This window comes from Scomber scombrus, chromosome 3 (genome assembly GCF_963691925.1).
Source record: "Scomber scombrus chromosome 3, fScoSco1.1, whole genome shotgun sequence".
In the NCBI taxonomy this organism is placed as follows: Eukaryota; Metazoa; Chordata; class Actinopteri; order Scombriformes; family Scombridae; genus Scomber; species Scomber scombrus.
This window is the reverse complement of record NC_084972.1, coordinates 18,507,389-18,568,336: the sequence shown is the minus strand read 5'-3', so window position 1 is coordinate 18,568,336 and position 60,948 is coordinate 18,507,389. Positions and strand designations below refer to the sequence as shown.

General features: G+C 38.4%; 4 protein-coding genes across 5 annotated transcripts in view; 2 read left to right on the top strand and 2 right to left on the bottom strand.

Annotated features, from left to right (window-relative positions):
* Positions 1–375: 375 nt before the first annotated feature.
* On the bottom strand, positions 376–9,841 carry LOC133977918 (myosin heavy chain, fast skeletal muscle-like). The gene is made up of 33 exons (XM_062416218.1): positions 9,641–9,841; positions 9,351–9,494; positions 9,109–9,265; positions 8,999–9,026; positions 8,789–8,900; positions 8,599–8,691; positions 8,436–8,499; positions 8,226–8,324; positions 8,018–8,121; positions 7,502–7,640; positions 7,256–7,374; positions 7,008–7,157; positions 6,663–6,833; positions 6,251–6,566; positions 5,780–5,853; positions 5,583–5,670; positions 5,387–5,504; positions 5,179–5,302; positions 4,947–5,083; positions 4,519–4,774; positions 4,190–4,432; positions 3,925–4,101; positions 3,683–3,828; positions 3,492–3,582; positions 3,019–3,408; positions 2,788–2,914; positions 2,537–2,655; positions 2,259–2,455; positions 1,998–2,181; positions 1,743–1,908; positions 1,275–1,399; positions 1,107–1,190; positions 376–420 (listed from the first exon to the last, which is right to left on the bottom strand). The coding sequence occupies exons 1-33, from the start codon at positions 9,839–9,841 to the stop codon at positions 376–378; spliced, it is 4,788 nt and encodes a 1,595-aa protein (XP_062272202.1).
* A 10,308-nt stretch (positions 9,842–20,149) lies between these two features.
* On the top strand, positions 20,150–34,512 carry LOC133977917 (myosin heavy chain, fast skeletal muscle-like). 2 transcript variants are annotated; one of them, XM_062416217.1, is made up of 39 exons: positions 20,150–20,350; positions 20,508–20,651; positions 20,737–20,893; positions 21,095–21,122; positions 21,242–21,353; positions 21,442–21,534; positions 21,846–21,909; positions 21,989–22,087; positions 22,190–22,293; positions 22,474–22,612; positions 22,882–23,000; positions 23,104–23,253; positions 23,345–23,515; positions 23,611–23,917; positions 24,331–24,395; positions 25,000–25,087; positions 25,467–25,584; positions 25,671–25,794; positions 25,899–26,035; positions 27,487–27,742; positions 27,829–28,071; positions 28,160–28,336; positions 28,419–28,564; positions 28,665–28,755; positions 28,839–29,228; positions 29,334–29,460; positions 29,588–29,706; positions 29,803–29,999; positions 30,084–30,267; positions 30,352–30,517; positions 30,788–30,912; positions 31,036–31,344; positions 31,440–31,643; positions 32,266–32,391; positions 33,011–33,181; positions 33,356–33,460; positions 33,987–34,082; positions 34,237–34,368; positions 34,492–34,512. In XM_062416217.1, the coding sequence occupies exons 1-39, from the start codon at positions 20,150–20,152 to the stop codon at positions 34,510–34,512; spliced, it is 5,805 nt and encodes a 1,934-aa protein (XP_062272201.1). The 2 variants fall into 2 exon arrangements, with proteins under 2 accessions (XP_062272201.1, XP_062272200.1); XM_062416216.1 differs by having other exon boundaries at positions 24,322–24,395.
* Positions 34,513–41,248: 6,736 nt separating this feature from the next.
* Positions 41,249–51,521, top strand: LOC133977916 (myosin heavy chain, fast skeletal muscle-like). Its single transcript, XM_062416215.1, has 39 exons — positions 41,249–41,449; positions 41,820–41,963; positions 42,049–42,205; positions 42,288–42,315; positions 42,414–42,525; positions 42,702–42,794; positions 42,872–42,935; positions 43,034–43,132; positions 43,236–43,339; positions 43,445–43,583; positions 43,685–43,803; positions 43,919–44,068; positions 44,177–44,347; positions 44,453–44,759; positions 44,913–44,986; positions 45,090–45,177; positions 45,278–45,395; positions 45,482–45,605; positions 45,700–45,836; positions 45,935–46,190; positions 46,296–46,538; positions 46,629–46,805; positions 46,887–47,032; positions 47,133–47,223; positions 47,306–47,695; positions 47,779–47,905; positions 48,156–48,274; positions 48,366–48,562; positions 48,654–48,837; positions 48,922–49,087; positions 49,278–49,402; positions 49,699–50,007; positions 50,097–50,300; positions 50,379–50,504; positions 50,584–50,754; positions 50,837–50,941; positions 51,033–51,128; positions 51,255–51,386; positions 51,501–51,521. The coding sequence occupies exons 1-39, from the start codon at positions 41,249–41,251 to the stop codon at positions 51,519–51,521; spliced, it is 5,814 nt and encodes a 1,937-aa protein (XP_062272199.1).
* Positions 51,522–59,574: 8,053 nt separating this feature from the next.
* Positions 59,575–60,948, bottom strand: part of LOC134006020 (voltage-dependent calcium channel subunit alpha-2/delta-2-like) — a 31,395-nt gene continuing 30,021 nt past the window's right edge. The window contains exons 37-38 of the mRNA XM_062445080.1: positions 60,770–60,852; positions 59,575–59,689 (exon numbers count right to left, since the gene is read on the bottom strand). Coding sequence (XP_062301064.1) covers positions 59,594–59,689; positions 60,770–60,852 — 179 coding nt within the window. The 3' untranslated portion in view covers positions 59,575–59,593. The remainder of the gene's footprint in view (positions 59,690–60,769; positions 60,853–60,948) is intronic.

The following is a 60,948-nucleotide window of genomic DNA, read 5'->3' as shown; positions in this document are numbered from 1 at the left end:
AAGAATGCAGTTTTGTCAAAATGTGATATGTTGTCCTGGCCTACAGTAAGTATGAGTAAGCTGGTCCTTGTGACACTTACTCTAGCCTCCAGTTTCTGGAGCTGCTTCTTGCCACCTTTCATGGCCAGATTCTCAGCTTCATCAAGGCGGTGCTGCAGGTCCTTCACTGTCACCTCCAGGTTCTTCTTCATTCTTTCCAAATGAGAACTGGTGTCCTGCTCCTTCTTCAACTCTTCTGCCATCATGGCAGCCTGAAATTTTGTAGAATTTTGTATTGCTAGATGTAAGTATATTGTGGTCTAAAGTCACTGCTAGGTTTGGTGGAGAAATGGCACCATACTTTATAATCAGTTACATATAATGCATCATGATGACTCACATCAGTGATAGCCTTCTTGGCCTTTTCCTCTGCATTTCTGGCTTCCTGGACAGCATCTTCCACTTCACCTTGGATTTGAATAAGGTCAGCCTCCAACTTCTTCTTTGTATTGATAAGGCTGGTATTCTAAACAAATTCAAGTTTATATTAATTGATTTTATATATTTTAGGTGTTTCACATGTCACTGTTTGAATCATCCTCATAATTTACCTGAGAGTGTAGCAGCCCCACACGCTCACTGGCATCAACCAGCTCCTGTTCAGCCACTTTGCGGCTTCTCTCCGTCTGCTCCAGTGCAGCTCTCAGCTCCTCGATCTCAGCCTGCATCAGGTTGTTCCTGCGTTCCACCATGGCGACCTGCTCTCTCATTTCGTCCTGACCTCTAATGGCATCATCAAGGTGCAATTGTGCATCCTAAATGAACAATAAATCAACATTTGCAATGCAGGCTAATGTAAATGAGAGAACACTTCCTACAATTTTGATCATTATGCCACTTACCTTAAGATGTCCTTGGACGTTTCTCAGCTGTTTCTGGGCTTCAGCAGCCTGGCGGTTGGCGTGACTCAGCTGAATCTCCATCTCATTGAGGTCTCCCTCCATCTTCTTCTTGATTCTCAGGGCGTCATTCCTGCTCCTGATCTCAGCATCCAAAGTGCTCTGCATGGACTCAATCACTCTCTGACTGTTCCTCTTGATCTGCTCAATCTCCTCATCCTTCTCTGCAATTTTTCTGTCAACTTCACTTTTGATCTGGGTAAGTTCAAGCTGAACACGGAGAATCTTGGATTCCTCATGCTCCAGGGTGGCCTTGACAAAAAAAAAAATATATGCGTTGTGCTGAACCAGCATTATTCAGGATAGTGTTTATTAAGGACATTTGTCAAACCTTACCTCTGCCTCCTCAAGTGAGGTCTGGAGTTCTGACTTCTCTGTCTCAACAATCTTTTTCCCTTTCTCCAGTTCATGGATGGTTTTTCCATTCTCACCAATTTGCTCAGTTAGATCAGAGATCTCCTCTTTAAGAAACAAGGTATAGGGAGATATTTCATGTGGTGTCCACTTTATTAATTATTTTGTTTACACTTTTTTAGAAATGTATGTTTAATATACCCTAGCTTGTACACTAAAATGCTCTATGTTTTTGATATAAGTTTGCAATGAGGGATTATGCATATTATATTAAGTCTCTTAGCCCACTGGGGGCACACATTCCAAGCCTGTCCTATTGTACCAAAGTATATGGAGCAGATTTTAAAAAAGGGTGAAGCCACAATCATTTGTGAGCCAGAAAACCATCAATTATTTTTTTAAATGGCTCATCAGAATATGTAGCTTCAAAAAACAAAACACTTTGCTTACGTTGCAGATTTTTATTCTCCCTCTTCAAAGTCTCCAGGTGGTCCAGAGTTTCTTCATATGAATTTTTCATCTTGAACAATTCAGTGCTGAGAGAACGAGCCTCTTTTTGAGCTCCCTCCAGCTCTGCCTGGTTTTCCTCATATTTCTGCTTCCACTCAGCAAGAACCTGAAAACATACAGGAGCCCCATGTACTTCAATAATTCATGTTTCTATGGATTTTATGTGAATGCAGAAGGCACACATAAATATCTAACCTTGTCAAAGTTCCTTTGCTTCTTGTCGAGGGTAGCAGCAAGAGCATTAGCTCTTTCCACATCGATCATCAGGTCTTCCACTTCACCCTGCAGTCTTTGTTTTGTCTTTTCCAGAGAGGCACATTTTGCGTTCACAGCCTCGATGGTTTCCTCTGCATCCTGAAGACGCTGGGCAAGCTTTTTCCTTTTAAGAATATTTGATTTAAAAACTTAATGATAACTTGAACTCAATACTCGTGTGTGAAAATTATAATAACTTACTTTGCCTCCTCAAGCTCCTCAGTGCGCTGAATGGCATCAGTCTCATATTTGGTTCTCCATTGAGCCACCTCACTGTTGGCCTTGGACAATGCACGCTGCAGCTCAGCCTTGGCCTCCTGCTCCTCCTCATACTGCTCTCTGAGCAGGTCACAGTCATGACGAGCAGACTGAACAGCATGAGCCAGGGCGTTCTTGGCCTTTCAAAAAATAGACATTTTTTAAGTATCTAACTTCAAGCTTTGAACTGAAACTGCTATTTGTTCTTCATGCTCACGTACTTTAACTTCCTCTTCAATGTGCCTCTTGAGCTCTTCAGTCTGCTGGGTATAAGCCTGCTTGCTCCTTGTCAGCTGAGAGACCAGCGATTCTTTCTCCTCTAGTTGGCGAGTGATTTCACCTAATGAGAGACATTAATTTATTAATTTCTAATACCACTAAAGAAAAATCTAACTTATCTAAAAGCAAAGAGAGGGATAATACTGGAAATATGATGTTATGGTCAGTTAAAAAAACCAAAACAAAAATATACCATTTTCTGTTTGCAGTCTTGCCCTTTGAACCCCAATGTCATTCAACTGGCGCACATGTTCTTCGTTCTTGGTCTTCAGCTCACTCAGTTGATCCTCAAGAGTACGACACATTTTCTCCAAATTGGTCTGAGATGAGATAAAAGGATAAACAGAAAACATTATGGGTTACATTGCTGATCAACTTTTGTGTGTTGACTCTGCTGCCCATTAATACAATGGTTTTAGTTTACCTTTGCTTTTGCGACAGACTCCATATTGCTGCTGAGGTCATCAATCTCCATCTTATATTCACTCTTCTCTTTCTCCAGTTTCTGTTTGACACGCTGAAGGTTATCAATCTGTTCTCCCAGTTCTGCCACACTGTCAGCCTGCTTCTTGCGGAGAGCTGCGGCGGTGGCCTCGTGCTGCAGGGTGGACTCTTCAAGATCACGACGCAGTTTCTGGAACTCGGCCTCACGCTTCTTGTTCATCTCAATCTGAACAGATGTTGCTCCTCCAGCTTCTTCAAGCCTCTCACTGATCTCCTCCAATTCCCTGGAGAGATCAGACCTCTGTTTCTCCACCTTGGCCCGAGCTGCCCGCTCAGCCTCAATCTCTTCCTCCAACTCCTCAATACGAGCCTGAAACAGACATGATTTAACTGAAAATGATTCAAGATATTTGAATGTTCTTTTTCTCTGACTGACGCTTGTCCAAATTATACCTGAAGTTCCTTTATCTTTTTCTGTGACTGGACCCCAAGAATCTGCTCGTCCTCAATCTTACTCAGGAGCTGGCTCATCTCGAAGTCCTTCCTGGAGAGGATGAAAGTAATTCAGTGTATTAAAGATGAGTTTTAGTAGATCCTCTTACATAATTATTTACTGCAAGAAGGATGCTTTTTCAAATTCCTACTTTTTGATTTTCTCATCAGACTGCTGCTTGTCGTTCTCCAGATCCATTATGGATTCATGGGCCAGTTTCAGATCTCCTTCCAGCTTTCTTTTAGCTCGCTCAAGGTCCATACGGAGCTTCTTTTCTTGCTCCAGAGAACCTTCAAGCTGTTTTAACCAAGATGAGGCATTTTTTTTATTTTTTATTATTATTTGCTTTAAGTTTCAAGGGGAGTGAAATTATAGTCTGTTATTGTTACATACATCATCCACTTGCTGCTCCAGCTTAGTCTTGGCCTTCGTCAGAGTGTTGACTTTGTCCTCCTCTGCCTGAAGATCATCAAGGGTCTGCTGATGGGCCTCTTGGAGAGCTTTCTTCTCCTTGGTCAACTTGGCAATGGTCTCATCTTGAGAAGCCATCTCCTCAACCAAGTTTTTAACCTATATTGGCAATATTGTGAAAATAATTTCAAAGGGTTCTGATGTTCTCTGAAGTTGGACTTTAAGGCCTTATGAATTATACACCAACCTTGTTCTCAGTGGCATGTTTCTCCTTTTCCACTTTGGCCAGGGTAAGCTCCAAGTCGTCAATGTCTTTCTTCAACTCAGAGCACTCATCCTCCAGCTTGCGCTTCTTTGCAGTCAGCTCAGCGTTGAGTTCTTCCTCATCCTCCAGTCTCTCAGCCGTTTCTTTGGCTTTGGCCTCAAGCTGGATTTTTGCTTTAATGAGCCCCTCACACCTCTCCTCTGCATCAGAAAGGTTTTCACCTTCCTAGATTTGCAATGACATGCAATTAAAATATTATTAGTTCATTGTAAAAACCTGAAAAAGGAACTTGCTCTTTCTATTTTACATACAGACTGAATTTGTAGTTGCAGGTCATTCTTCTCCTGCAGGACAGTAACCATCTTCTCCTCCAGTTCCTTCTTCTTAGCCAGAGCTTTTGCTAGCTCCACTTTGGTTTTTTCAAAGTCTTCTTTCATGTTGGCCATCTCTTTCTCAGTCTCTGCACTCTTCAGCAGAGGCTTTATCTTGAAGTAAAGCTTCATCCATGGCCACGTTTTGACATTCATGAATGAGCGGATGTTGTACTGGATGGAGTAAATTGCCTCCCTGGGGATAAGAGATACATCGGGAATAAAACCCTGCCCTCACATTTTGGAAGGTGTATTTATCAGAAATATGTTTGGGATTTTTAAGAGAAATACTTTGCCTAGAAATGACAAGTTGTCATCTATAATTGTACAGTTTCTTTCTGATGTATGAAGCTAAATGTTTTCTGTACCTCCTCTCCATCATCTTCACAAACTCTCTCCTCATGAGGAAACCTCTACAGAGACCCTGTGTCATGGTTACCAGGGCAGCAAGTTTTTCATCCCGCATCTCCTCCAGAGTACCCAGCAGGCCAGCTTTAAAGAACACCTGAAATACAGTGTTAATGTATATGCAATGTAATGCTTACTTTCAGTATAAGGGTTAGCTTTCATGTTCACACCTATTACAAACAAACAGATTACCTTTGTGTGTCCAAATTTATACTGAGTGTGGTCAACAGAAATAGAGCCCAAGAGTTTCTCTGAGGCTTTCTTGTTGTCGATGAATTGCCCCTCAGGAATGACACTGGCATTCAATACTTTGTATCTAATTGGAGGGAATTTGATGGTTCATAAATTATTGATCATCGGATTGGGGGGAAAAAACTGTGTAATTTTGTAAGTAAGCTACCTCTGCTTGAAGTCACCATATTGGATTCTGCTGGGGAAGCCCTTTCTGCAGATCCTGATCCCTTCCAGCACACCATTACATCTCAGCTGATGGATGACCAGGAAATTCTCCATGAGACCTGAAGAAATGCTACATTCAGTTACATAAGTATAGTAGGTATTGTAAATGCATAAATTAATACTCATATTAACCTTACCAGGGGTCTTTGATTCATTTGGAATCAAACAGCGTACAAAATGAGGATGAGTGCTTCTTAGGTTGGTCATCAACTTGCCTAAATTCTCCTGAAATATGGAAAAATTCAAATTGATACATAAGAAATGGCAGGCCCATTTCCCTGTGGTTATGTAGGGTTGATCAAATAAAGATTCAAAAAACATTTGTGATGCTTACCCTAAACAGAGCAGATACAGTCTGAAAAGACCCACCCTTCTTCTTGCCGGCTTTTTTTCCACCACCACCCTCACCTGTAACATGAATATGAAATTTGGTAAATGGATCAGATGTATTCTCTTACTCCAGCTTCATAAAAATCATCCATCCATCCATTTTCTGCCACTTATCCGGGGCCGAGTCTCTGTGGCATTAGGCTGTGCAATGAATCCACTTCAGCTGACTCCTTTCAAAGCGAAGGAGCAGACTGACTGATAAACTAGAGTTTTTTCTTCACCACAACGGTCTGGTACAACACCCGCATTACTGCTGATGCTGTACTGATCTGTATGTCAATCCCACGCTCCATCTTACCTTCAGTCATAATAAAGATCCTGAAATACTTCAACTCCTTCACACCAATCATTCAGTGGATTGTAAAATGTAATTTAAAAAACTGAAAGATATATCTATATTTATTTTTCAAACTACGACCCTTACCATCCGCTCCGGCATGTGAAGCATAGAGGTGACCCAGCAATTTGACTGAAGACTTCTGGTAGAGCTGAACAACTGAATCGTTCAAGGGGTCCTTGTTCTTGTCCAGCCAGCCAGTGACATTGTAATCAACAGTGCCAGCATAGTGAACCAGGGAGAAATGGGCTTCAGCTTTGCCTTTGGCAGGTTTAGGTTTCTGGAAGGGGGCACTTTTACCAAGATGCTGATCATACAGTTTGTTCTTGAAGGTTACGTCCGAAGCCTTGGGGAACATGCACTCCTCTTCAAGGATGGAGAAAATGCCCATTGGCTTAAAGAAAATAAAAATTTAGTCATTGACATATTTCTTTAATTTATGTGTGCACAGGGTTTTCATGAAAATATGCCATTTACCAAAACAGCATACCTTCTCAATAAGCTCAATGCAGGCAGCCAAATCCATGCCGAAGTCAATGAACTCCCACTCAATCCCCTCTTTCTTGTACTCTTCTTGTTCCAGGACAAACATGTGATGGTTGAAAAACTGTTGCAGTTTTTCATTGGTGAAGTTGATGCAAAGCTGCTCCAAGCTGTTGTACTAAAGAAATGAAAATATCAAAGGTTGGCAAGGGTCCTAAAAGTGAAATTATTTACTTAAAGTGAATTATTATTATTATCGGATGTACCCTGCATCCTGATTTTGAAATGCTGGTTTTAAAATTGGGCATTATTTAAGTGAAGCTGCATAATAGTATCAGCCAAACATACTTACATCAAAAATTTCAAACCCAGCAATATCCAGGACACCGATGAAATAACTTCTGGGCTGCTTAGTATCCAACATCTCATTGATTCTCACAACCATCCACAAGAACATTTTCTCATAGCAGGACTTGGAGAGAGCCATGACAGAGTTGTGAACCTTAACAGATAGGAGGTAAGAGAAGATGTGAAGATGGGAGACAATCTTTTGAATATGGTAATTTTATTTTATTTTTGTTTCTTATTGAAATCATATACCTGAGGAACAGTTTGACCTTTGGTCACAAACTCATTCCCAACCTTTACTCTGGGGTAACATAATGCTTTTAGCAGATCAGCAGAGTTCAGACCCATGAGGTAGGCGATTTTATCTGCCACTAAAGGAAAAATACAAATAATCATCTTGAAAATCCACATTAGGATAAATGTAAAAATTCCAAGACTTTTTTCAAGTTGCAAAAATTGTACTACTGCTTAAAAGCTCCTGGTTTGTTGGTTTCATACCCTCAGTGCCATCAGGCTCAGCCTGCTCTTCTCGCTGCTTCTGCTTGAACTTCATGTTTCCATGATGTATCACAGCTCCCGTCAGCTTATAAATGTTTGCCTTTTCTTCTGCAGTGAAGCCCAGAATGTCAATGGCAGTCTGCAATATAAACACTAAATTGAAAATGTTGATATAACCAAGCTTTTGATACAATCAGATTTGTGTAATATTATTAGTTCCATTCTACCTCCTCTACATGAGTTGCTTAGAAATAAAACTAAAACTAACTGTAACATTTTACTGATAACCTGTAATGCTTTCACTAGACTAACGTCCAAGTACGTTTCTCAGAAAAGTTATTTTCATTCTACAATTGTAGAGTTGATTCAACCCCTCACTGACAAAGTTTCTAAAACTTAACATGATAATCTTCAGAAAGATAAGATTTATTGCAGGGCTGTTTTGGTTTACATTGTAGATTTTATAATTAATAAAACTGGTTGCAGTAAATTCAATCAAAATGAAGGTATCCTTACATCCGTAGCGATGTATTCTTCAATATCATCAATACTCTTAACAGTAATTTCACCTTGACTGATCATTGGATAGTCATATGGATTTTTGGTGATCAGGAGAGCCTCTGGAGAAAGAAAAAACAAATATACCAATTATAAATATATATATATATATATATAACTGAGAAACCATTGTTGTTCACTTGCTGTAGAATAACAAATCTCACACCTATGATCTCAGGTTTGTGTCCTGTCATGAGCTGATAGAAGATGTGGTAGCTTCTCTCAGCAGACAGCTGGAACGTAACTCGAGACTTCTCCAGCAGATCTGTATGGATATAAGTTGTGAAAAATTAAGGTAAATTGCCCCCTGAAGCACATCTAGCTAACAGAATTATAAACAAGATAATGCCCAATGAGTTTCAAAAAAATATCTTACATGTTTCAATATCGGCTGAAGCCAGTTTTCCCGTGGTTCCAAAGTGAATTCTGATAAATTTTCCCTATGCAGTCACAGAGTAACATTTAAATTAAAACTCTGTTATGGTGAATGTTTGTCATAACAAAATAATTAAAATAAGAGAAATCACAAAATAACTTACAAAACGTGAAGAATTGTCATTCCTCACTGTCTTGGCATTACCATAAGCCTCTAGCAGTGGGTTTGCTGCAATGATTTGATCTTCCAGCGACCCCTAAAAATATCATTAATTTAGTCAATTTCCCAACTTTCCCAGCTTGTTCCAATTTCACATTTCAGATGTCTTGTTAGTATTGTTCAATTACTCTTACCTGCATCTTGCCTGAGGTGTGTTCAGATTTCTTTCCTCCAGCCACTGCGATTGTCGCAAAGTACTGGATGACACGTTTGGTGTTGACAGTCTTCCCTGCACCGGATTCTCCGCTGGGTTGTGGGATGTGTTCATAGATATTGTTCAAAATGACTGACATTTTTATATTATTGCGAATACTTACAAATGATATAAACGTCTTGGCACTTACGTAATCAGGATTGACTGGTTTTCTCTATCTGCAATATATCAAAAAGTATTTAACAGTTAAAGCAGCTGCTGTATTTTAGGACACATAATAGCTTACAAAATCATTGATACCTTGAAGCATGAACTGATAGGCGTTATCAGAGATGGAGAAGATGTGGGGTGGAGCCTCAATCCTCTTTTTGCCTCTGTATCCTGATACAACCACTGAATCGTACACCGGGAGCCACTTGTAGGGGTTCACAGTGACGCAGAACAACCCAGAGTAGGTCTGTGGAGACAGAGAGGATTGTTACTGACACATCATCCCTGCAATGGTCATACGGCTATTAATGTGTTGATCAGGTCACACTCACGTAGATCATCCATGCTGCATAGCGCTCTTTGAGGTTATACAGCACAGTGGGCTCACTGAGGTGGGTCATCATGGCCATATCCTCAATCTTATCGTACTTTGGAGGGTTCATGGGGAAGATTTCATCATCTTTTACAGTGATAGTCTGCCAATTTGACAGAAGAGGCATAGAAATAAGTTTAGTTACGGTCCTGCAGTCGTTTGCGTTTATAGACTGATCTGTGAGTCTAGTATAATGTCACTGCAGTCCAGATTCTACATCAAAAATATTATTTAGCGCTCTGTATTCACCTTTTTACAGAGAGTTTCCACAGTGGCTTTGCCACCCTCTTTCTTCACAAGTTTCCCCTTGAGGTACATCTCTTTGGGCTCAGTCACAAAGTAAGCTGATTTGGCATCAAAGGGAGTGGTTTGAGCTTCAATTCTCTCTCTTTCTGGCTTCCGGAGGTAAACGGCCGCCGGGCCGAAACACTCCATTTCTGCGTCCCCCATGATGACTCTTTACTGCAAGGAAATAAAAACAAGTCAATAGTCATTCATTTTAAAAGCAAGGTAGGTAGACAGATGCACAAGTGGTGACTTCTACAATGTCTCCTGTTACTGTTGTCAAATGACTGTACTACATTGAGAATGATTAAATAGCCACTGCCATACCAGCACTTAACTAAGGACTAGTAAGATTATTATGTTCATAGCCGGCAATCTTTTCATGTACTGGTATTTAAAACAATATTTTATATAGATTTATTCTCCAAGGCAAATTGATAACCTGTTTACCTTGGATGACACCAGGTGAGCAGATGTTTTTCTGGGAGGCTTCAGTGCAGACTTCTGGGGAAAAAAAAGGAGCACATGTACATTAAGGATTTTTTTTGAAAAGTTACCCTTATGATATGTTATTTCAAAATCTATGAAGGAAAAGAAAATGTAACTATATTGATGGATTTACATCTCACATAACATATTTTTGCAGTCATGTAAATGCTTATCCTTATTCTCCTTATTTTTAACACAACATTGACTTGATACTGTATAAATGATGCATGGCAGTATTACATCTTGTATCAGGCTAGTTTAATGACTCAATATATCTGAGCTACTGAGTAACCTACCTTTGCTGGGTGTCTGTCTGTGGTGGAGGTTTGCTCTGCCTTTTTATATAGAGTGATGGGGAGCCCATTGCACGTGTCTTGCTCTATTTGGTCATGTTGCCTGGCATTATATTTGTGAAATACCTCTTAGCTCTCATGTTACACAGTTTATGTTATGTCTTCCTTGTTGGATTGTTGACAGTGTTAGAATTTTTCTCAGAATACTTTTGGTTTTCATAAATAATTTTACCTCTGTGATTATTAGAAAAAAATGACCTTCAGAATCACTTGTGAAGATGGGAACAATAGGTTTAGATGTCTATACATATATTTTTACTTATTGTGAGTTAAATACTTTCATGCAAATGCACTATACGTATGTGAAGAAGGTTCATTTTGTTGTTAAAGATAAAGTCAGCAGTTACAGACAGTCCAATGGTATGACTAATGAATCTGTTTAATGTTCCTGGCCCAACAGTAGTCCCTTGCTATGTTTTGGAGAAGCTTTAAAATGTCACTGATATACTGTGTCAGAGTCCTTACAGGTCAGAAATGACTAAAAAATGAAATAAGTGCCAACAAGCTTTAAGGAGAAGAAAAGATTGCCAAGGTATTATTCCTCACAGCAGTGCCAACAGCTGTTCTTATTCTTTCTCTTCAGGGATACACACAGGAGATTGAGACAATCTCTAAATGTAGTGCCACTGAGTGATGGATTGCAGCTGCACTTTATTTAAGATGCATGTTTAACATACCATCTCATAGCTTTTTTATACCTTTTTGTGTACATCAAGGTGTAGCATGTTTCTTTCTTTTCATTTGTTTATGGTATTCCTTTTTGAGAAGAAGTGTACTGTAAGTAATGAGACAAGACATCAAAGATGGCAAGTATACTTGTGGCCAAAGGTTTTTGTGAAGAACGTGGCACACAGCCAGCTCAATTTTAAAGTGTGGGGAGACACTGGGTACTGTTGCCTTTGAAATGATGATCCACTTACATCATTGAATAAGAAGAAATTCTAAAGTGGTTACCAACAAGATATAATGAGGCACTGTCTTCAATGCACGCACGTTACACGATACCTGCTTTGAAATCTTATGTCTTATTAAGGCAAAACTCAAATATAGAAGCACCCTTGTGTTGATGTTCAAGCCAAATGCCACAAGCTCCAGAGGCTTATTGTGTTTTAATGGCCTTTGATCATCATCTGTCATTTTCTTCATTTGCCAAGCAGCAAACTGTGCTCAGAATAACAAACTTAAGGTGAGTGTTGAAAAAATTCCAGTAACAGTAACATTCATGTTTAACATTGTAAGTGGTGTATTTCAACATTTGTAACTTTTTTAAATATATTTGTTAAGTGTTATTATGTTTTATTATTGTTTATTGTATTATTTTATTGGTAAATTCTATATAAAAGGGCTTGGTGTACCTGTTTTTGCCGCACACATAACTAGTATCTAAGAACTAGTTATCCATGTATGGACTTTTTTACTGTCTTTTAGAATTTTGACTGTTATGTTTTGGCCTGGCAATCATTGAGATGGTTTTGAATTGCGATTACAGTAGTTTTTGAAATTGAGATTTTCATGCTCATGATTTTGGTCTTTAAAAAAAAAGAGGTATCAAGCTAATTAACTGTACAGGCGTAACATCAACTCCTCAACAATCTCCACAATGTGTTTCTCATTTATGTCGTTTTAAAGATACTCTTGTGTTACTCATGCTTCATTGTAGTATTGTCTTGCAATCTTGTAATGCATGCAAAGTTTACAAGGTTTTATGTCTGTGACCCTTGCTGTTTGTCCATCTTTCCGTTGAGCTCCTGGAATTAGGCTGTAAGAAGATGGCAGCTGTCTCTCTCCAACAGTGCATTAGTCATACATGATATTTTGGAAACTGCTGGCTTTCTTTTAGATGAAAATTGATATCATCTTGCCATTGTGGAATTTTTTATTATTATTATTTAAGCTATCTGGTGTGACTGTGACATTTGGATTATGCACATTAAAAGTTGATTCGGATTCATTGTGAACATACTAACCTCTCTATATGACCACACAGAGTGGCTACTTGGGGTGGTCTGCTCCTCCTTGTGCTACTGAGTAATACAAGTGTGTGTGTGTGTGTGTGTGTGTGTGTGTGTGTGTGTGTGTGTGTGTGTGTGTATTAATGTTGGTGGGTCTGTGGCATCTTATAAACACTAGAGGGAGCCTCAAATTTCAAAAGCTCGAACACACTTCCAATGTTACCAACTTCTGTTATTATCATCTTTGGGACTACAGCTCATGGGGTGAAAATTAATCAAGTATTCAAAAATAATGTTTTTATACATTACAAAAATAGCACCAATTAAAACAATTTGAATTCATGTATGTTTCTTCATAATTTTGTTCCCATTCATGGTCATAGGCTTGTTTTGGAGTCTACCCTACCATGCTTTGGACAGAATGCAGGGAAACAAGTCAGGCAGTCCATCAGAATCATCTTAAAACACGGTATGACACATACACACATATTCGTTGAATATGTGTTTCACGTACTGTACATGACACACTGCCTGCCTTTGGTTGTGCTTTTCAAAACAGGTATATTTTATGTTTTAATGTGGTGAGAGCTTTGAAGTCATTAACACTGCTCGCATTCATTCTTTTTATAAAATGGGAATCCAAAGTAAAATTCAGTTTTAATTGCTGTATAACTCTACAATCTACACCACAATTTCAATGTCTTTTTGACAGTACTATTATCAGTGGCGTGCACAGATAGACCCTAGGTGGTGCTATAGCACCTGCCCGTTGCCCTCTGGACCAAGCAAGTGCCCTTTTGAAAGTTTGTTGTTTTTTTAACAGTGTACTGTATGTGGCCCATGTTGACATAATAATCTATAAATGCTCGACGATTAAAAGCGTGTGATAATAATAATTTTCAGTCAGCATTGCGTATACCCACTTCTAAATCCCCCCTGATGCGCACCATTCAGTAGTATCTGCGAGCCAAATTGGCCATTTTTTTCCTAGGATGGCGAAGCCATGACCCACGCTACTCTGCCTCTAATTGGCTAGTACACGCTGTCAATCTAATCAGTAAACTGATAAGCCAATCGGAGGCAGGGAAGGGCGGGCCATGCCGAGGTTAATATTGCTAACCGACGAATTTACTTTTACAAGTTTACTTTAAATGATTTGCCTTTAGGTTATCCAATGAACCGGTAAGTTTAGGTAGATTGCTAGTTTGGGTAACGACTGAAACATTGGACACCGAGAAGAGTACAACACAAATAATACAACATGTTGCCAGTGAGATGCAGAGCAAAATCATCAGTAGCATTAGTGCATTATCCTTAAATTAGCTGTCCTAATTGACGAGGCATCTTCTTTAAGTCACAAAGCTTTCATGACAGTTTCTATTACAGCATTATTTCAAGAAGAAAGCACTTTTGAGTTTATCTGATTGATTTTGATGTGTGGAAGAGAATGATATGTGTTTTTAATCTAAGGTGAAATATGAACAAGGATGCATTGTCAAATTCAGATCTGAAGTATTTTATTTAAATAAATATTCAAAAAATAACTGAAACACCATGTTTGCCTCATTTATATTTTACATTCATGCAGGCTGCCTGTGTGACCATTAATACCTACAAACTGCTTCTGATCCAGTCATGTTAGTTTTATAATAGTGGCACATCTGGCCCACACTATCTGTTGCTAATCAGCTGTTCAAAGAAACAGTTTACAAAGGAAACTACTGACTTGCCAAGTGAGAGAATAGGTGTCATTCCTTATTGCTTAGTCCATCCAAAGTGTAGATGGACTAATAGTTCACTCAAAATGCATAGTTGTCTCTCACTAGTCTGTTGGCCAGTATTGGTTTAGTCATTTCATAATCCTTCCTCCCTGAGACTAAGCAGCAGAAATTATGTGACAATGAGCAAACACTACTGACAGATTTTTGGGTAAACTAAATAGAGTAGTCTTACATGTCACTGTTTCTAAAACAGGGCGTTTTTCTGGTCTGCGTTAAAAACGGGCAAAATTGAGAGTATACCCACTTCTCCAGGGACCACTACACCACTGATTGTAGCTGCCTAACTTGCTAAAAACCTCTCATGTGCGTATATTCCAGAGAAATAAGACAACAGTGATTGACTGATCAGTGCTATATTCCAATTGAAAGGTCAAGTAATTTTATTAACATATTGACATAAATAAATATGCAATTACATTCAACATGTAACTGTAATGTTTTTTTGTTTAAAAAAAAAAAAATCTCACACTGCTATAATAAGGCAGCCGGCAGTTCCACCTGCCGCACAAAGTGCCCTTATTTTTCACTGAGCACCTGCCCCCCAGAATGTCTGTGCACGCCACTGACTATTATATTAAATTTCCACCAAGACTGTTCCTCTAGATGCCACAAAATTTTACACACTGCATCCTTTAAATTACAAAGTGACAAAGCAATGTAAACATCCTAATGACAAACGTCTTTTAAAGTAATTTGATCACCATTACAAGTTCAGCTTGCTCCTCTGTGTCCGTTTGGTATACATTATCAAGATTTGTGAGACTGTTCTCCTTGAAATGCTAGATCATTTAAAAACAATTCAGTTAGTGGTGTGCAGCTTCTACACACAAAGGCTGCCAATTTGGAGCTTAATATGACTTACTACTGTATGTATGTAATAAGTAATTAAGTTATCTCCCTTTTCGAGGAGTGCTTTCATAGTTTGGTATACCTACTGTAGGTTCCAAGAAAGCGGGACAGATGGTGTTCATCTGTATTCAAAGGGCTACAGCAAGAACTGCTGCACTTCTTTTAAAATACGTTTTTGTTTTTTCAGCTCAGGTCAGTCTCTGGTACTTAGAAGACACTTACTGTGTGTCATTTATTGTATGCTGCTGATGTAAATCACCAGTTCATCATTAACCTGTCTCAATGGGCTTATAGTGGGCATAGCAGTGATGACTTATTAGTTATATGACTAAGAAAGACATAAATTCTCATTATTAAATGCACAATAAACTATTTTTGTTTCAAATGTTTTGGTTTGCAGTTGCTTTGTACAGTAATGTGCATTTTTACTAGATTTACACTGTTATCTAAATGTGCACTTTTCCAGTCAAAGAAACTTAATTGACTAAACCAACAAACTGATGCTCAAATATGATACCTTAATTTGCACAGGCTGAAAAACAAGAAGAAGAAGAAGAAGGGCGACGAGAGTGAAATGAAACATCTGCTGATTCATGCCAACTGAAAGAAACATCAAAGTGAAACTTGAGAAATAGCTGAAGGTACAAAACTAACTACTGTTCTGTATTTTTTGCAGTTAATTGCACCTCAATGTATAACTAAAGACAAACTGGAAGTTTAGATGACAATGTGTTGACAAAGTATACCAACAACTCTCGTTAGCTCACCCAAGTGACATTTATTTTCAGTGGTGTGCACAACTAATGGATTTAACTAATCAACTGTCAGTGATGTGTAATGCAGAGTATTCCTGGATGACAGACTGTTGGTTTAGATTTTTACAGTTACAGAAAGGGGGAGGGTTGTTCATAAGTGAGCAAAGCTGGGAAATGAGGTGATGAAGTGGATACTAGTTTGTATCCAAATGTTGAGGATATTTTGGTGTACCTATGGGGACAGAAATGGCCAGAGTGACAAACATTTAAATTTATATAAATAAATGAAATCCATTACTCCTGCACAAGCTAATTTAGAAAAACATTAGAACATGAAATATTAAAATAACTCACTACAGACAATAAAGTAAATTTATTGAAATTACAGATTTAAACAGAACTGAAGTATGCTTAAGTAATTAACTTTTGGGATCCAAAATATGATACTGTTTCTTCAAAGGGATTAAAAAAAATTGTATGAAAAAATTAGCACTCAATAATTTGTATTGAATTTTAGTATTGAATGAATTCATAGGTAAACGTTGACTGGAGTTGGACATTTACAGGAATCACGTGGCATTGCTGATTCTGAGATCAGCAAACTAAGGTCCTTTTATCACTGAAACGGAAATACAGAGCCTGTATTAACATTTAAAGATGTCAGCCTGGCTTAATGAAACATCATAATACCAGGCTAATTACCTTGCTCCACACTTACTGTACCTTAGTGTGCTTTTTAAAAATTTCACAAAAATAGAAAATGTGCACTACTCATGAAAATAAGAAACGTGTATTTTCTCACTTTAAAAGAAGTACATAAAGGACACTTACTGTACCTTCAATGCATTCACTCCCTGTGTCAGGTTTGCTAATGACTAAAGCTCCAGACATGTTTTAAGACATACTCTCATTTTTGAGTCAGTAGATGACCGAAGTCTTAACCTGTAGTTTTGGTAGCCTGACCTCAAGTTGTAGGTGTATGAACTAAATTGCACTGGCTGCATAAACTAACCTTGCCTACACTGACCTTGATGTTGAGCCACTTTCAGTACTCCATCCCAGTTACCATCGAAGTTATGCCAATATTGAATATTGAATAGTTTGTAAATAAGTAGAAAATTATTCTAACAAAAAGTGTTGAATCAGTATACAGTGTTTCTTATAATATTGGAAACAAGACAGATCCTATAAGTATCATTCCAATACATGGTATTTCTTATGCAACATGATGCTTCACATGTGGGTATTGTTTTGTGAGATTTGGTTGCAATGCTGTTCAAAGGTGAGTGTAAAACTTTAGGAAGACAAAAGCAGCAATAGGAGATTAAGAAGGTAATGTGTGTTTCATTACAAACAGGCTGTTATAATGTAGACTGTTGATACATTTTTCATGATACTAGTAAGGAAATTAAATTAGATGCAATCAATCCATAAACAAACTTTGCATCATCCACCACCGACCCAAAATCAAACCTCTTATAAGAGTTTTAACCTTTACAGAAAACCACCTCTACAGAATCAATGCACAATATGAACATAAGTCAGATTTACAAGTGATAACAAAAAACTAAACGAATTCTAAGCTGTGTCGTAAGTAGTTCACTTACCTGAATTTGCTGCATTCGGTATTATAAATATTCAGTGTTTAATGTTTCCATTTTGGTGTCAAATCATCAAACAACAAAGAAAAGTATCACTCCCAATGTCTCTTTTCTTCACTCCTTTTCTGCCCTTACTAATTTGAATTTCTCTAACACACATTAGTAAATGGAAACGCACCCAGACACACATACACACACACACACACACACAAAGCAAATTCTCAGTGTGCTGCGTAACACCTGCACACAGATGAATCATTCATCACACACAAGGGAGCATTAGTTGCAGAAATGTTTGACCACCCTGAAAACTCGACTGTATCAGTTGGCCATCTATTAAAAGCTATTAAAAGCTATTTGCTTTCATTTAGACACGTTTGCATTTGATTGTTGGTTTTGTTTTTTGTTTGTTATTTTTTAGAGCACAGTGGATGAAAAACTCAATTAAAAAATAATAGCTTATAGACACACCAATTTAGAAAATAGATGATCTTGAGTACTACTAGAGTTTATGATAGTATAACAGATTATATGTGCTGTATTTTTATATGTGGGGCTGTACTGTGATTTTATTTGTTTGTTTTCTGGCCTAATGTACAGACTTTAACTTGTTTACAGTATGTCTTATTTTTCTGTCAGACTGATTCTTTACCTCATCTCCTCCTCTTGTTTGCAGCATTACAAATGTTAACAACACACTAACTTTGACTGTACTGACTAACACAACAACAATGACCATCATATGCAGTTAAATTAATAAGGTGATAGATGGACCAATATATTGAGAGTAAAATTATTGTGTGTTAGTTCCATTTTGATTATATAAACTGATCTCTACGAGTTTACTAGAGGGAGACAAGTGAGAAACCTAAAGAAATTTCCATCAAACTATTTTCCTTTACGCCTGAAAATGCAAAGCACATTATGTCATCTGACTCTGGCATCTTGTGTCACCATTTGCAACCAGAATGTTGCACCTTATTATAGTTTTGTTTTTTTAAACTAAGTAGCTTTTTTTCTTCTTAACTGTAAATGCTATGAAACACACAGTTACACATACCTCATTTGGGCAGCGCATTTTCCCAAAAATGTACAACATGTGTAGCATCAGAGGCCCCCAAAGGGACCAAACAATAAGCAGTGCTAGTAGCATACACCCATCAAACTCATTAACTGTGGAGGAACAGAGACATAAATTAGTTTCTTTAGATTTCTACTTACTAAGAAACATAAACTTATCTAAATTAAACTTGTTGAGTTTATGACCTAGTCACAAACTGAGAGCTTCACAGCCTGGACACTTTTTTGGGGGGCCTAGTAACTCGATGCTGAAATACATCTGACATGTAATTAACAGAGGCGTTCAATGCATTTGTAAACAATGGTAATAGCTTGGGCCCTTGTGAGCTGGTGACTATATTTGCTTTAGGACCTAATAAGACTTTTAAGAAAGGCCAGACATATTGAATGTCACCTTTTATGGCAACTTAATCAGACCACAAGAGAATACTTTAACTGCGTTTAAGGTGTCAACTTTCTTTTGGAGAGAAAGCACAACAGCATAATGGACCATAATGGGATCTTAAATTAGCTACAAGTGAACATTTGGCCATATGCTCAGGAGATGCTTCAAACAATGTCACTGCCAACAGACTTTTATGTATACATGCAGATGGACAACAAAAACCTGGAAAATAACTTTCTAACTCACATATATGCACATTTCAAGTAATCGTTTGATTCCTTATTTTCATTTATATAAATACTTTAAAAAATCCTATAGTATCTCAGAAATACAGTACACATCAATTATACCTTCTGGTAAAACCATTGTGCACATATTATAATATAGTAGGTATATGTATTAAAATATGTAGTTATAATGTGCCATCATCTCCACTGTTTTTTTTTCCTTTGTTTTTTGTTATATGGAATAAGGTGACACCAGTTGTGACGATGAGTTGGGGAAGACATCTGATATCATTCTTCCAAGAGACGCTCATTGACCTAAACAGGAGGGCTGGTCCTGTGTGGAGGCTGAAGATGTCGGTATAAAAGAAGCTCGTCCACGTCCAGGCTCCTCAGAAGTTTTGGACTGACAGGCTGCCAACGAAGGTGAGTCTTCTCATACACTCATACTCCTCCCATACGTTCACAGGGATCATTCATTTTGATTAATTCATTGCTCAAGAATAGTTCTTTTGCAAGATTTGCTTGAACGTGGAAAAAGTTACTGATTTAAGTTTTAGTAAAGCTGAACGGTTTTTCTATTTCTAATTTGACCTTTTTCTAGTATCCACCCGGCAGCTGCGTCATTTGACAACAAAAAGGTAAATTCATACAACTGGTAAAATTAAATGAAATATGTATTAATAAACCATGTAGTATTGTATTTATTATAAATATAAACTACATAAACTATATAACTATATAAAATAGTCTATCAATTTGTCTTGGAGAATACATCTCTAGTACATGAAAAGATTGCTGGCTATGAACATAATAATCTTACTAGTCCTTAGTTAAGTGCTGGTATGGCAGTGGCTATTTAATCATTCTCAATGTAGTACAGTCATTTGACAACAGTATAGGAGACATTGTAGAAGTCACCACTTGTGCATCTGTCTACCTACCTTGCTTTTAAAATGAATGACTATTGACTTGTTTTTATTTCCTTGCAGTAAAGAGTCATCATGGGGGACCCTGAAATGCAGTGTTTTGGCCCGGCGGCCATTTACCTCCGGAAGCCAGAAAAAGAGAGAATGGAAGCTCAAAACACTCCTTTTGATGCCAAGACAGCTTACTTTGTGACTGAGCCCAAAGAGATGTACCTCAAGGGGAAACTTGTGAAGAAAGAGGGTGGCAAAGCCACTGTGGAAACTCTATGTAGAAAGGTGAATATGAAAAAAATACAGAGCGCTAAATAATATTTTTGATGTAGAATCTGGACTGCAGTGACATTATACTAGACTCACAGATCAGTCTATAAACGCAAACGACTGCAGGACCGTAACTAAACTTATTTCTATGCCTCTTCTGTCAAATTGGCAGACTATCACTGTAAAAGATGATGAAATCTTCCCCATGAACCCTCCAAAGTACGATAAGATTGAGGATATGGCCATGATGACCCACCTCAGTGAGCCCACTGTGCTGTATAACCTCAAAGAGCGCTATGCAGCATGGATGATCTACGTGAGTGTGACCTGATCAACACATTAATAGCCGTATGACCATTGCAGGGATGATGTGTCAGTAACAATCCTCTCTGTCTCCACAGACCTACTCTGGGTTGTTCTGCGTCACTGTGAACCCCTACAAGTGGCTCCCGGTGTACGATTCAGTGGTTGTATCAGGATACAGAGGCAAAAAGAGGATTGAGGCTCCACCCCACATCTTCTCCATCTCTGATAACGCATATCAGTTCATGCTCAAAGGTATCAGTCTTTTTGTAAGCAAAATCTATGTAGGCTCAGGATAGAGCCAGAATTATAAAAAATGATCTTCCACAGCAGTTTGTTCTCACATTTAGTCATTTAGTAACACAGTGACTGCTGCAATATAATAATATAATGCAACAATACTCTTTATGAAAAATGAATGAAATACTGTGTCTTAATATTACTTTCTCTCAACAGATCAGGAGAATCAGTCAATCCTGATTACGTAAGTCAATTCAAAAGAGAGTTAACTCGGATTGACATAATTCAGACTGAGGTCCATATTATGTCTGATTTACACTAATTCATGTGTCATGTCTCCTGTAAAATTGTTTTATATTCTAGCGGAGAATCCGGTGCAGGAAAGACTGTCAACACCAAACGTGTCATCCAGTACTTTGCGACAATCGCAGTAGCTGGAGGAAAGAAATCTGAGCAAACTTCTGGAAAAATGCAGGTAATATGTGGTACAGATGTATATCTGTGGAAATTGGAATCACACGAAAACCCCAAAAACATGTCATGTTATGTAACGTCATTTTAAGGGGTCGCTGGAGGATCAAATCATTGCAGCTAACCCACTGCTGGAGGCCTATGGTAATGCCAAAACTGTGAGGAATGACAACTCATCCCGTTTTGTAAGTTTTTCTTCACAAAATCTGTCTGCTTTAAAAATTTGTTTGTTTTAAGATGATCCAGCAGTACTCTACCCTATCACAGTATGTTGTGCAGTATCTAATTTTAAAAGCATTCTGGTCACAAATATTTTGCTTGTGTAGTGTTAAATAATTTGGCTTGATATATTTCCATATATTTTGAAGATTTGAAGTAAACACCTAAGCAAATGTCTGCTAGCATTCAAATACACCACATTTACTACCAAGTATTAGGCTTCTGCACCATTACAGTGAGTTACAAATACATACTCACAACAGCGTTCTTTCTTTAGGGTAAATTCATCAGAATCCATTTTGGATCAACTGGAAAGTTGGCTTCAGCTGATATTGAAACATGTAAGCCTCCAGTTATTTATCATCCAGAAGATTTGATAAAAGGACAAACTGTAAACCCCCTTATTGCTTTGTTTTATAGATCTGCTGGAGAAGTCTCGAGTGACATTCCAGCTGTCTGCTGAGAGGAGCTACCACATCTTCTATCAGCTCATGACAGGCCACAAACCTGAACTGATTGGTGAGCAGTTTGACCATGTATCATTTAACCTGTGTTGTATTTATACCATAAATACAGGCTTCACCTGAGTTTGTTTACTGATGTGCAGTAAATATTTTCCAGAGGCTCTTCTCATCACCACCAACCCTTACGACTATCAAATGATCAGTCAGGGTGAAATCACTGTCAAGAGTATCAATGACATTGAGGAGTTCATTGCCACTGATGTGAGTTGACCTACTGTATTGCAATATCTAAAACTTCAAAAAGTTTTTCTTTCAGAGCTACTACACAATAGTCAACCCTAATTATAAACATTTGTCATGGAGGATTTTTATTGAAAATGTTTCAGATAACCTAAGACAAACATATTACAATATGTGTGTTTTTGTCAATTTTTTCTGCAGACTGCCATTGATATCCTGGGCTTTACTGCAGAGGAGAAGATAGGCATTTACAAGTTGACTGGAGCTGTGATTCATCACGGAAACATGAAGTTCAAGCAGAAGCAGCGTGAAGAGCAGGCTGAGCCTGATGGCAATGAGGGTAAATGTTGGACTAAAATTTCTCCATTTCATATAACAAAAAAACTATTTTTCATTACTAACATAGTGAAATGGATTTTTCATGACATCCATTTAATTGGAGTTCCTATATTCAATCGTGCTCTCACAATTGCATTGTAAAAGGTAGGGAGGTAAGAGAGGATGGATAAATATGATAAAAAGTACTTTATATTCTCAGATCAAACCTTTTCACCTTTTGATTGACATTTTGTGTCACTGTTAATCTTTAATGGTTTCTGTTTTCACCAGAGGCTGATAAAATCGCCTACCTCATGGGCCTCAACTCAGCCGATATGCTCAAGGCTTTATGTTACCCTAGAGTGAAGGTCGGCAATGAAATGGTGGTTAAAGGTCAGACTGTGCCACAGGTAATTTACATAAAGATTTTATGAAAACAATTCATTTTTCAGTAAAAGTATACCAGTATTCCCATATAACCAGATTTCCAACTCTTCCAATCCTTAAATCTAGGTGCATAATGCTGTCATGGCTCTCTGCAAGTCTTGCTATGAGAAAATGTTCTTGTGGATGGTTGTGAGAATCAATGAGATGTTGGACACTAAGCAGCCCAGAAACTTTTTCATCGGTGTCCTGGATATTGCTGGGTTTGAAATTTTTGATGTAAGTAAGCTGTACATTCACTAGCTCTTGTTTATGCAATGTTAACCAGCACAATTAAACACTGTTATTGTATCTTCTCTCTTACCCCAAGTACAACAGCTTGGAGCAGCTTTGCATCAACTTCACCAATGAAAAACTGCAACAGTTTTTCAACCATCACATGTTTGTCCTGGAACAAGAAGAGTACAAGAAAGAGGGGATTGAGTGGGAGTTTATCGACTTCGGCATGGACTTGGCTGCCTGCATTGAGCTTATTGAGAAGGTACAGGAAAGATATTTATAATGAAGAAAAAGTTTCTTGGAAAAAAATATTTCCACTATAGAATACAGAATTTAATTTTATGTTATCATTTACAGCCAATGGGCATTTTCTCCATCCTTGAAGAGGAGTGCATGTTCCCCAAGGCTTCGGACGTAACCTTCAAGAACAAACTGTATGATCAGCATCTTGGTAAAAGTGCCCCCTTCCAGAAACCTAAACCTGCCAAAGGCAAAGCTGAAGCCCATTTCTCCCTGGTTCACTATGCTGGCACTGTTGATTACAATGTCACTGGCTGGCTGGACAAGAACAAGGACCCCTTGAACGATTCAGTTGTTCAGCTCTACCAGAAGTCTTCAGTCAAATTGCTGGGTCACCTCTATGCTTCACATGCCGGAGCGGATGGTAAGGGCCGTAGTTTGAAAAATAAATATAAAGATATGTCTGGTGTTCAGTGAAGCTGCTGGTCTTGCTGTTTGTATCTCATGTCCCAGGAGAAGTTAGTTTTTTCCTACTATTATACTCAGCATGTAAGAAGGAAGGTATAGCATACTTCATCATGGTAATTTCAGTGAAACATCACCTTAAAAAAAAAGAATGGAATGGATGCATGTTATATTAACATACTGACCCACTGTACATTGTTTTTTCAGGGGGGGGGGGGGTTATACAAAGAATTGAACTATTTAAGATAAAAGTATAAAAAATATAACATCAAACAACAAATCTGCTATACTTGGAAATAATTCATTCAGCAATTTGCCAAATGAGGATGCAACATAAAAATGACTCTGTAAATACATTCACAGATGCTAAAGGTGGTGGAAAGAAAGGTGGCAAGAAGAAGGGTGGTTCTTTCCAGACTGTGTCAGCTCTCTTCAGGGTAAATTTGATTTTAACAAATAATTTTCATGGTTGTTTAGAAACACTTGACTGTGCATTAAAAGTGAAGGGAATTGCTAATAATAAGACATCATAACACTAAGCTTTATGCAGGAATCATGCATTTAGTACAGTAAATGACTAATTGGCAGCATAGATTTCTTCTTATCAAGGCAGGTTTATTACCTACTTGCAATTGCTGCAGATAAATGTGGTGTATTGATCAGTCAGACCTTCAACATCGGTGCAACCTGAAGGAGGAGCAAACAGAATTATATATTTCTTATTCCAATCATCTGTCAAACATTTAATGACAAACCGCTTTTGGGGAAAAAACTAAATGTATATTTTAATTTTGACAGCACATGAAAAACCTTCAACCTTTACAAACTGAAATCTCACATTTTTAGCTTGTTTATTTGCCATAATTTCTACTTTTGTGCTGAGAAATGTTTGGTCACACCTTCCCATACTCTTGAATGAGAAAGTGTGTCCCGTCTTTTGACTGTCACTGTATATGTATGGCTTTTAATTTGATTGTACAGTACTGTCAGTGTCAACATTTTTAGGAAAATAAAACTTATAAATGTTTTGTCCTTCAACAGGAAAACTTGGGCAAGTTGATGACCAACTTGAGGTGTACTCACCCACATTTTGTGCGCTGTTTAATTCCCAATGAGTCAAAAACACCGGGTAAGTGTGCACTCTGCACTTTTGTTACTCAGACATAATACTTCTTTTCTTTTTTTAATTACCAGCAGGTTTATGTTATTTTGTAGATCATCACCTCATGAATCCACGCATTACTCGTCTACCTGTTCATTCATTCATGTTCATCAAGTACAGCACCAGTCAAAAGTTTGGACACACCTTACCATTCACTCGAATGTGAAAGCATGTTCAAACTTTTGACTGATGCTGTACTTGCCTGTATACCCCACAGTTACTGTCACAAAGCAGGACAATGTCTTTAGATGACAGATTAAACTGGGACAGTCACTCTTATTTATTCTCTACAGTACTACTGAACGGGAAGATAAATTATGTCTGGCTGTCCTTGTTTCTGTTCAAGGTCTGATGGAGAACTTCCTGGTCATCCACCAGCTGAGGTGTAATGGTGTGCTCGAAGGTATCAGAATCTGCAGGAAAGGTTTCCCCAGCAGGATTCAATATGGTGACTTCAAGCAGAGGTAGCTGTTCCTTTACTTCACATATGTTTCTTTACCTCAGCAATGACTTTTTTTCATACTGATCTGATTCAAGTAAAATCTTTCAGATACAAAGTATTGAATGCTAGTGTCATCCCGGAGGGACAGTTCATCGATAACAAGAAGGCCTCAGAGAAACTCCTGGAATCCATAAATGTGGACAAATCACAGTATAGATTTGGCCACACGAAGGTAAATGAAAACACTTAAGTATAATCATGAAATAATGAGATCTCCTTGTAGCTTGAAACAGAAAAATATTTAGATTAATTCAACGTTACAATATTTGTCAACAGGTATTCTTCAAGGCTGGACTGCTGGGTACGCTTGAGGAGATGAGAGACGAGAAACTGGTTGAACTGGTGACCATGACTCAGGCTCTCTGCAGAGGTCACCTCATGAGACGAGAATTTGTCAAGATGATGCAGCGAAGGTGATTTTACTATTTTGTAAACTTCAAAAATATTGTGGTACTTTAAGCAAACAACAGATGAAACAAAAATTCCTGTTTCATTAACGAGTAAAGTTTGTCCAACAACATGGTTCTCATGAAAGTGTTGACTGCAGTTTGATTAGTTTCTCTCCTGCTGTAATCGAAAGGCCAAAGATTTTTCTGTGCAGGTTTAGATGAATCCATAGCTCACGTTTTGTCTTCTTCGCTCTTCTTGATTCGGTCTCATGTCTTACTGTTACATGTTTTGTTTCTCATTTGCTGATTTAAATATGATAGCAGTGCTCCAACAGTTTATTTACTTTCTTCTGCTCATGGCCTGACAAAAATATATAACAAGAAAAACGAATGCCACGCAAAGCCACAGTTTTAAAAAGTTTGTAATATATATTTTTGATGTAAAGCTTTAACATTTAACATTAACATTTATAGGTCAGCACTCATACTGGAAGGCTGACAGTATTAGAAAATAATTTCTTCTCCATACTTCCGTGTGTACACAACATTGTCAAAGTTTGATTTATTTTCTTCAGGTAATGTGGAAAACTCAAATGCTTCCTAAAACTGAAAGCATGGTGGAATTGGTTATTCTGCAATGGAGATTGCAGTTACTTCTGGTCGACTGACTCACTGTTTTGGGCCTGAGCTTGTGTGCGGTGAAATGTAGAGTTTCTTCAAAGCAGTTGCCCCTGGCTAATATTTAACACAGTTCAGTACAGTTGGTACTGCAGCACTGTCTGACATCCTAATGAGATCCAGGGAGACACGAGATTCTGCACCTATCGCTTTGGAGAGCATCTACATGGGTGATATAAATAATTTTGGACATATTTACATCTTCAGAGATATTGCATTTGCAGTTTTTTACTCTTCACTTGATGTTGCAGAGGCTCATTGAAAAATTCTAAGAATAGAATATATATTAGTGGATATACTATTGCATATGCTGTATCTAATGCACCATGGTATCCACAAGCAGTCGGGTGGACTACTGGAGGCCAAGTACTTCCTTTATTATCTGTTTGATACCTGGGGAGACTTCCACATGTGAGCTGCCTCCTCTTCATTTCTCTGACCTAGTTTAAGCTCTTTAATGTTGGGACAATAAAGGAGAGTGTGCCAGTGTATTCACTCATGAGGATTTCCTCTGTGAAGAGTTGGCCACAGAGGTCAAACTGATAACAATAACATATTTCCACAATGCTATCATTTTCAAGCTCCTGAAATCCACTTCTACCCACAAACAGTCTTTCCTTTCTTTCTTTCGGCACACTCAAACATGCCTTCTTTGTGGGTGCTAAAAATGCCTGACATTACAGCAATAAGAAACCATTTCACTACATCATCCTTGTTTGTTAAATACATTTGCATATATTCTTTTGAACTAGGCAAGTTAAAAAAAACTACTCTTTTTTTCTGTCTTGTATCACCAGGGAAGCCATTTACTCCATCCAGTACAACATTCGCTCATTCATGAATGTCAAAACGTGGCCATGGATGAAGCTTTACTTCAGAATAAAGCCTCTGCTGAAGAGTGCAGAGACTGAGAAAGAGATGGCCCAAATGAAAGAAGATTTTGAAAAAACCAAAGGGGAGCTAGCAAAAGCTCTGGCTAAGAAGAAGGAACTGGAGGAGAAGATGGTTGCTGTCCTGCAGGAGAAGAATGACCTGCAACTACAAATTCAGTCTGTATGTAAAATAGAAAGAGGAAGTTCCTTTTTCAGATTTTTACAATGAACTAATAATATTTTAATTGCATGTCATTGCAAATCTAGGAAGGTGAAAACCTTTCTGATGCAGAGGAGAGGTGTGAGGGGCTCATTAAAGCAAAAATCCAGCTTGAGGCCAAAGCCAAAGAAACGGCTGAGAGACTGGAGGATGAGGAAGAACTCAACGCTGAGCTGACTGGAAAGAAGCGCAAGCTGGAGGATGAGTGCTCTGAGTTGAAGAAGGACATTGACGACTTGGAGCTTACCCTGGCCAAAGTGGAAAAGGAGAAACATGCCACTGAGAACAAGGTTGGTGTATAATTCATAAGGCCTTAAAGTCCAACTTCAGAGAACATCAGAACCCTTTGAAATTATTTTCACAATATTGCCAATATAGGTTAAAAACTTGGTTGAGGAGATGGCTTCTCAAGATGAGACCATTGCCAAGTTGACCAAGGAGAAGAAAGCTCTCCAAGAGGCCCATCAGCAGACCCTTGATGATCTTCAGGCAGAGGAGGACAAAGTCAACATTCTGACGAAGGCCAAGACTAAGCTGGAGCAGCAAGTGGATGATGTATGTAACAATAACAGACTATAATTTCAATCCCCTTGACACTTTAAAAGCAAATAATAATGCCTCATCTTGGTTAAAAAAGCTTGAAGGTTCTCTGGAGCAAGAAAAGAAGCTCCGTATGGACCTTGAGCGAGCTAAAAGAAAGCTGGAAGGAGATCTGAAACTGGCCCATGAATCCATAATGGATCTGGAGAACGACAAGCAGCAGTCTGATGAGAAAATCAAAAAGTAGGAATTTGAAAAAGCATCCTTCTTGCAGTAAATAATTATGTAAGAGGATCTACTAAAACTCATCTTTAATACACTGAATTACTTTCATCCTCTCCAGGAAGGACTTCGAGATGAGCCAGCTTCTGGGTAAGATTGAGGACGAGCAGATTCTTGGGGTCCAGTTACAGAAAAAGATAAAGGAACTTCAGGTATAATTTGGACAAGTGTCAGTCAGAGTAAAAGAACATTCAAATATCTTGAATCATTTTCAGTTAAACCATGTCTGTTTCAGGCTCGTATTGAGGAGTTGGAGGAAGAGATTGAGGCTGAGCGGGCAGCTCGGGCCAAGGTGGAGAAACAGAGGTCTGATCTCTCCAGGGAACTGGAGGAGATCAGTGAGAGGCTTGAAGAATCTGGAGGAGCAACATCTGTTCAGATTGAGATGAACAAGAAGCGCGAGGCCGAGTTCCAGAAACTGCGTCGTGATCTTGAAGAGTCCACCCTGCAGCACGAGGCCACCGCCGCAGCTCTCCGCAAGAAGCAGGCTGACAGTGTGGCAGAACTGGGAGAACAGATTGATAACCTTCAGCGTGTCAAACAGAAACTGGAGAAAGAGAAAAGTGAATATAAGATGGAGATTGATGACCTCAGTAGCAACATGGAGTCCATTGCCAAGTCAAAAGTAAAAGTCTTTAAATTAAATACTTATACAGTAAATAATCCATGTTTTATTGTCTACAGAAGAATTATGACTATATTGTTATAAATTACTTACTTTTGTTGGTAGGTTAACCTGGAGAAATTGTGTCGTACTCTTGAGGATCAAATGAGTGAATTAAAGTCCAAGAATGAAGAACATGTCCGTCAGTTAAATGATATTAATGTTCAAAGAGCAAGACTGACAACTGAAAATGGTGAGTGTAACATCTGGGATGAAAACCAATGAAAACAGACTCAGAAATGATTTTGAAAACAATATTGTATAACATAGCACAAACCACTTAATATATAAAATAAATAATTGCTCTTTATCCTAATTAGGGGAATTTGGTCGTCAGTTGGAGGAAAAGGACTCTCTTCTTTCACAGCTTACAAGGAGCAAGCAGGCCTATATTCATCAGATTGAGGAGCTCAAAAAGCACCTTGAGGAAGAAGTTAAGGTACTGCTATGCTTTTGTCCTTATAAATGTAGCCATTAATGCTCTGATGCATTTATTAGTACTAATTTGCCATATTTTGTGTTATGTCATTATCAGGCCAAGAACGCCCTGGCTCATTCTCTTCAGTCAGCTCGTCATGACTGTGACCTGCTCAGAGAGCAGTATGAGGAGGAGCAGGAGGCCAAGGCTGAGCTGCAACGTTCAATGTCCAAGGCCAACAGCGAGTTGGCTCAATGGAGAACCAAATATGAGACTGATGCCATTCAGCGCACTGAGGAGCTTGAGGAGGCAAAGTAATGAACAGTCCTGAAGTCACATGGTTTCCACATGCATTGATTCTGTAAATCATCATAAAACCAGTTAATGTGTATTTGCAGGAAAAAGCTTGCCCAGCGTCTTCAGGATGCAGAGGAATCCATTGAGGCTGTGAACGCAAAATGTGCCTCTCTGGAAAAGACAAAACAGAGACTGCAGGGTGAAGTGGAAGACCTGATGATCGATGTGGAGAGAGCTAATGCTGTGGCTGCTACCCTCGACAAGAAGCAAAGGAACTTTGACAAGGTTAGATATTGTTGTGTACACCCACAGTGCTGACTGGTGAATGTGAGGTTAATGTGAAAGCTAAAATATTTGTTGTTCTTTCAGGTTCTTGCTGAATGGAAGCAGAAGTATGAGGAGAACCAGGCAGAGCTGGAAGGAGCCCAGAAGGAAGCTCGTGCTTTAAGCACTGAGATTTTCAAAATGAAAAACTCCTATGAAGAAGCTCTGGACCACCTGGAGACCCTGAAGAGGGAGAACAAGAACCTGCAACGTAAGACAACAAATCTTGTTTGTGTTCTTTTTTTCAAAAAAAAATTATCCAATTTAAATATCCATGAAAATCATTATGAAGTATACAACTCTAAAAAGCTTTGGACAGATAAATATTTGATGATGAACAGTGTTATTATAACACTTAACTATTGTGTTGGTAAATAAATTAATAAGTGAATTTCCTAATTTTATTTTATTTTATTTTATTTTATTTTTTTAAATTTATTTATTTATTTATTTATTTGTTTGTATGTCTTTTTATCAACAGAGGAAATTACTGATTTGACTGAACATATTGGAGAATCAGGAAAGACAATTCATGAGCTGGAAAAAGTGAAAAAGTTAGTGGAGACTGAGAAATCAGAAATTCAAACAGCTCTCGAGGAGGCAGAGGTACAGTATTCAAAACGATGCATTTCAAAAAAAGATGAAGAGCTGGGGTTTACAGTACAGTTATCTTGATGGATATTTGATGCTTCAGTTTGTGAAAGTTCTTCTTTGCTTCTCATCTCACAGGCTACACTGGAGCATGAAGAATCCAAGATCCTCCGTGTTCAGCTGGAGCTTACCCAAGTGAAAAATGAAATCGACAGAAAACTTGCAGAGAAGGATGAGGAGATCGAGCAGATCAAGAGGAACAGTCAGAGAGTGATTGAGTCCATGCAGAGCACTTTGGACGCTGAGATCAGAAGCAGGAACGATGCCCTGAGAATCAAGAAGAAGATGGAGGGAGACCTCAATGAGATGGAGATTCAGCTGAGTCACGCCAGCCGCCAAGCTGCTGAAGCCCAGAAACAGCTGAGAACTGTCCAGGAACATCTTAGGGTCAGGCAGAAATATGGATAAACACATAAATATGCATCAAAACAGCTACAGTACATGATGTAAATTGCTAAATAGAACTTGTGTCATGAATTCAGGATACCCAGCTGCACCTTGATGAAGCTGTGAGAGATCAGGTGGACCTGAGAGAGCAGGTCGCCATGGTAGAGCGCAGGAACAACCTGATGCAGGCTGAGATCGAGGAGCTGAGAGCTGCACTGGAGCAGACAGAGAGAAGCCGCAAAGTGGCTGAACAGGAGCTGGTTGATGCCAGTGAGCGTGTGGGGCTGCTGCACTCTCAGGTACTATAAATATATTTTACAAGTACTGGTGAAATACAAGATACCCTTGTAAATTTAAAAAAGAAAAACTATTAAGGAACTAATATGTAATATATTTGCTGTACTAACTCATAAAATCAGAGATTAAGGAAACATGAAATACTGGCTTCTGTGACTATAATACTACAACCATTGTTTTTGTTCAAATTTCCATCCTGGTGCTGAGGGTCCGTTTTTGTTTTGTCCGGTGGGATTCTACCAAACCCCCCATCCCCCCCACCCCCAACCCCGACCATTCGACCTGATCATGGTGGTGGCACGAAATGCAATCTGAAGTGGTTGTGGTCATTGTCTGTGAGATCAGGTTGACGCTTATTTTCGACACCACAGGTTGCCAGAAATGAAACATTGGCACACAAACAGAGTTGCAGCCATGGAGGCAAGCAAACAACAACAAACAAACAAACTGGGTTGATTGAGATAGATTTAACCCTACTTAAAAACCCACATGAGCTTTGAGTCTGGGGAGGACAAGTGGGCGGGGCGGGTCCCTCCTATATATTGAATTTGGACTGCAGTTCCCATATTAAACATTTGCTGTCAGTGTTCCATATTCCTCCTTTGATTTTGTCTTTTCTTTTAGAATACAAATCTTATAAACACTAAAAGGAAGTTGGAAGCTGACCTGACCCAAATCCAAGGTGAAGTGGAAGATGCTATTCAGGAAGCAAGAAATGCTGAAGAAAAGGCCAAGAAGGCCATCACTGATGTGAGCACCATTTTCTTTCCTCAGTGTGACAGTATACTTCTGCATGCACCTACATACAGTTGGCTTCTTTCTTTGTAAAGCAGAATGAAATAGATCCCCTGACAAATTTTAGATGCAGTAAAATATGCATACAATTTTGTGAAAACAAAATGCTGGGAAGAAATATCTCAGAACTGTGAACTCAGAACCTCCAACTGTGCAATGTAAGAGATGTTGGAGAAAAAAAAGGCTATTTATATAGCAATGGTCAATGCAGCTTGGGTGAATGACAGTAATAGCCGCTAGGAGGAGCTCTAACGCCAAGTTAACAGGTTATACAAGATGTTTTTGATTTACAATCAGGAATCACTGATGGGCTTGATTTTGTTAAACTAAACAGTAACAATAAATTAACTTGAAAATTGATCTCAGGCAACAACCAATGATCAATACATTTTACCCAAATCTGTGTGTGAGAAAATTTGAACCTTAATGGACATTATAACCCCAGGTGTCCATGTGTATTGTTTGATATTTATTGCTAAATAGTGCTCTGTAGTCAATCTTTTTTTGTAAACTTTTATATTCAGGTAATAATTAACATTCTGCTTTTTATTTTCCTTCTTGACTCCATGTGTAGGCTGCCATGATGGCAGAGGAGTTGAAAAAGGAGCAGGACACCAGCGCTCATTTGGAGAGGATGAAGAAGAACCTGGAGGTGACAGTGAAGGACCTGCAGCACCGCCTTGATGAAGCTGAGAATCTGGCCATGAAGGGTGGCAAGAAGCAGCTCCAGAAACTGGAGGCTAGAGTAAGTACACCTGCTTTGTTTTTGTTCTGTATTCCTGCACTTCAGATATGAAATGAAACTATTGTTGAGATGAAGGAAATTGTTGCCCTTTTTGAACAAACACCAAACAAAGTTTCGTCATGTCACTGCCCTGTTAAAACATTCAGTCCATAAATCTGCCTGTTTTTTGTAAAGGTTCGAGAGCTGGAAGGTGAGGTTGAAGCTGAGCAGAGACGTGGCGCTGAAGCTGTGAAAGGTGTCCGCAAGTATGAACGCAGGATGAAAGAACTGACTTATCAGGTAAAGAAAACCAAAACATTAATTAGTTATTATCAAATTATAATATTTTTTTGAAGAGTTTCGTTAATTTGAGCAGCTCGGTGCAGAATGTGTTTTAAACCCCTAGAGGGCATGAATCACAATCATACAGTATGTCTGAGGCTCCAACTGTTCTTGACATACTGAAATGAGATACAGTAAAGACCAAAGCTAACAATATACATACTACTGTTGCCACTATAAGCACACACAGTTGTGTGCTTATTATTGTGTGTGTTCAACATTTATGTGAACACATTTTCACTGTGAAAAATTGGAAACTGGAGGAACTCCTGCATTTACATTTCTCTGCTGTTGTGCATTCATCTCTTCAGTATATGCAGTCTGTTTGGTTTTACTCCCTCCTGTCAGTCTTCAGCTGCGAATATCTTTCCATGTGAATATATTGAATGTTCTCAAGCATTGAAGATGTTCATAAACCCAGAGGGGATGATTGTTTTCCTTGAAGTTTTAGTATCAAACAGACTATACTGTGTACCACCTCTAGACTGAGGAGGACAAGAAGAACATTGCAAGACTTCAGGATCTGGTGGACAAGCTGCAGCTGAAAGTGAAATCCTACAAGAGGCAGTGCGAAGAAACTGTGAGTGACGCAAATAGGCTTTACACCAGTAACACTTTCTTAAACTGTGGTTAACACCAGAGGACTGACAGCATGATATAGCATGATTTAATGACTCTGTTGTTTTCATATCATACAAATGGTAAGATCTGAACTTCCACCTTGTTCTGTCCAGGAGGAGCAGGCCAACAACCACCTGTCCAGGTACAGGAAGGTTCAGCATGAGATGGAGGAGGCTCAGGAGAGAGCGGACATCGCCGAGTCACAGGTCAACAAGCTAAGAGCCAAGAGCCGTGAAATCTTCAGGGTATGTTCATCTTAATTATTTTTCTTTTTGTAGTAATGACACTGCCAGTGATAATAATAATGAATGTCAGTATCTTGAGAGAACATTCTGACTCCTTACTGTCTCTTCTGTATTCATTTAAAGGGAAAGGAAGCTGAAGAATAAACATCAGTATTGATGAGACACAATACAAGAAATCATACAATATGATCTTTTTGTTTGACGTGTTAAGTGTGTAATAAAGCTGCAAGCAACTTGATGTCTTTTAATGGTGTTTTTGTTCTGTTAAAGTTTGTTTCGGTTAATAAGCTCAGTGTTATGTGAAGAGGACTACCTTTACACAAACATTGCAAGTAACTAGAAAAGGTACACTGTCCAAACATAAAGATGAAGATTCAAGTCAACAGACACTTAATGCAATATAGGCAGTGTCAACACCGGTATCTGTTCTGAAAATCCCTCTGGATTATCGCACAGAAAAATTAATTTTATCCAAGAAAATTCAGAGATTCCTTTGTTAAAGCCAAAAATAAAATAAAAAATAAAAAAAAGATTTATCACAAAATCAAACGTATACACTAAAAGTATGACTTATCTTAATTACAACTCTTTATCCATTCAACAAAAGATCTTCCCATGTCAAAAATCTGACAAATGACCTACATCCATCAGAAGAACATAAATCTAATAGTTAACAGTCACAGTGGAATCACAAAGTGATTTTGAAAAGTGTAATTTAAACCTGTCCACTGTGGGGTTCAACCCTTCAAAATAGGCTGGTTATCAACTGTTGCCTGTTGTCACATAAAAGTTCCCTAGGTTACGATAACTGCAAATCTTTCACGTGTGGTGATAATGTTACTCGCAGTCTAGTGACCTTACAGTTTTTCTATGTGCTTCAAACATATGTTGCACTATGTCAAGTTGGGGTCCTTGGATCAAAATAGACCTATTAGTGAACCTCAACACGCAGTGATTCTATTCCCGCTGTTTATGCAACTGTACGTTAAAATGTATTACGAACAAATTAATTGGCTTCTAATTTAGCTTTCTAGAATAATAATGCAAGTTATTATATAAAGAAATTTCAATATTTTTTAATTTCGCTAAATAGCCAATAATGAAAATGCACTTGTTTGAACAATTAAAAAAAGTTAAGAAAGGATCAGTAATCATATTCAGACAGTTCCAAATATTAATATTTATCGTAGTGATCTTCATTAGGAATGTTTTTGAAGACTGTAATAAAAGGACATGAATGAAAGATGAAGCTGAGCAAACTGATGGGAGGAATGAGTCAAGATAAATATATGTGGAAGGAGGAATACAAATTGTTCACTTAATTACTTTATTATATATTATATAATTATGCAAGTTCCTATTGGAGACCAAGACTTGTCAGACAATCATAAAAGTGATTGATTATTCTGTCTTATTAATTAGCAATTGATCTCATTCCTTTAAAATTGTGTCACATATACAAACATGTCAGCTTAGTGTTAGAAGTTGCTGCTGCTTAAAGCAGTAAGATTTGACTTCAATCCATCAATCCATCAATCCATCAATCCATCAATCCATCAATCCATCAATCTTGATTTAAACTTAAATAAACAATAGAAATCTGGAAAATATTAAATTAAACTGACATACACATCAATGGACCTATTTATTATTATATGTATATTTTACTTCTGAAACTGGACTCGGAGTTGTGAACACTTCTGCCCTTTTGTTAAACTGGGAATAAGACCACCAAGTGAGGGTTTTATATCAAAGGTTGTTCCACAATAAGACTTGAGGTCAGTGACAAATGGTTGAGCTCAAGAGCATTGCTGAGGAGACAGCTATATTTGTATTTCCTCCAAATAAGCACACACAGGAGCAAAAGAGATCAAGTATCACATTTTTATTGAATATATTGGCCTATTTTGTAGGGTGTGAAGTCCTCAGTATTTATCTCCTAATGCCCTCTTTCCCACTTCAGTGTCATCTTTCAACAAGGAAAGAATGCAAACTACCACACATCATATAACATGATCCCCTTCTTGCCACATATGGGGAACAAACACTTGACTTAGGGGAAGGTCAAGCTACAAGCCTGGCCTTGTCTTCGGTTCATCTGTCAGGACACACAGTACAACAGGACCATTTAAAGAAAGGGTTTAAAAATACATCTGCACCCTTGAGACAACACAAGTGCCTGTCTAGAAAAACCTGGAGACACAAATCTAATCACCTGTTCACTTCGGATTCCACGTCGGACAATAGACCACTAAAAGACGCTTATAGAGTTGACTTTTCTACAGGCAAATAAACAACGACACTACATGTAGCATATTATTCCCAGCATCTGAAGCTACAAGTCATGTCATACCAGCTAATAGTACAGTGTAGATCAGTGGTTCTCAAACTTTTTCATATCAAGGACCCCTAAACTAATACAGATTAGACCATGGACCTCCAATTGATAAGATTTTGTCCCAGGCTCCCCCATCTGATAAGATTTTTGCTGTTAGATGTTTTACCAAAGAAAGTGTATGAAAACCATGACCAAAATAGTCATACATTCTGTCATTGTGTTACTTATTGCTGAAATTATAGTGAAAATAAAATAATTCTCTTGTTTGCTGGAAAAGCCCCTAAAGGACCCCACCCAACCACTGCTGTAGGTGTTATAATAAGAACAAAAACATAAAAAAAGCTCCTTGTGTAAGAGAGTCAGTCGACAATTTGACATGTCAACAGCCACCTGTAAATGAAGCTGTCTTCCTCTGTTAACCTTTGACTCTCCGCAGCACAGAGGGGAGACAGATGGGTCATCGTCTGAGCCCACTCACTGACTTGTTATACTGTCAGAAATGCAGAGAGGCAATCTGATACAATGAGGAATATGATGGGTGAAAGTGATTTTTTTTAAAAAGAAGTATTACTTTCAAAAATGCAAAAGGAGTGCAATGCAAAATAGTGATAAAGTAATAGATTTTTTTTTTTTTAAAGAAGAAAATGATTTGTTTAACAGCTTTTTTCATCACTTCTCCAAATCATTTATCATCAGGCATTTGAAGTTTGATTGTTTATGTTAGCAAGCTGTAACGTCTGGCAGGTCAAACTGAAAAATAACATGATGAAAATGTAAAAATGAAATGATAAACTGAGGAAACTCAAACTAAAAATAAAGCTGATTTCAAGTTTAGCTTCTGCTACTAAAGGTTGTTTTCTATTTAATTTGAGTCAGTTTTCTTACTTTTGCTGTTATTACTGAACTTAGGAGGTTTTTCGGTTGCTGATAGTTGTTAATTGCCCCATTAAATGATGAATAAATGTAATTTAACAACATTTTCTTGCATTAAACAAGTTAATAAAATATCTCAATAATAAACAAACCTCAAGTTGATTAATTGCAAAGTTTTAAATTCTGTAAACTCTAACGTTGTGTGCAGTTTGCGTGCAGCTCATTTGAATTATTTTACCTTTTTATTACAACTAAAATAAAAATAATGAAACGGGCAAATCAAAGTCCAGCTGCTGTAACAGCTTTGTACACTTTAACCTTTAGAAATGTCCCTCTCGCAATATTTAGATAACTTTTTATGGCCCTGATAATGTGATGATGTGTGATAATAACAGATATTTGACGGATCTGAGGAGAGTTGGATCGAGTCCAATTGGACTTAGTTGAAGATACTTAAAGATGTTTCACCTCATCCAAGGGGATTCTTCAGTTCAAACCGACTGTTGGGGAATCCCAGGTATTTAACATGTGTGGGTGGTTGTCAAGGTCTTTGAACTAGAACTGAAGACGTCTTCACATATCTTCAACCAGGTTCAGTTTTACTCAATTCGACCCTCCTTGGATAATGAGACCTGGATGATCTTAATCAGATGTTTATGGCAGTCCCTAGAAAGCTGAAGCCCTCTGACCTCTGTTCAAGGATCACTTAGGAAGGGAATGTCTGTCAGCAGTCTGACCTCTAGGATTATCACACCCTCAAAAAACCTCTTTAAAACACTAAGATCTGACCCAACCAGTCTTTTTGCAAACAAATGTAACATTTTGTATGCTCAGAATCAGGTTTTAGGGCCAACTGTGGAGGGTCAGAATTTGTTCAAACACGTTCTGCTCTGTGTTGGAGTATCGCCAGTAAGGCACTGCTGGAAACCTGACACTGCTTTCTTCCAGACAGCTCATTCGGAGTCATGTACACTGACATCAAAGGTCAGATGGGAGAGACATAGCAGCAGCCATACACTTTAGTTCAAGTTCAAGTTTATTTGTATATCACCATTTCATGCAAGTGCAAGTGTTTTACAAGGTAACAACACATTTTAACACATAAACAGAAAAGAAGGAGAGCAAAATATCACAAGAACTAAAAATAGCACATTAATGAAAGACGAACGTAAATAAAAACGGTAACAATGACTGTAGACTTGTTGGAAATAATGTGTATACAAATAGACTGACAATCATCACCTGTCTGTTCCTTCATGCTAAGACCGATACTGTTGTGGAGCCTGCTGTTCTTAGATAAATTTAAATAAAACCTGTTAAATCAGTTTGGTTCTCCTATAAAAAAATATTTCAACAAAACTCTCTTGCAGCTGCCTACAAGTGTAAAAAATCAACATTTTACATGTTCAATTTAGAGAAATATGTAATGGTTTAAGGCATTCAAATGTGTTGCGCACATCATGTGATATATCTTACTCAACAGAATATGAGTGATACTGCTGCTCTAGTACCATTTGCAATCTTATCACATGAACTCAAATATAGGCAGTGCACCAGGGTTTTCACCACTAGGTGTTGTGATTAGTTAATCAAAAACTGTTATCATTCAATTATATTTTTAAGGATTTCACACTTTCACACACAGTATTTTTACATAATTCTTCCTCAAATTAAATATTATAAAATAGTGAGACGCTGTGATGTACCTATTTGCAGCAATGGCAGAATTTTTATATGATGTGGTCATTTATGAAGCAACAATGCATGAAGTGCTTTATTTATGATGGATTTTTTATAAACTTTAAGGCAAATTTTTCATAGGATACAGTTGTCTTGTTTTTCCGGGTACATGGGTCACGACTGGAAGAAATATTAGAACAGGGAATTAAACTGCTATAAATATGATTATTGTTACAATTTATATTGTCCTTCCTCCCTACAGAACAAATCTAATTAACTCTGGGATTTCATAAAAATGCGGACCTCTACAAGTGTTTCTGCTATCATAAGGTATCATCATTTTCACAAGTTCTTAGATTAGCAACAGTAAGGCCTAATTTTGCCCCTTTGTCACAGCAAAGACTTGCAAGGCTTCTGCAACAGAATACCAGTGATATATGAGAGCTTCTCCACGGCTAAAGTCGGATCCTCTGCAGTGCCAAGGTGCATTAAGGAGATTACTGTAAAGACCAAAACAATGTCTGAACTTCAGAAACCAATCCGCCTGCCAGAACAATGTTTACAGAAGGTTTAAAAAATGCTGCATTAGAAGTATCTTGATCTATTTATACCTTTTTAAATTCTGTCTTGAGTTTAACAGTGTCTGTTGTGTGGCACCACAGTTCACAGTGAAATGCATGTTTTATGTGTTCTCCCTAACGACATCATTGTTTCTATTTAAAACAAATGAATGAAGCAGAACACAATTCTTTTACATGCCTGAGGAAAACTTCACATCAACACTCAGTTCATGTAGGTTTTAGTTTGGTTAAGCTCAATTAATTTGGTGATGACAGCAAAAGGGAAAGTTGGCCATTTATACACTACTAATTAACAATAATCATTTTGTCATTCAAAGAACAGCCTATGTATTTATTTCTCAATTTAAATTCATATCATTGCATTCAATTTGAAAATTGTGATTCTGAAAGTTAAGGACTTCACTTAATCTACATCTGTCTGTGATAAAAAAGTGACAAAAAGATCAGTGATCAGTGTTTTTAAAAAAAGGTGTGAAGGATCAGATCAGAGGCAAGAATACATGACCAAAGAGAATAAAACTACATGACCATATAAAGAAAGACATTTCTGCTGAGTGAACACTGATCTGTCTATATAAGAAGGAGGTCCAGACGCCCCCAAGGACTGACAGGCAACGAGTCAAGGTGAGTGACTTACAGTCTTTTATTAGACTAAAGAAAGCCAGCAGCTTAATGAACAATGCAGGGCATGACCACTTATTGCCAGACACTACAAAGTTACTACAGAGCTGTTGTGTTTATGCCAGGACCTCAGCATACAGCAAGCTCATATTTGAATATAGAATAGTTTGATTACTTAATTAATTTCAAGTATTTGTGTTTCTTCCTCCAGAATCCTCATCAGACCATCATTATCTGTTCTGCTGGGGTAGGGAAGAAGGTAAGTTATTTATTTTTCTACTGTGGCAAACTGTCTTAATACCTCAGTACATGTGTGAAGACTTTCTAAAAATGTCAACATCTTCATTTAACATTTACTGTGAGTGTAATGATTCACAAGTTAATTAACATAGTCAATTATGTGCAACACATAATGGAGTCTACATCTTTAAATAAGTAAAGAGAAACTGTTGATTTGATTGATTTCCTTATTAACCTTAAGTGTTTAAGACTTAATAACAAAAAGGTTGTTGCACAATAAAGATAATATACAAATAATGGAAAATTACAAGATGATGGTGTTCTGTTGTTACAAGCTTTAAATATACCTTACTATTTTATTTCACTTTAAATGAGATCTAATGACGTCAATTTTTCTATGTTCTTCATTTGTGTGTAATATTCAGAAAATCATTAACAGCACTTCCTATTTGTTTGTTAGTAATGTACCATCGTGAGTGAAGATAAAATTGTGACTTGAATAAATGACGGCTGTCTTGTTTTAACTTATTTGCAGTAAAGAGTCATCATGGGGGACGCAGAAATGGAGTGTTTCGGCCCGGCAGCCGTTTACCTCCGGAAGCCAGAAAGAGAGAGAATTGAAGCTCAAACCACTCCCTTTGATGCTAAATCAGCTTATTTTGTGACTGAGCCCAAAGAGATGTACCTCAAGGGGAAACTTGTGAAGAAAGAGGGTGGCAAAGCAACCGTGGAAACTCTCTGTGGACAGGTGAGAGTGGTGACAATGAATTTTTTTTAAATAATGCAGCAAATCATATGAATGGATTCACATCACTTAAAATTTCACAAATGTTTGTCAGCATCTATCTGATCCTGATCACTATGTGAAGAGCAGCGTGATATGTTAAAAACGAAATGAAGTGCATGTCTTGTGATTGGGCAGCATATATTCAGCACATAACTTCTCTGTAATCAGCCCTCAAAGGGAAACGTAAGCATTGATTCATGAGTGCCATGCATATCTTTTTTATGGTTTTAAAAAATATAATCTCTGACTGTTGAATAAATTATAATAGTGACCAGTTAATGTTTTAAATTAACTGCACCTCTTTTCTGTCCCTTTTCTTTCTCTGTGGCAGTCACTCACTGTGAAAGATACTGAAATCTTCCCCATGAACCCTCCAAAGTACGATAAGATTGAGGATATGGCCATGATGACCCACCTCAGTGAGCCCACTGTGCTGTATAACCTCAAAGAGCGCTATGCAGCATGGATGATCTACGTGAGTGTGACCTGATCAACACATTAATAGCCGTATGACCATTGCAGGGATGATGTGTCAGTAACAATCCTCTCTGTCTCCACAGACCTACTCTGGGTTGTTCTGCGTCACTGTGAACCCCTACAAGTGGCTCCCGGTGTACGATTCAGTGGTTGTATCAGGATACAGAGGCAAAAAGAGGATTGAGGCTCCACCCCACATCTTCTCCATCTCTGATAACGCCTATCAGTTCATGCTTCAAGGTATCAATGATTTTGTAAGCTATTATGTGTCCTAAAATACAGCAGCTGCTCTAACTGTTAAATACTTTTTGATATATTGCAGATAGAGAAAACCAGTCAATCCTGATTACGTAAGTGCCAAGACTTTTATATCATTTGTAAGTATTCGCAATAATATAAAAATGTCAGTCATTTTGAACAATATCTATGAACACATCCCACAACCCAGCGGAGAATCCGGTGCAGGGAAGACTGTCAACACCAAACGTGTCATCCAGTACTTTGCGACAATCGCAGTGGCTGGAGGAAAGAAATCTGAGCAAACCTCAGGCAAGATGCAGGTACAAGAACACATCCTTTCTTAAATGTCAGCAAAACAGGAAAATCCTTTAAAATATGTGATATTACTTAAAAGAATCAAGTTGTGTAATGTGATCTTCTGGTGAGACACATTGAATGTGTGAATCTTCATCACCCTTAATTATTTTATTTGCCCTGGCATGTTTCCTTAATAAAGGGGTCGCTGGAGGATCAAATTATTGCTGCCAATCCACTGCTGGAGGCTTATGGCAATGCCAAGACTGTGAGGAATGACAACTCATCCCGTTTTGTAAGTGTTTGTTATCTTTTTAAACAATATTAGAGTGTAAGAAGTTATAATTCTGATTTACAGTCTTCTTTTTAAAGGGTAAATTCATCAGAATCCATTTTGGAACAAGTGGAAAGCTGGCCTCAGCAGACATTGAAACATGTAAGTCTAGAGATAATGCAGTAGATACCATTTGTTATTGGACCTTCAGCTCATTGAACGGAACTGACGGGTCTCTAACTGTAACAATCGATCGACAGATCTGTTGGAGAAGTCTCGAGTGACATTCCAGCTGTCTGCTGAGAGGAGCTACCACATCTTCTATCAGCTCATGACAGGCCACAAACCTGAACTGATTGGTGAGCAGTTTGACCATGTATCATAATAACCTGTGTTGTATTTGTACTATAAATACAGGCTTCACCTGAGTCTGCTTACTGATGTGCAATAAATATTTTTCAGAGGCTCTTCTCATCACCACCAACCCTTTCGACTATCACATGATCAGTCAGGGTGAAATCACTGTCAAGAGTATCGATGACATTGAGGAGTTCATTGCCACTGACGTAAGAAGATAATAAAATCCACACCATCATATAAAATGTGAATTTGTGAATGTGTTCATTTGCTTTTTGAAAGCAGACTTCTGTATTTTCTTTGTAAACCTACAGACTGCCATTGATATCCTGGGCTTTACTGCAGAGGAGAAGATAGGCATGTATAAGCTAACTGGAGCTGTGGTGCATCACGGAAACATGAAGTTCAAGCAGAAGCAGCGTGAAGAGCAGGCTGAGCCTGATGGCACTGAGGGTGTGTTGTACTTTTGGATACTAACCAACAGTCATGGCACAGATTCTTTCGGATTCTCGATCAAGTGAAAATCTCATCGCTCACTTTTCTCTTCTTTGCAGTTGCTGATAAAATCGCATATCTCATGGGTCTGAACTCAGCTGACCTTCACAAGGCTCTGTGCTACCCAAGGGTAAAAGTCGGAAATGAGTTTGTGACAAAGGGTCAGACAGTCCCACAGGTAAAATGTGCTCCCATAGTCTGATTGTATTATAGCTCTGAAACCCATGACCACTTTTTATTGTGTGTGCTTCCAACATATGTATTAATGTTGTCTCATTCATTTGTATAAACAGGTAAACAACTCTGTCATGGCTCTCTGCAAGTCCGTCTATGAAAAAATGTTCTTGTGGATGGTTGTGAGAATCAATGAGATGTTGGATACTAAGCAGCCCAGAAGCTTTTTCATCGGTGTCCTGGATATTGCTGGGTTTGAAATTTTTGATGTAAGTGTGCTTTATTTGCATAAAGGACTTTTTTATATTAAAGAAATTACAAAGGATTGTAACAGATGAATATCAAGTCGTTTAACTTTTCTCTTTTAAAAAAAACAGTACAACAGCTTGGAGCAGCTTTGCATCAACTTCACCAACGAAAAACTGCAACAGTTTTTCAACCATCACATGTTTGTCTTGGAACAAGAAGAGTACAAGAAAGAGGGGATTGAGTGGGAGTTTATTGACTTTGGCATGGACTTGGCTGCCTGCATTGAGCTTATTGAGAAGGTATGCTGTTTTTGTAAATGGCATACTTTAATGAAAACCTTGTTCACGCATAAATTAAAGAAATATGTCAATGCAATCATGAGTCAATTTTTCATTTAATTTCAGCCAATGGGCATCTTCTCCATCCTTGAAGAGGAGTGTATGTTCCCCAAGGCTACAGACATAACCTTCAAGAACAAACTGTATGATCAGCATCTTGGTAAAAACAAGTCCTTTGAGAAGCCAAAGCCAGCCAAAGGCAAAGCTGAGGCTCACTTTTCTCTGGTTCACTATGCTGGTACTGTTGATTACAACATCACTGGCTGGCTGGACAAGAACAAGGACCCCCTGAACGACTCAGTTGTTCAGCTCTACCAGAAGTCTTCAGTCAAACTGCTGGCCTACCTGTATGCATCACATTTCTCAGCAGATGGTAAGGATAATATTTTTTTTAAAGAAATATGGAGGTGTCTTTCTGGTGTTTGTATTACATTGTATGTAGCTGGAGTCTAGCTATCCTGAGATATCAAAATTTAAAATGCACTGAGTTTACTCATAATCAATGCAACTGTCATTCCTCTGACAGCTGAGAGTGGTGGTGGTAAGAAAGCTGGCAAGAAGAAGGGTGGTTCCTTCCAAACTGTATCTGCATTGTTCAGAGTAAGATGTGACAGAAACATAATTTGACAGCAGTGATGTATCTTATTGCTTTTATGTCTATTTTAGTGCATTTTGCAAATGCAATGTCCTATAATTCTTTCAGGAGAATTTGGGCAAGCTGATGACAAACTTGAGGAGCACACATCCTCACTTTGTGCGCTGCTTGATTCCCAATGAATCAAAGACACCAGGTGTGTACTTTTTGTCTCAATGTTATCGTTAATAAAGTAAAGAAACCAGACCAGATATGTTTTGACTGTCTTTTTTAATTAACCAATGATTTTATTAAAGGTCTGATGGAGAACTTCCTGGTCATCCACCAGCTTAGGTGTAACGGTGTGCTGGAAGGTATCAGGATCTGCAGGAAAGGTTTCCCCAGCAGGATTCAATATGGTGACTTCAAGCAGAGGTAGAAATGTTACCTTGATAGTTACTTATTAGTGTTTACTTACCTTCAAATTAGTAAATCTAACTGAATGAAATCTTTACTCTTAGATACAAAGTACTGAACGCCAGCGTCATCCCAGAGGGACAGTTCATCGACAACAAGAAGGCTTCAGAGAAACTCCTGGGCTCCATCGATGTTGACCAGACTCAGTACAAGTTTGGTCATACCAAGGTACACATGCAACTCCTATGGAAACACTGCCAAGACAAACGTGTAGACAGTAGCATTATCATTGATTAATGACTTAATAATTATTGGCTCTCAGGTGTTCTTCAAAGCCGGTCTGCTGGGTACTCTGGAGGAGATGCGGGATGAAAAACTTGCTGCCCTGGTAACCATGACACAGGGTCTCTGTAGAGGTTTCCTCATGAGGAGAGAGTTTGTGAAGATGATGGAGAGGAGGTAAAGTGTCAGTAACTGATGTAGTATGACGTTTGCTGCTGGTTAGCTGGTAAACTAACTTCAAACCCTGTTTGTCTGAAAACAATGTCTTTTGTTAGAGAGGCCATTTTCGCCATCCAGTACAACATCCGTTCATTCATGAATGTCAAAACGTGGCCATGGATGAAGCTTTACTTCAAGATTAAGCCTCTGCTGAAGAGTGCAGAGACTGAGAAAGAGATGGCCCAAATGAAAGAAGACTTTGGAAAAACCAAAGAGGAGCTCACAAAGGCTCTGGCTAAGAAGAAAGAACTTGAAGAAAAAATGGTTTCTCTGCTGCAGGAGAAGAATGATCTGTTGTTGCAAGTGCAGTCTGTAAGTCCGACCAGCACACCATTTCTTCCTTTGTGCATGTCCACTAAATATACTGCATCAAACTGATTTAGCAATGACATGAACCTGCTTGCATTTACCTTTTAGGAAGGAGAAAACCTTTCTGATGCAGAGGAGAGGTGTGAGGGGCTCATTAAAGCAAAGATCCAGCTTGAGGCCAAACTCAAAGAGACGGCTGAGAGACTGGAGGATGAGGAGGAAATGAATGCTGAGCTGACTGCAAAGAAGCGCAAGCTGGAAGATGAGTGCTCTGAGTTGAAGAAAGACATTGACGACTTGGAGCTTACCCTGGCCAAAGTGGAAAAGGAGAAACATGCCACTGAGAACAAGGTTACAAGATCTGTCTTTCACAATACCTTTTTGCCTCAGAGTAGATAAAAAAAACCTTTTGTTAACTTAAATATACATACACTTTTAAAGGTTAAAAACCTCACAGAAGAGATGGCTTCTCAAGATGAGACCATTGCCAAGTTGACCAAAGAGAAGAAAGCTCTCCAAGAGGCCCATCAGCAGACCCTTGATGATCTTCAGGCAGAGGAGGACAAAGTCAACACTCTGACAAAGTCCAAAACCAAGCTGGAGCAGCAAGTGGATGATGTGAGTAATCCACATTTTAAAGCAAATGTTGACCATGAATGTGCCATACCAAAAGTTTTATTAAACACTTATCTCTGGTAGCTTGAAGGGTCCCTGGAGCAAGAAAAGAAGCTCCGTATGGACCTTGAGCGAGCTAAAAGAAAGCTGGAAGGAGATCTGAAACTGGCCCAGGAATCCATAATGGATCTGGAGAACGACAAGCAGCAGTCTGATGAGAAAATCAAAAAGTAGGGATTTGAAAAAGCATCCTACTTGTAGTAAATGATTATGTAAGAGGATCTACTAAAACTCACCTTTAATACACTGAATTACTTTCGTCCTCTCCAGGAAGGACTTCGAGATGAGCCAGCTCCTGGGTAAGATTGAGGACGAACAGACTCTTGGGGTCCAGTTACAGAAAAAGATAAAGGAACTTCAGGTATAATTTGGACAAGTGTCAGTCTGAGTAAACAACATTCAAATATCTTGAACCATTTTCAGTTAAATCATGTCTGTTTCAGGCTCGTATTGAGGAGTTGGAGGAAGAGATTGAGGCTGAGCGGGCAGCTCGGGCCAAGGTGGAGAAACAGAGGTCTGATCTCTCCAGGGAACTGGAGGAGATCAGTGAGAGGCTTGAAGAAGCTGGAGGAGCAACATCTGCTCAGATTGAGATGAACAAGAAGCGTGAGGCCGAGTTCCAGAAACTGCGTCGTGATCTTGAAGAGTCCACCCTGCAGCACGAGGCCACCGCCGCAGCTCTCCGCAAGAAGCAGGCTGACAGTGTGGCAGAACTGGGAGAACAGATTGATAACCTTCAGCGTGTCAAACAGAAACTGGAGAAAGAGAAAAGTGAATATAAGATGGAGATTGATGACCTCAGCAGCAATATGGAGTCCATTGCCAAATCAAAGGTGAGAGTACCATGATTTCATACAGGGAGCAAGAAACAAATGGTAATTATTTTTTAATACTAGTAAATGTTTTCTTTTACCAGGGCAATCTTGAGAAAATGTGCAGAACATTGGAAGATCAACTAAGTGAACTCAAATCCAAGAATGATGAGAATGTTCGTCAACTAAATGACCTTAGTGCACAGAAGGCAAGACTTGCAACTGAAAATGGTATGAAATTATGATAAACCTTCATAAATTAAATCAAACTCTTACTGACTTCCTTTAGTTTATTATGTATCTCTAACAACCCTGTTCTGTTCCCTGTGCTCACAAATTGGAGGTTTCGTTGTACACGGCACACATCAGCATATGATACTAATGTGTTCATAATGAGTCATAATTTTCTTTGTGTCATTTTCCATTCATGTCATTTAGTACTGTTGCTCACTGAGTTACTAAAAACAGTGTCTTTGATTAGGTGAATTTGCGCGTCAGATGGAAGAAAAGGACGCTCTTGTGTCTCAGCTCACAAGAGGCAAGCAGGCTTACACTCAGCAGATTGAGGAGCTGAAGAGGCACATAGAAGAGGAAGTTAAGGTAACAGTAAATGAAATCAGCAGGATAATCATAGAGGAAAAGGCCACCGGACGATTACTCAATATTAATCATGTTCTCACCTGAATGGTAGGCCAAGAACGCCCTGGCTCATGCTGTTCAGTCAGCTCGTCATGACTGTGACCTGCTCAGAGAGCAGTATGAGGAGGAGCAGGAGGCCAAGGCTGAGCTGCAGCGTTCAATGTCCAAGGCCAATAGTGAGGTGGCTCAATGGAGAACCAAATATGAGACTGATGCCATTCAGCGTACTGAGGAGCTTGAGGAGGCAAAGTAAGTATTACAGTTACAATTGAAGCTTCTTCTACAAATGCGTAATGAGTTTAAGTTATCGTCAAGTTTTAAAATAAAATATTCTTAAAAGGAAAAAGCTTGCCCAGCGTCTTCAGGATGCAGAGGAAACCATTGAGGCTGTGAACGCAAAATGTGCCTCTCTGGAAAAGACAAAACAGAGACTGCAGGGTGAAGTGGAAGACCTGATGATCGATGTGGAGAGAGCTAATGCTGTGGCTGCTACCCTCGACAAGAAGCAAAGGAACTTTGACAAGGTTAGATATTGTTGTGTACACCCACAGTGCTGACTGGTGAATGTGAGGTTAATGTGAAGGCTAAAATATTTGTTGTTCTTTCAGGTTCTTGCTGAATGGAAGCAGAAGTATGAGGAGAACCAGGCAGAGCTGGAAGGAGCCCAGAAGGAAGCTCGTGCTTTAAGCACTGAGATTTTCAAAATGAAAAACTCCTATGAAGAAGCTCTGGACCACCTGGAGACCCTGAAGAGGGAGAACAAGAACCTGCAACGTAAGACATTAGATCCTGTTTGTTAATTTGTATTTCATTTCCCCAAAAGATTCACACTCTAAACACAAAATCTGTTTATCAGAAGTGTCTCTATTATTTAATTACAATGGGGTTTTTTGGTTTAAAAAAAACAACATTTTAACATTGGTTAATGTTCTAAAATGTATTAAATGATAAACTGCTTCAACAGAGGAGATCTCAGATCTTAGTGAACAACTTGGAGAGACCGGTAAGACAATTCACGAGCTTGAGAAGGGGAAGAAGACAGTGGAAGGTGAGAAGAGTGAAATCCAGACGGCCCTGGAGGAGGCAGAGGTAAAACTCAATCGTCATACCAATCATTACTTATAGTTATAGTGATAGTAGAACTGCCTTGTGCAAGTGATTCAGCCATTGTACAAGAACTTTTTATGTAACACAGATATAAAATCTGAAGTTCTGCTGTTAGAAAAAGTGTTTAAATATAAGCAGAGCTATAGAGTACAACCGTGCAAGACCCATGCTTGACCGCTCAAGAGCTATTTTTCCTCACTGTGACTTAGCTTCCATTTCTGTATTTTGAATGGAGGAACTGTTCTACTTTAGTTGATAAAGATCACACTTGTTCACAGGCCACCCTGGAGCATGAGGAATCCAAGATTCTCCGCGTTCAGCTTGAACTTACCCAAGTCAAGAGTGAAGTTGACAGGAAAATAGCAGAGAAGGATGAGGAGATTGAGCAGATCAAGAGGAACAGTCAGAGAGTGATTGAGTCCATGCAGAGCTCTCTGGATTCTGAGGTCAGGAGCAGGAATGACGCCCTGAGAATCAAGAAGAAGATGGAGGGAGACCTCAATGAGATGGAGATTCAGCTGAGTCACGCCAACCGCCAGGCTGCTGAAGCCCAGAAACAGCTGAGAAACGTTCAGGGACAGCTTAAGGTACGTCCACTGACAATATCCTGACAGATCAGCTAAAAAAAAAACACCAGTTGCTGATATACAGTATCTTATCATTTTTTACAATTCAGGATGCCCAGCTTCATCTTGATGAAGCCATTAGAAGCCAGGATGACATGAAGGAGCAGGTCGCCATGGTAGAGCGCAGGAACAACCTGATGCTGGCTGAGATCGAGGAGCTGAGAGCTGCACTGGAGCAGACAGAGAGAAGCCGCAAAGTGGCTGAACAGGAGCTGGTTGACGCCAGTGAGCGTGTGGGGCTGCTACACTCTCAGGTACTCTCAAAGGCTTGACAAACAAGTTGCTATTTAGTTGAACACATGAAAGTTAATCATTGCTTTTATTTCAAATAGAATACCAGCCTTATCAATACAAAGAAGAAGTTGGAGGCTGACTTCATCCAGGTCCAAGGTGAAGTGGAAGATGCTGTCCAGGAAGCAAGAAATGCTGAAGAAAAGGCCAAGAAGGCCATCACTGATGTGGGTTGAGGTGATTTTATATATAGCTCTTTACACCGTTGTGGTGTTGTGTGCTTCATTCATGGTTGTTGTATTTCAGGCTGCCATGATGGCAGAGGAGCTGAAGAAGGAGCAGGACACCAGCGCTCATTTGGAGAGGATGAAGAAGAATCTGGAGGTGACAGTGAAGGACCTGCAGCATCGCCTGGATGAGGCTGAGAATCTGGCCATGAAGGGTGGCAAGAAGCAGCTCCAGAAACTGGAGTCTAGGGTAAATATTTATTTACTCTCCAAGCTGATCTCTGCCGTTGATGTAACATCCAAATTTAATAATAGCATTGTTCACATCACAGGTACGTGAGCTCGAGGGTGAGGTTGAAGCCGAGCAGAGGCGGGGAGCAGATGCTATCAAAGGTGTTCGAAAATATGAGAGAAGAGTGAAGGAGCTCACCTATCAGGTCGGTAGTTGTTTTTTGCAATTGCTTGTTACAGTTGTCTGACAGTTGGTTATATAAATACATTTTAATCATGAATTAATTTTAACTGCAGACTGAGGAGGACAAGAAGAATGTTGTAAGACTTCAGGACCTGGTGGACAAGCTGCAGCTTAAAGTGAAGGCTTACAAGAGACAGTCTGAGGAGGCTGTAAGTACATGCGGACCTGGAAAAAGAAAAAACACAATGTCTCCGCTTTCGTAGCTAACAGAAAAGTCAAATCATCCTATCTTCAGTATTCTTGGATGTTGACTTCAGTGTTGAATTTTCTCACAGGAGGAGCAGGCCAACACTCACCTGTCCAGGTACAGGAAGGTTCAGCATGAGATGGAGGAGGCTCAGGAGCGTGCCGACATCGCCGAGTCCCAGGTCAATAAGCTGAGGGCAAAGAGTCGAGAAATTGGAAAAGTAAGTAATACACACTTGGTGAAGCATAACACTGAAGCAGTGAGCTGTTGTGACTCTTTTTAATTCAAATGGAATTTTAAATGGCATTCATTCTGTTTTTCTTCTCTATTTCAGGCAAAAGATGCTGAAGAATAAGATGAAAACTCTATGAGAGATACAAATGAGAATCATAAAATATGATTGTTCATTGAGATATTCTCACTAAATATTGTAGAACTATATTCAATAAATATATGTTGTCAGTCTGCTGCCTTCAAATGTTTCTTTGCAAAAACACAAAACACTTGGTTCAAGTATAGAAGAGAGAAATGGGAGTTGCTGATAGCAACTGGCTGTGGTTACTAAATATTAGAGAGGTGTGCTTTGTCATGGGTTAGTTCAGGTGAGTTGTCAAGTTCTCAATCCACAATACAAAACCTGGTCCATGTTTGCCATCTTTTCACACAGGCTGAGAAAAGAAAACATTGGTCTTTTGCTGATATTAATTGTTTAATTCTGATATTCAACAACTCACACAAATTCACACTGTATGAAAATCAAAATGCCCAAAACAGTTTTTGGCCTTCATTAGATGATCAAAATGGCAAATTTCAGTCAAATGACAGAAACTATGGGTGAATAAGCATCTGAATATGAATATATCAGGATAAAGAATGAGATGACCCAAATCTAATTCAATTCTGCAGTGAAGGGAGCATTTACATTCTCCAGTTTGTTGACTGTGCACACCTTACAGCTTTAAATTGGGACAAATATTCTTGTTTTGATATATACAACAAAACTACATCCCAATTAATTAATAAACACATCATTATAATTATCTGTCACATACCTGTACAGGGTTTCTCACCTTGAATACCGGGCAGGTCTATTGTACCTGGAAATAAGAGCAGAGTTCATCCTGCACAGAGGTGAAAATTCCATAACCAATTTGAATTTCTTTTTTTTCTTTTTTTTACAACAAAATCTGAATTCTCATGTTGATAATCTCCACTGCATCATGTAGATGTAGATGTAATATTTATATAATTTAAGACAACCATTTAACCAAATTATGTGGCAAGTGGAAGTAAAGATGGAGTGAGTGTTCTTGACAGCAGAGAACAAAAATATATTCCACAATCCTTTGGGGGCGAAGCAGTCATCCGCTGCTGTGTGCTTCCTCTTCGGGGAGCCATTTCATTGCTGACTTCTCCCATTGACACTAATCTTTATGCGCTTGTTTGCTCTTGAATCTGTAGCACAATGTGTGACAGACAAAACTTTATACTGTCTCTTTACTGCTCACACAGGAGACACTATTTGTCCATTTTAATCTTATATTGGCCCTTTGGTCCAAGTATGCTATATGACAGTTGTATTTTCTCTATGTAGTTAACAAGTACTGCTCAGAGACCCCCAAACACCCCCCCTGTCCCCCTCTCCAAGTAACTGTATCCATGTCAGAGAAGCATTGAATTTAGAAAAAAGAAACACAGACAACAACTGTGCCCTCTACATGGACATGCTTCATATAGTGTCCTGCTCTAAATCTGTCATGTTACACTTGTTTTTCATCGCTGTATCTCAATGACTTCTTTATAATCAAAGAGTCAAAGTTAAAAGGGCATAATTGATCATAGCTCTGAAACACATGCATCATGCAGAAATAATTCATCACATTTATAAGTTAGTCAACTGTAGACTAAAAAAGCCATCTTAAACTTAAAGACAGAACATCTGATGCTGAAATTTTTGATTAGTTATAATCAAAAACAATTTTACCCAAAAGGATGCTTGTGCTCTGCAGCAGACCTCCAGAAAGCTTCATGTGCACAGTGTCTCATTTGTTCAGCTTGTGAGGGATGAGCTTGTGAGGTCTGCTGGATATAGCCTACCACATTAAAATGTGAAATCACAAGATTCAAACTTCTTTGCCAAGTACTCACAGTCTATCATAGCACTAGTAAATCAAATGGTGTATTTCTCTTTAAGTCCCATAATAGGGCTCTGTGCCTGCTGGATGGAAGGTATCACTTATCCAAATAGGACTAGTGAGCGCATAGGGCCTGAATGACTGCTACTTAATTGAATCAGTGAAGCCAAAACATCCCATACATTTCTCTGGAGGTTTCATTGAAGTAGTCAGTGACCTATCACCTTTCCTCTGGAGCTTTTGGCCTAATATTTGTATATAATATCCTTACTGAATGACATCCTGAGCAAATGCACATAACGTCTACGCAAGCTGGATTCCTCCTCTGGTCCACGCCTGTAGCAGCCTGAAATTTTTGTTTTAATCCCTGACAGCTGACAAAAGAGCACGCCTGCTTACTGGAATATACTAAAGTGATAAGACTTCAGCTTCACTGCATTTTAAACTGGCAGTACAGAGCAGGACAGAGCTGACTTACTGAGGAGATGTAAGACAATAAGAGAAACCTTCTTATGTGTGTGTCTGATGCTGAGGAGCGCAGAGTGCAAAGGTCACTTCTGATCTTTAAAATAACTTTCACAATGTTACCCAAGTGTACATTTAAAGTAGCTGGAAATATAATCTTAATCTGTAAAGCAGCCATGAAGGAGGACAAATATAATTGGATTGGGTATCGGTAACATTGGGCTGATCTGGTATCAAATACCATTATTTCAATTTCAGTTCAGTAAATTTATATTTATGTATTTATTTGTAACATTTAGTTTTGCAAAGTTAATAAAGCAATATTTAAGTTAAGTCTGATGCGTTACACATAAAGGAATGATCCCAGTCTCTTCCATACAGTGACCAGCTCATGTTAGTTAACCGAACATTAGCACAGCTGTGTCATCCATGCTACAAAACTGTAAAAAAAAAAAAAGATATTGTTTCATGATACTTGCATCATGAAACTGTAGATGTCAAGATGTTTGCATTTTGACACAGAAAGTAAGTCTATGATTTTAGATGCAAGTCACCAATAATATGAACAATTATGTATGAAATAATGTTAACAATAATATTAACAGGGCAGTTTCATGTCCCTTTATGTAATAACTTGACTGATTTGGGATTTGTTTCCCATACTGCATGTGCTCCAGCACTGTCCAACCAGGATATTAAACAGTGAGGAACAAGAACGATTCAGAGCTGAAGTGAAAAATATCAATAGCATTTTAATCACCAAAGATATAAACATTTAAATATCCATTTTGTAATGTGACTGACAAAATCTTTACAAAGTAAGCCTTCATCTTCTGCTGACTGCTTCACATCGTCTGTACAAAAATGAGGTGGCGTCGGAGACTGGCACAAAGAGAGGAAACTGTCCAGAGTAAACGACAATGTCAGCAAAATGAAAAGCAAAAGTTACAGCAAAAACATGAACATTCTTATCTTTTTGATACTCCATAAATAAAATGACATAGACGTACAGTATATATATATATATATATATATATATATATATATATATATATATATATATATTTTTTTTTTTTTTTTTGTCTGTTTTGCTATTTTGTTTTTGTAAACTGCTTTTTGTGCCCACGCAAGCTTTAAACACATTCAGTTCCTTTCTTGTTCAATACAAATATTATTCACAATACCCAAATAAATACATACATAAATAAATAAAATAATTAATACATATATAAATTAAATAAATAACACTTTTTCATAAACAAAGTTCATTAATAGTCCCCACACATGCCCTATTTGTTTACACAGCCTTTAAATGCATAAATCATTTCAAGTGCTATTATTTTGCTTGGAGACATTTTTCCTAATAAATGACAAATGTTGAATCAGGCAGTATGTTGCTCATAACTCTAAACTTTTACTTGTTGCAAAAGACCTAAATTGCAAACACTGACAGTTATTATAGGCTTCACTGAAGTCAAACTTTCAGCTTTGTTTGTTTACACACCAGCAGAGAAGCTCTGAGGTCCCACACGTCACCCCAAAATATCCACAGAGGGCTCCCTCACCTCTCCCCACAGCACTGGAGAGCTGGACGTGGAAAGGAATGTAAAATATCCATCAGACTATGTACACAAATCTGTAGATTGTTCAAAAGATCATGCAAATAAACACCGGTAAATTCAAAACCAAACTACAACACTGACCTCAACAGTAGTAATATATTATAGGCTATAAAGACTTCCACAAAATGTCTTCCCTCAATGTACAACAGTGTTGTTTTAATAATGCAATAAAGTAAATACTGCAAGATGAAAAGCTGGTTCTTTTGTCGTTGTTTTCTGAAAGCAGTGTTGTTGCTGAGGTCTCCAAATAGTATTGAGCTTTAATTTGCTTCTCCGGGTCCCCACCATGCTCGGGTACAGCAGAGATGCACGACAGTACGTATACTGTACATAAACATTCACTCGTTTGTTTCAGTCAGTCGTCATGGAGAAAGTCTTTGACAGGCTTCAAATGTATAATGTACAGTGTGAAGATGGGACAAAGTAGAAATCTTTGAAAATGGACAGTGTCTGTGCTTTGATTCAAGGCTGAACCACAGTGTAGAGAGAAATGACACGTAGCAGGAGGGCAGCAGGGTGCATTCTCAAACATCTTTCCATGAAAAGGCAGGATGGGGAGGCCAGCTGCTAAACACCCGTCTGTTGTGCTCTTTAAAAATGTTTCATTAGTCCATGAGCTTTATTTTTTCTCCTTTTTTCCCCTTTCCGAGAAGTCCATTAAAGTTTAACGACTGCAACCCTTGAAATTGAAGTGCGTCTTTCACATGACCTGCAGGATGAACGTCCACATCTATGATGATCCTGATGTTCCTGCCATCCAAAACGAGTGCAACAAGGCACTGCTGGGTGGAACACCGGGCAGATGGAGAAAAACAGCGTTTTACAAATATTTTGTCAAAAAAGCTTTTTCTTTTTAAAAAATATCCCCTTCTAACTCTGTAAGCAGATCCAATAGTAACAACAAAAAGACATCAGGGCCTGATAAATCACTGAGGGAGGACGTTTCCAGGAATTCATCACACGTAACTGCATATGAATGAGACGCTGCAGCTGACAGGATGGCAATGTTAGTAATTTTCTCCACTAATTAACTTATTCTAATATGTTTTCAACTCACATATACTCCTGCCTTGTTTGTCATACTGAGCAATACATGGAGAGATATTGGAGTGACCACTTTACTCACTCAATTCAATTCAAATTCTTTATATAAACTGGCAATAATGTTTAAGTTACATTTTTGCCCTGAGTGCCTTCCTGCCACAAATACCTATTCATAAAATATGTTGTCATTATTAGTGCTGCAACTTGTAATTATTTTCATTATGAATTAATCTGAAAATTACCACCAATTATCAAAATAGTTGGTTATTAAGTTCATGTCTATTTATTGATTATTCCTTTCATTTCTTATCATTATTTCAGTGTTATGGGGCTAATATTAATCCAGATTAAACCCTGAAATAAATACATTTATTTGTATAAATTTAACAAATTTACTAACTCCAATATAAGTGATCCAGTACACACAGTAATAGCTTCATACTGATGTCAAAAGACTAACTGCTGAATCAGATTGTGGACATCAGGATAAGGCATGTGTGATCAAATTGAAACGTTCTCCCACAGAGAATCATTACTTTCAATAAGAGATCGGGAGAATCTGGACAGAGGGCCAAAAAGCATCACATACCGATAACATATTGATAACACTGAAAGCTGTTCAGAAGCTACATTCCCCATATAGAAGCATACAGAAGTGCATAAATTCAGATTTGACAAACGGTGCAAATAAAGGATGGGATAAAACTGACAAACAACTTCCCATCAATCAAAAAAAATTACGCAGCACGTTTAAAGAAATCTCGGCCACTGACACCAGACTTCTGGGTGTTTTATGCTAAAAGTCTACATAGGAAAATGTATGTAGATCACTTGAAATGCTTGTCACAATAATTAATCCTAGAATCCAATTATCACAGCATTATTGCACTGAACCTTGTGCACTGTCACGGGTTCCTACATTCCTTTTTTATAAATATATAGTTTTGGTCTGGTTTTGTCTTATTTGACATCCTTTAACAACCTTTTATTTGACTGGAAGCACTTGAAGAACATACCAGGAATCTGTGGAAGCATTTCAAAAAAACAATACATGTACTTTCTTCACAGATGTTTCATCACTGATCTGTGTTAAGAGGTCTAACACTGGTATTTGTCATCATACTGGCTTATCTAATCTGTTGTCTCACGTCATGTGCTCTGAGAAAATAGATTCAGGGAAAAATACTCTTCACTTAAATTCTGCCTGATATCTTGTTGGATTTAGTAGATTTATGAGACAGTGTACTCAAGAGGGCAGAGGGTAATCATTCTGGGTCGTGTGCTGTACTGAAACTGTCTCGGCAAAGGTCAAAGACACTGAAGTGAATGTGAGGTGAAGGCCCGGATCTACTGTCATGTAAAAACTGCTCGAAGTGCAGGAGCTCCTGCATGTGCCAGGACACTGACTAGGATGAAACATGCAAATGAAAACAGGCGCAGATTATTCATTCTGAGTTAACAGCAAAAGCTGCCAAAAGCAACATCTGAGCAAAAACTGTAGGAGGGAGCTTCAACTGTGAGGCTCACCCAGCAGCAGATTCTGTCTATTATTTATTTTGTATTATTTATTTTCATGCTGTAGCTTCTTCTGTGGTGTGAACAATGTAAAACTGTCAGTTGTGTAAATGCTCTGGGGCCTGCATCATGAAGAAATTTCCCTTAGTTTGGCTCTCTTTGGGTTACTGTAATTGAGGTCAACACTGGCTCAGTTAACTTTTCTCTCCAGCTTTGAGCAGTTTATTTGAAACAAGAGAAGGTAAATGATATACAACATAATCACATAACTACAAAAGAAAAATACACTGTAGAAACTTTGACAATAATATCAAAATATTGAAAGTAATTATAATTGTGATTATAATTATAATTATAATATAGGCCTCTCTAACTGGGGTCAGTGTTTTTAACATGTTCAGTAGTCCAGAATTAATATGGAAAATATCCTTATTGTACGTAATTTCCAGTGACATTTTTTTGCTTTTTGTCTCATAATGAACAAGCTGTCATGAATAAGTGATACACTTAAACAGCTAAAGGTAACATAAACATCTTCCTGCAACCAAAGCAGATAGGAAATGTAAAGATAATTTAAAATAAACACCTGATCAGGTCAGTCTGTATGAAATGTTGCACTTATAATTTACGTTAATTCAAAATGTACACAATTAATATGCGGGAATTCATCACACTGTTACTGTGGTAAACTTTCTTTGTTAAGTTTAAGTTAAGTTTTAAACCCATAGGTAATATTTGCAAATACTATTTCTACTATGGTTGACATTTTTATATTTATGGCCAAAGTGATTCTAAAGATTTATAAAAGTGCCTTTATATGTTTATTAGCCACTTAATTGCAAACTCAGTACTTTAATTCATGTCACGATCCTACAGGAATAAGCTGATTGTTCAGTAGTTGGACTGTTAATAGGTTTGATCTGATCATCTGTATGTTACCATAGTGATCAGCCTCGATTTTAAGTGAGCCATTTTCGTGATGCCGGAAAAACTTGAATCAAGACCAAAGAAAGCCACTAATGTTGCTTCATGATACAGAACAGGCCTCCAGAGAGGTTTACCCAGAAGTTCTACTGTATGGAAACTGTAAATCTATGTATACAGTAGACTCACCTAATGGGCTGCCTTAACACACAATAATATTAAACCTGCAGTAGAAAATGCATATCAGTCATAACCAGAGTTGATAAGCAGGGTGTCAGAAAGTGATGATAAGAGCTCTAAAAACCTAGAATTTGTCACCACCGCATTTGACACCAAAACCTGACATCAGTTCCAGCTGGGAGATTATTTGTTGGATTGTTAAAAAATCAATTTCAACTGCTTCCCTGACTTTCTGGTGATTGTATACATGTGCAAAACATTGCAAACATGCTTGTCCTAGTTTAAGTGGCATGCACACTCAACACATTCTCCTCCAGCATTTTGCACTAAAGCCGTGAAACACCAACAAATGCATAAGCAATAAGGCAAAAAACACTATGAGCTGATCCAGTTTTTTTTTTCTCAGAAGGACAATGCACTGTGTGCTCTTTGTAGATCAAAAAAGAAAGAATAATTCTGCAGTTGCGGTTTGATCTGACTTTCAGTAGATCCGAGCCTAAACCCAAAGAAATGAAAGATGTAAGTTAGAGTGTTTGCACGTGTCAGAGATGAAAGAGAGGCAGAAGAAGCTGAATGAAGAGAAGGACTCCTATGGACGACTGCAGAGAATGGCCGCGTCCACACTCTGATGTGTTTTCCTGCAATGAAAATTAACAATAAATGGCTCATAATATTATATACATCAAAGGTAACGTTTGACATATCAGGAAATATGCTTATTCACTCTCTTGCCAAGAGCTAAATGAGAAAACCGATACTGCTCTCATCTCTGTACGGTAAATATGAAGCTACCACTAGCTTAGGGTTAGTAAAAACACTGGAAACAGGTGGAAACAGCTAGCTGGGTTCTCTTTGAAGTTAACAAAATCACAGATTGCCAGTTACGGTGACTCTCAAGTAACCATGGATTGATAAGTATAATGGGATACAGCATTGAAGGCGGGGCCCCACTTATTCCTATGAAAGTTGTACAGTGTGCATAAACCCAAAGAAGCCACTTCCCACTCTGCATGCACCCATGGAGTATGCTCACTAGGCACATCTGCCAGCTGAGATAGCTAGCTTCTGCTTTAATCCTCCAGCTATCTTGAATAAGGATAAAACAATTCAATCGTGTGTCTCTTCTAGACTTTTGAAATGTAAAGGAAAGGAATCATTTCACAGAGGTTGTGATGCTCAGAAAACTGTATTCGCTGATTTAAAGATGTCCCTTTCACAATGTGGGTCAGGATGAATCATGAGGCATTGAAATTACAAGGTTTGACTGCTATGTCATATTTGCTTCAAAGCCTGGTGCTGTTCCTGTATTCAGGTCTCTTTATACATCCATGCTGGTCACTGTGAAGTTGCGAGGCAACCAGTAGAGACTCCCTGAGTGCCCGGGCAAGAAACATCTGTCACATAAATCCAAACATGTCACATAAAATTAAACAAGCCATATCACATGTTCATTGGTGGGCTTTAGAGGTGCTGGTAGGTGGATTTTGTTATCTTTGAACAGAGCCAATCTGTGTTTTCACTTTTTGTGATAAGCTAAGCTAACTGGCTGCTGGTGGTAGCTTCATATTTAACAGTTCAGAGAGTGGTATCAATCTTCTTATCTAGCTCTTGGCACAAAAAAAAGCTAATATAAGCCTATTTTCCACAATTTTCAACTATTCCTCTAAGAAGTAAATTAAAATAATAATGTGTGCATTTGCATTTACTGTTCTACTTACTAAGGCACTGTAGTCAAAACAGGAAGCAGGGCCTTTACGATACCGTGCGTTGCTCAGTACCTCACATGGATTTTCCTCCTGGACTGTTTGTATTTAGTTAAGGGAGATAACCGTAAACTTAACTGTCACACAAGATGAATGAGTTTGTACGTTCAGCACATATGACAGCATCACAGAGT

What these genes read in the sequence shown, in the direction of transcription:
- LOC133977918 (XM_062416218.1), bottom strand. Translation starts at nt 9,841, where the DNA reads ATGGGGGACGCAGAAATGGAGTGTTTCGGCCCGGCGGCCGTTTACCTC. An exon ending in ATGCAGCATGGATGATCTAC is followed by an intron (nt 9,266 to 9,350) that starts GTGAGTGTGACC and finishes CTGTCTCCACAG; the next exon opens with ACCTACTCTGGGTTGTTCTG. An exon ending in ATAAATTTGGACACACAAAG is followed by an intron (nt 5,084 to 5,178) that starts GTAATCTGTTTG and finishes ACTGTATTTCAG; the next exon opens with GTGTTCTTTAAAGCTGGCCT.
- LOC133977917 (XM_062416216.1), top strand. Translation starts at nt 20,150, where the DNA reads ATGGGGGACCCTGAAATGCAGTGTTTTGGCCCGGCGGCCATTTACCTC. An exon ending in TCTGATGAGAAAATCAAAAA is followed by an intron (nt 28,565 to 28,664) that starts GTAGGAATTTGA and finishes CATCCTCTCCAG; the next exon opens with GAAGGACTTCGAGATGAGCC. An exon ending in AGTCCATTGCCAAGTCAAAA is followed by an intron (nt 29,229 to 29,333) that starts GTAAAAGTCTTT and finishes TTTTGTTGGTAG; the next exon opens with GTTAACCTGGAGAAATTGTG.
- LOC133977916 (XM_062416215.1), top strand. Translation starts at nt 41,249, where the DNA reads ATGGGGGACGCAGAAATGGAGTGTTTCGGCCCGGCAGCCGTTTACCTC. An exon ending in AACCAGTCAATCCTGATTAC is followed by an intron (nt 42,316 to 42,413) that starts GTAAGTGCCAAG and finishes CCCACAACCCAG; the next exon opens with CGGAGAATCCGGTGCAGGGA. An exon ending in TGAAGGAGCTCACCTATCAG is followed by an intron (nt 50,942 to 51,032) that starts GTCGGTAGTTGT and finishes TTTTAACTGCAG; the next exon opens with ACTGAGGAGGACAAGAAGAA.